We start from the raw sequence: 72,089 nt of genomic DNA on the forward strand, positions 1-72,089 counted from the left end.
ATTATTGTAAAACAAAAAAATAACATTCATAAATTGTAAATTTGTTTATGATATGTTAAGTGAATTAAATGTTTGAATGTATATGATAGTTTGTCATAATTGTATTTAATTTTCACTAACCATTAACATTGTTATTAATATGTATATTACTCGGGCCTGCTTCATTGTCATTTGTTCCTTGAAATCTTGTTGGATGATCTGCATGATTATAAAATATGAAAGAAAAAAAAAGTAAATGTGTCAATACAAAATTTTTAATGAATTTATTAAAATAAATAAATAAATATAAAATTTAAATAGATAATTTAACCTAATTTTTTGTCTTTCTAAAAGAAATAAACAATTATGAATATATTTGAAATTCATGATGACTAACCATGAATTATGTGATCAGTATTTCTGATACTCGGTCGTGCTTCATTGTCATTTGTTCCTTGAAACCCTATTGAAGAAAATTTAAATTGTAAATGTTTAGTAAAAAATAATAATAACTTTACCAAAAAGAAAAAATATTTTTGAAAAAATATATTAAAAACACTATACATAACTAACCATGACCAACGTGACCAATATTTGAAAAATTTGCATTTGTTTGAATGTTACCTATTCTTTGAAACGTAGTAGACCGAGCTATTTGTCGTACATATGTCAGTCTTCTTCTGCTGTTTGAATTTGCATTTGTTGAATGTTGAAAGGTTATGTTTGGCAAATTATTTAACATCTCTGTGGTTGTACACATGTGTGAATTAGTTGGATGAGTTGTTGAAGATGATGTGTGTACTTCATTTTGTTGTTGTCTCCTTTGTTGGTAATTTATACGTCGCCTAGACAATTGTTGTTGTCTTTGATCCATGTTCATTCGATTTCTTCTATTTCTATAGTTTTGTCTCCATCTTTCTTGTTGTTGTTCTTGTTGTTGACCATTTGAATTTGGCATATTGTTATATAGATATCTGTCAAATAGCATTTGTGGACAATTATATATTGAATTGTTATTAAGAAATATATAAATAAATGTAATAATCACTATTATTAAATTTTAAATAAATGGTGAAACTATTAATTTGTTAAAGAGACAAAGTATGGGTTCCCATATAGTACAAAATAAGTACAATACTAATTTTAAATTTGAAGATAAACTTCATATAGGGTCATGAATTGGTTAGGCACTACAAATATATATATATATATATATATATAGTTATAGATATATATATATATATATATATTATTAGAAATAAAATATATTAAACTGAAATAAAAGTATGACTATAAAGAGTTGAAAAGTAATAAATTAATTCAATTACGTTAACAAAAATAGTAAAAAACTACCAAATAAATAAGCAACGGTTGTTATGATATTAACAGCAAAAGTTGAGAAATTAACATGGTTTCATAGTAAAAATGGATTAAATTTGAGAAAAACATTTTATTTATTATTTTTAATTTTAAATTAATATATATATATATATATATATTTATTTATTTAGTTAAATAAAAATAATTAGTGAACATTATTTATTTAAAAAATTGACCAAATTTAATATTTATTGTAAAAATTATTATGATAATTACATGGTATAAAAATGACTAAACTTAATCAGTTATTGTAGAATTATTTTGTATTTTAATTTTTAAAAATTTTAAAATAAATCAAATTTTAAAATTAATAATTGTACTTTATTATTTTAAATTTTTGAATAAATTTATTTGATTCAAAGTTTTTTAATTAAGATTTGAAATTTTCAGACTATTAAAATTGAAATTAAATTTCGTGTTGGGCATAATTTAAATTTGACTTTTGAATTGTTAATTTAAAAATAAAATTGTTGAAAAAATAATGAAGAAAAATAGAAATCATTGTTAAAAAGGACTAAACTTACATACATAGTTAAGAAAATTTATAAAACAATTAATTGATATAAGTTATAGTTAATTATTGTTTTGTCTTTAGTATGCAAAATACCAACTATTGATAAATACCCATAAAAATACCAACAATAATGAAGATTCAGAAGAGAGGAATAATACAAACCTTACGGCCGTGGATTCGAAATTGATAAAGCCTAATTCCGTTTGCCTTCAAGAAATCGGATGTGGACTCGGGTCAAGACACAAACAAACATTAGGCTTTTAAGTTAAGTATAAATTACATTTATATCCATTAAAGTTTTAGGCAATTGTATATATACTTTGTTGAATTGTTTAAAAAATAGTATATTAATTAAGTCACACATTACTGAAACCTATGTTATTTGTTTAATTATTTTAAAAATATGACATTATATCATTAATAAAAAAAAATATATGTACAATTTTTTGAATAAATTACTTTGTCTCTTTCCAATTGATGGTTTGCAGACACTTTTACATGCACTAAAGAAGGCAATAAAACACAAAAAGAATGTAGTAGAAAAAAAATGAAGATGAGATTGAAAGAATGTACCAGAGTAACTCTTTAGGAGCATTAATTACTGAAAAATTAAGTTTTCCATAAAAATGAAGATGAACTGGTAGATGATGAAACTGCATAATCCCAACAAATCTCAAAATGTTTACGCAGTATGTTAACAATCCCTAATCTACACTAACACTCTATAAATCACAGATTTTCACGAAAAATCACAAACAAATCATACAGACAATAACCTGGAAAAAAAACTGCAAAACTAACAAAATATCATTTTGAGTCCTTACATGCGATGAATTTGTAAGTAAAAAAAAATAAAAAGAAAATCGTAACATGCGAATATATAATAGTTATGAAAATCATATAATCCATTAACTATTTTTTTACAACTGCACATCATGAAAGGGATCGTATCATCCTCTACGAAAATATAGGACCGAAAAATAGATATGCCTAAAATAATTTTTTTTAATAAAATAAAGTGATGTAGCAAATTTAAAGTCAAAATTGAAGTAAATGAATGAGTGAATTTACACACAAATGAAACAAAACCAAAGACTAAATGTAACTTTCTGTGTCATGTGTATGAATGCACGTGTGAACCACAAATTTACATCCACTTTAAAAATAACTATTTCTTATAACATGGAAGCACCAAAAATAAATTTAAACAAAATAAAAACATTGTATGTGCTTTTATTATCACAAACATAGAGACAGAGGGATAAAAACCTTATGGTGGAAACGGTGCGTTTCACGTTTGAATCATCCTGGAATTGAAATAGTCAACCTTATAAACCACAAAGACGTACTTAAAAATAGAGATAGATTTTTATGTAGTAAGGCGAAGAAGAGCACAAATTTCAGTGAAGTAACGCGTTCATAATTAACAAATTAGGGTCCCATTCACGCTACTAAATTGGCCTTATATCATTGTTTTTCTACTTTTTATGCCGTTAATATTTTGTATTATTTATTTGGCATATAAGAAGGATTTTAAATAAAAGTCACCATTGAAAATATTTTCATGCTTGACGTTAAATTTCAAAACTTTGCTTTAATTTTATTTAACAACTATAATATGCACCATTAAATAATAACAATAATTTTTTTATAATGAAATTAATTACATACGTTTATGAAATTAATAAACTGAATGTATTTGTCAAGTTTATTTTTTTTTTAAATTCGTTTTTTTGGTGTATTATTTTTACAAAGAATTTAATTTTACTCAAGTTATTAAAAATGTAAATTTTAAATATATGTATTTTCTAAATTGATTTTTCCCCTTTAAAATTATAAAAAAATCATATTTAAACTTACTATCTTAATACATTTAAAAATTTAAATATATAACTATATTTTAATACAAATTCAAATATAATATATGTCTAAGTTTAAAGTTTAAATCTTAAATTTTAAATCTTAAATTTTAAATTTTAATTGCTAAATTACGAATATTAAATTTTAACTTTTAAAATTTAATATTTAAATTTTAAATTTTAAATTTTAAATTTTAAATTTTAAATTTTAAATTTTAAATTTTAAATTTTAAATTTTAAATTTTAAATTTTAAATTTTAAATTTTAAATTTTAAATTTTAAATTTTAAATTTTAAATTTTAAATTTTAAATTTTAAATTTTAAAATTTAAGCAACGTTTGTTATGATATTAAAAACATAAGTTGAGAAATTAACATAACTTCCATGGTAAACTTAATAATTTATTGTAGAAATATTTTAAACCTTAATTTTGAAATTTTTGTATTAAATCAAATTTGAAAATTATTAACTTTAATTTATTATTTTAAATTTTTGACTAAATTTATTTGATTCTAAGTTTTAAAATGAATATTTGAAATTTTGACACTATTAAAAATTAAATACAAATAAGAGTTAGTCATAATTTAAAATTATATTTTTAATAACTTTTGTAAATTTAAAATCGTTAAAAAAATAATGAAGAAAAATATAAATCATTGTTAAAAAGTACTAAACTTACATATTTAGTATGCAAAATACCAATTAACAGTGTTGAGGTTTGATTTTTGGATAAAGATACCCCTTTCCGGGCTTTTCATTTATCTGTTTATTATACTTTTGAGAGGTATGAAGACATGATAAAGGAATAAAGTAAACTAAACGGTATTGAGGTTCGATTATAGTATCAAGAATCCTCAAAAAGGAACTTATGATACTGCAGTTTGATCATGTACCAATTCATGTTATGTTCCATGCTGCCATGCAATCAAATGATGTAAATGAAGATGAGAGTAGATGTATAGAAACCAATCAAAGAATAATAAAGCTAGCAAAATGCGCCGACTATTCGGAGGGCAGATCAGGAACTCGACCACCACCTGATCAGATTTTAATTAATTCACGAACGCGAAAGTCATCTACCTAATTTGAATTAATTAAAGCACATTGTGCAGAGTTTTGAAAAATGATTAATTTCTCGTGTGTGCTCACTCTATGTACATTAGGGAAAAGAACAACACCGCCATTTGCTTCAGTGCATCAAAAGAATTCCATAATTGGAACTGAAAAATCTGCTATGTTAGTTATTTCATCAAAATTATCAAGAAGAAAAAGTCATTCAAGTAAACCAAACTAATGCATGCATGTATTCAACGACATACAACATCAAATGACATTGTCTCACGATTCACGAACATTATAACAAAATAAAACTACGTACGTACTGTGTGTGTTTTTCTTCAAAAGGAAGCGTACCTTTTTGACTTTATTCTGTGACCTTCCTTATCCGTTTTGTGCACTGTCACTTTCTCTGATTTATATGAGTCGTCTCTTACGATTGTCTGTTGCTATAATATTAATTTGATATATCATTCCCGGGATTCTTTGCTTTTATCCAAAATAAATTGGTAAACGGATTCCTTGGAAGTTTTTATGGGTTGTGGCAGTTTTTTTTCAGTTACTGCGTGTTGCTTAACTGCTTATATGTACGTAATTATGTAAACAATTAAAGGATAAAAATGTCTTTAAAAAAGTGGAAACCAAACTACTGTATGCCCTTTATCTATTGTTATAGATTATTATTATTGTTATTATTGTTGTTGTTATTATTGTTATTATTATTGTTGTTATTATTATTGTTATTTTTATTATTATTGTTATTGTTATTGTTATTATTATTGTTATTGTTGTTATTATTATTATTATTATTATTATTATTATTGTTGTTGTTGTTGTTGTTATTGTTATTATTTTTATTCTTATTATTATTGTTATTATTATTTTTATTCTTATTATTATTGTTATTATTATTATTATTAATATTATTATTATTGTTATTGTTATTGTTATTGTTGTTGTTGTTATTATAGTTGTTATTATTATTATTTTTTATTATTATTATTGATATTATTATTATTATTATTGTTATTATTGTTATTGTTATTATTGTTATTATTGTTATTATTGTTATTGTTATTATTGTTATCATTATTGTTATTATTATTATTGTTATATTATCGTTATTATTGTTATTTTTATTATTAATATTGTTATTGTTATTTTTATTATTTAATGGAAGAGATTTGAAGTAGGATTGTTGTTCTTCAATCTCCACCGTCCAAGACCTTTGTTCTTGAGGTTGAAACTCTTGAATATAGCGAAAGTACCTTGAAGAATTCTTCAATGGTGAAGAAGCACTAAGGAGTGTTTGATTACTGCTTAAAAGAGTGAAGAAGCTTGATGAAACCAAGCACAAAGGTTGAAAACCTTTGTAGTGAACCTAAGGAGAAAGTTCTCCATGGATTCTAGGTGACTTTGAGAAGAGAGAATTTTAGAGTAAATTTTGAATTCACTCATCAAAAGTGAGGGAAAAGGTTAGAGTTATAAATATATAGAAAGAGGTAGCTTAGGAAGCAAGCTAACTTTAACCATGGTTCAAATGAACTATGGTTGAGTCGCTTGACTGTCCAAGCTAGTTAAGAAACTTGTGGAGCAAGCTTCTCACTTAGCTTGCTTGGGAAGCAAGCTAAAGAGAAGCTTGTAGCACAAGCTTCTCAAAGCTTTAAGACATGAGAAGCAGTTCGGCCAAGGAGAAAAGAATAGGCAAGCTAGGCGGCCTTAGGTCCATTTTGCTCACTTTGATTATTTCAAAAATGTTTGATTTGGTTTAATTAGGTTCATCCAAAAATGATGAGACCTAGCTAAATCAAATCTATGAAAAATTAGGAGCAAAATGAGTCCAATATGTAAAATTTTGCCTAGGCCCAATTCTAGTCCAATTACTAGTCACACCCTATAGCATTGCTAATTGCCACTCCACTTCTACTGTTGATAAAATAGAAAAAGAGTGTACATAAAATTAGGTTAAATGGAATCAAAGTCTCCAAGTAACCTACCCTAGAAACAATATACAATGATCTATAAAATGAAATAAAGTATCTTACAAATACAAAAGCAAAAATAAGTCTATACAAGGAAACTATGTACAAGTTATATACAATTAGAACTGTGTCTTCTCTTCATGATAGAGTAGTCCAAATGAAGAGTACCTTGGGCTTGGAAAGCCCATTGGTCTTCAAGTTGTCCAACTCTTCCTGTATGCTCCTGGCCATAGCTCTAGTGATCGGGCCCTTGGCCCATGGTCCATCATCCCCTCCCTCTTGAGAAAGATTTATCCTCAAATTTGTATGGTCGACCTCCTCATCATCATAACCTGCAAAGCGAATAAGATCACTAACATTAAAAGTGTTGTTTACTCCATAATCACTAGGGAGATTTAACCTATAAGCATTGTCGTTGATCCTTTGTAGGACTTGAAAAAGACCATCTCTTCTTGGATTCAGTTTAGACTTCCTTTGAGAAGGAAACCTCTCATTTCTCAAATGAAGCCAAACCCAATCTCCTTCCTAAAAAATGAGGTTGTTTTGCCCTTGCTTCTTTCTAAAGTAGTTCTCTTATTTTGTTGTTGAATACGAGTTTTAACCTTCTCATGTAATTTCTTCACAAAATCAGCCCTAGATACCCTTTCTTTATGGAAATAATGAGAAGAATCAGGTAGGGGTATTAGGTCCAAAGGAGTGAGAGGGTTAAAATCATAAACAACCTCAAAAGGTGAGATTTTGGTAGTCTTATGGACTACCTTGTTATAGGCAAATTCTATATGAGGCAAGATCCCAAGATTTGTGGTTACCGTTAAGGATTGCCCTTAACATGGTAGATAGGGATCTATTAATTACTTTTGTTTACCCATCAGTTTGGAGATGACAAGTAGTTGAGAAAAGTAGTTTAGTTCCTAGCCTACTCCAAAGAGTTTTCAAAAAATGGCTAAGGAACTTAGTGTCCCTATCTGACACAATTGTTTTGGGTAGACCATGAAGTCTAACCACTTCCTTGAATAAGAGTCTTGCTATGTTGCTTGCATCATCTATCTTGTGGCATGGTTTAAAATGGGCCATTTTACTAAATCTGTCCACTACCACAAAGATAGAATTTATGCCTCTCTAGGTCCTGGGCAAGCCCAATATAAAGTCCATACTTATATCAACCCATGGAGAGTTAGCAACAGGCAAGGGTGTGTAGGAGCCATGAGACATTACTTTAGACTTTGCTTGCAAGCAAGCTATACATCTAGAGCAAAACCTCTCAACATCCCTTCTCATGTGGGGCCAAAAGAATTTTTCTTTAAGAAAACTTAAAGTCTTTTCAACTCCAAAAAGCCCCATGAGTCCACCCTCATGGCTTTCCTTTACAAGGAGTTTTCTAGTGGATCCTTGGGGTATACAAATTCGTCTTTCCTTGTACAAGTACCCCTCAGAAACATAGAAACCTCCTTGAGGCTTTATTAGGCATTGGGTATATGATTCATTAAATTCAGAGTCATTGGAGTACAACTCCTTAATGTGATCAAATCCCAAGTGCCTAAGTGTATACAATCAAAACATAAAGACTTGAAAACATAAATTGCATGGAAAACATAAATTTCTTAAAACATAAATTGCATGAAAATATAAATTGCTTAAAACATAAATTGCATGAAAACTTAAATGACTTGAAAACCTAAAGGCATGAAAACATAAACTAGGCGTGTAAAGCTTATAAGCCTAGGTGAGAGCTTGGAAAACACCAAAGGTTTCCAAGGACCACTCCCCCAATGTACTACACGAATTACCCTAGTTGAAAACACTAAGGATGGAGATACACCAAAGGTACTCCAAGACACTCCTAAAGGCCTTGTACAACAAATGAAAGGAAAATTTACAAGAAATGAAATGCAATTTAACACAAATGAAATGAAGTGGCTGGACCAAAATGGAAACAAAATTCAGCCACAAAGACAAATTTAGAGACGGATTTTATCAAGGAAAAATTTTGAGACAAATTTTTCATCTCTAAACTAGTCTCCAATTTTCACAAAAATTTAATTGCTCCTTCAAGTTCCTTGTAGCTGTAGAAACTCTCCAAGTGTTTCACTCCTATCTTAGGAATAACCTTGATGTTTGTTATTCCTAGGTGTTTAAGCTTCCAAAGCCTTCCTCTAATGGAGAAGCAAGCTTCCTAGGCCACCACAAAACCTTCCAATTTTGGCTTCCTTTGTAGCTTGGCCTTCCACACCTTCAAGAAGCACTCAACACACCTTAAGTTGCTGGAATATTTATGCTAAAACTGAGAAGGAACAATTAGGAGAAGTTACATCAAATGGTGGAAAGAGATGAGAAAAGACTAGAAAGAATTCCAATAAAATGACAAGCAAAAATTAAGTCACCAAAGAAAGGCTAGCACACAAAGGAAAACCTATCAATGGAACTAGAGTAGATTACAAAAATAAAATCTAAGATTACAAAGTAAAATAAGACTCAAAAGCAAGCAATGTGTGGATGGGACAGAAAATTAAGGCAAGACACACACAAATATGAGAACAAGTTTTACTAATTTTTCACTCCTTTTTGGCTTTTCTTTTATTCTTTCTATGTTCTTCTTTTTGAAAATTCTTTTTCACTTCTTTTTATTTTACAACACAGGAGTATTAATGTCTTTTACACATTTATAAGTCTCGGATTTAATGTAATAAAACTACTGGCAAAAAAAGATTCCACAAAACAAGAGGTATACTAGTGAAAATGCTTTTCTAGTACTTCATAATTTTAGTACAAATTTTAGGTCAATTTTCAAGAACTCTTTTCTTTTGTTTTTCCAATGCTTTTAGAACACTAATACCTTTGTTTTGTCTCTATTTTGATGCTATAAAAAGTGTCACAAGTTTCAGCCACAACACAAAATTCAAGGAAACCTAATAGGAAAAGTGTTTAACAATTTTCATGACAAACTTTTTAATGTAACATAATAGAAACCTAACTCTAAGAAATTTGGTAGAACTAATAGAAAATTAGGAACTCAAATGTGTAAAGAAAAAGTACATATAGGTCAGCACAAGAATAGAAAGCAAAGATTGAACCAAAATAGAAACAAGAACAACACAAAAGATTAAGGTTCAACAAGCTAGTCTAGGATTCAATGACATGTAAAGGACTACACATTACCCTAGACAAAACATAAGATTCAAAAACAAAAGAACACATACTAAACATTATCAATGTCCAATCACAGACTCATGTTATAGGAATGGAGAAGGCTCAAGCAAAAAATAAAACGCACAAGCTGTTAGTCCCTTAGCATCGTATAACTTAAGAGGGGGGGTGAATTAAGTTTTCTAAATTTTCCTCTTATAAAAACTTTTCCAATTACTTTCTTATCACTTTATTTCCTTAGACAAGTTTGCATGTAAAGAATGATGATGAAGAAAAACACAAGCACAATTAAATAACAAATAAATAAAAGTGTAGGGAAGAAGAATTGCAAACTTGATTTTATACTGGTTCGGCCAATCCTGCCTACATCCAGTCCTCAAGTCTCCCACTTGAGAATTCCACTACTCTTGTAAACCTTACAAGAAAATGAATCCTCCAACACCTTGGAACTCCCTTTCCTTGTGTTGAGATTTACACACCAACAAGGAGAAAAACCCTTTCTCCTTTACAGATCCAATGATCTATTAAGTAATACAAAATGACTCTCTTGAAGAGTGGATATTACACTTTCATGATCTTTGATGAACTCTTTAGAGATTTTGCAAATGATTTTGACCAAGTGATTTGTAAAGATTATTTTCACAATAGAGTTCGTCCCTTTTCTCTGAAAAATTATAGGTATTTATAGACAATTGTATCTTGAGTTATGTCTTTTCATGAAGAGTTGTAACTCTCTATAATTTTTCAGAAAATAGGCTCTGGTAATCGATTACAAGACTTGGTAATCGATTACAACGGTTCAAGTTCAAAATGTTTGAAACGTTGTATAGTTCAAATTCGAATTTTGAAAATTTCTCTTCTGGTAATCGATTACAGTCAGTGGTAATCGATTACCAGAAAGCATTTTAACATTTTGAAAGGTTTTCTTTCTCTGGTAATCGATTACAGCAAGTGGTAATCGATTACCAGAAACATGTCACTTGTTTTGGCTTATGAAAACTTAAGATATAAAGAGCTTCTGTTTTCCAGTTAAAAATATTTTTGTTTAATCTTTTGAATACTCTTTTTGATTTCTTTTCAAACAACTTATTCTTATATTCAAAAATATTAAGTTTAGGTTTTCTTGAAATTCTTATTTTAATGGCCAAGTGAAATTTGCAAATTCTAAAAGTTCATTTTACATACTAAGCTAAGCAGTTAAGACTTATCTAGTTATTACTTGAGATCTTGCTTCTTGATCAGCTTGCTTTAACTTGACCTTTATTTTCTTCAATGCTTTGGCATCATCAAAACTTTGTGCATATTTTCTTCCACACAAGCTCAAGAACCTGAAGCACAAACTGAATTGATTCAAGGAATTAGGAACAAGCAAAAACATGAATCAATTAATTCTCATGTGACATATAGGATCCATCAACATATGTATTAAATCTAGATCCATACAACAAATAAACATTTGACATAAGCAAAGAGGAAGAAGATACAACACGGATTCAAACACACAAAGAGTAGGAACACATAACCTCAAGAGCACCAAGGCTCTAGATACCAAAAATGATGGAAGAGATTTGAAGAAGGATTGTTGTTCTTCAATCTCCACCGTCCAAGACCTTTGTTCTTGAGGTTAAAACTCTTGAATATGGCGGAAGCACCTTGAAGAATCCTTCAATTGTGAAGAAGCACTGAGGAGTGTTCGGTTACTCCTTGAGAGAGTGAAGAAGCTTGATGAAACCAAGCACAAAGGTTAAAAACCTTTGTAGTGAACCGAAGGAGAAAGTTCTCCCGGGATTCTAGGTGACTTTGAGAAGAGAGAATTTTAGAGTAAATTCTGAATTCATTCATCAAAAGTGAGGGAAAAGGTTAGAGTTACAAATATATAGAAGGAGGTAGCTTAGGGAGCAAGCTAACTTTAACCATGGTTCAAATGAACAATGGTTGAGTTGCTTGACCGTCCAAGCTAGTTAAGAAGCTTTGGATCAAGCTTCTCACTTAGCTTGCTTGGGAAGCCAGCTAAGAAGAAGCTTGTAGCACAAGCTTCTCAAAGCTTTAAGACATGAGAAGCAATTCGGCCAAAAAGAAAAGAATAGGCAAGCTAGGCAGCCTTGGGTCCATTTTGCTCACTATGATTATTTCAAAAATGTATGATTTGGTTTAGTTAGGTTCATCCAAAAATGACGAGACCTAGTTAAATCAAATCTATAAAAAATTAGGAGCAAAATGAGTCCAATATGTAAAATTTTGCCTAGGCCCAATTCTAGCCAATTACTAGTCACAGCCTCAAGCATTGCTAATTGCCACCCGACTTCTACTACTGAAAAAATAGAAAAAGAATGTACTTCAAAATTAGGTTAAATGGAATCAAAGTCTCCAAGTAACCTACCCTAGAAACAATATACAATGATCTATAAAATGAAATAAAGTGCCTTACAAATACAAAGACAAAAATAAGTATATACAATGAAACTATGTACAAGTTATATACAATTAGAACTATGCCTTCTCTTCATGATAGAGTAGTCCAAATGAAGAGTACCTTGGGCTTAGCAAGCCCATTGGTCTTCAAGTTGTCCAACTCTTCCTGTATGCTCCTGGCTATAGCTCTAGTGATTGGACCCTTGGCCCATGGTCCATCATTATTATTGTTATTGTTATTCTTGTTATTATTATTATTAATGTTATTGTTATTGTTATTGTTATTATTATTGTTATTATTGTTATTATTACTATTATTATTATTTGTTATTGTTATTGTTATTGTTATTGTTATTGTTATTGTTATTGTTATTGTTATTGTTATTGTTATTGTTATTGTTATTGTTATTGTTATTGTTATTGTTATTGTTATTGTTATTGTTATTGTTATTGTTATTGTTATTGTTATTGTTATTGTTATTGTTATTGTTATTGTTATTGTTATTGTTATTGTTATTGTTATTGTTATTGTTATTGTTATTATTATTGTTATTATTATTATTCTTGTTATTATTATTATTATTATTGTTATTATTTTTATTATTATTATTCTTGTTATTATTATTGTTATTATTATTATTGTTATTGTTATTATTTTTATTTTTATTATTCTTGTTATTATTATTGTTATTATTATTATTATTATTGTTATTGTAACGACTTGTCATGATCCCTATACTTAGTGGAATCATACTATTAATAGTTAACTAGGAGAAATATTAAAACAGGGTAACTCATATATATATATATATATATAGTCATCCTAATAATAATAATCTCCCAATGTCGGTCAAGCACAAACAACAGTTATTATTATTGTTGTTATTATTATTATTATTATTGTTGTTGTTGTTGTTGTTATTATTGTTATTGTTATTGTTATTATTTTTATTATTTTTATTATTATTGTTATTATAACGACCCGTCATGGTCCCTATACTTAGTGGAATCACACTACTAATAGTTAACTAGGAGAAATTTTAAAACTGGATAACTCATACATACATGTATATATATAAACATACAATAGAACTGCTAGTGCTGGTCAAACACTAACAACAATTACCCGAGGGAGTAACTTTAACACTAGGACCGAAACTCATCATCTCGTGGCGGTCACCTCAACTCCAAGCTAGCTTTGACCTGCTCCCATGCAAGTATGATCATCACATTCCATCCACATGGAAACAGAAGGATAAATTAGAGTTCAAAAAACAATCATACAAGTACAAAATAAAATCTATACTACACATGCATCAAATTCAAGTCCCAAAGGAACTTCTATATCAATCAATCATCCATTCATCAAACATGAAGTCACACTACACACACTTCATCATAACTACCATCATGCAATAACCTGCAACTCATGACAGATATCAATGCATATTAATCATCTAATGCGTCATCACACATACACCTAGGAGATCTCCTTAATAGCAGAGTAGTGTAAATGACATGCCAATCCTACCAAAACCACCCCAACCGTTTTCACGCCCAATGCACCTGCTAGGTCACAGCTAAACAGGATATAAATCCTCCCTCGGGTTTACTTAGATGACATCACTTAGACAATTGGAAGTCCGGATCCACCGTCAGGTATAACACAGCTGGGTACAAGCTTACCACGATCTTGGCATGCAGTACCAAGTCACTTGTGGAGTTCTACCACTGACTATCTGTAAGAATCTATGCACCTTCCCCAGTACCTGGTTAAGAGAATAATCCTCGACCTCATACTCCACTCCAACACTAGCTAAGGACTTAGAGGAGACTCATGCAAACCAGTGGCCTAACTGAGCACCACTCTCATAATCAGTGGCCTATCTAAGCACCACTCTCAAGAGACTCTATGTGAGCTTTTCCAGCTTGAAAGCATTTTTCCCTCTCCTCAAGTCTTAGATGAGACACATGCCATAAGGCATCACATGCAATAATGCATCATACATTATACATGGTCTATCCACCATCATGATCAATATCATCCTCATATGAACATATGCACATGTCATATCATATTTAAATATTCACTAGTACAAAAGAGGTATTCTACGTAGGCTATTTTGAGCTTTTTACGTCAGAAAAAATACCGACGTAGAAGCGGGAGACGTAAATTTACGTCGGACCTGTAAAACCGACGTAAATTTACGTCGGACATTCCTAAACCCGACGTAAAAAAGTACTAAAAAAACTTCCTGCGTGCAATTCCCTTCACTTCACCCTCTCTACTCTCTGCGATCTATTTCGTGTAGCTCCTCGAAAATGTTGGCATGCCTCGCCGCGAAACGCTTCAACGAGATCCGTCAAATTTTTCGTCAGGTTGTCCGTCCATTTCCCAATCCTTTATTTATTCATCCCTCTGCAAAAGAAAAAAAATGATTCAGTAACAAAGGAGAGGGAGAGAGTTTACTGAGAAAAAAATGAAAAGTGATGAAGAGTGAATGCGCGCGGTGTGCCTCGCGCTCTCTTATTCAAATTTTTGTCATTTTTTACGTCGGACCTAGTGTGGTCCGACGTAAAATGTCAAATCTACGTCGGACACAACATACCTCCGACGTAGATTAGACTTTTTACGTCAGGCCCTACCAGGTGCGACGTAAAAAAGTTTGCAAAAATTACAAAAATGCCACCGCATTTTTTTTACATCGGATTTTCGTATTTTCAACGTAAAAGGGGTGACGTAATACGTTACTTTTCCACTAGTGATTCATACATATCATCATTAAGCATACATATAAATCATACACCACCATACATCATATATCATTCATACATGATCAAATCTTCACCTTAAGCATGCATACACATCATATTCAAAATCAATCATTCATAAACACATTCACACTCGGCGTAGCCTGAGTGCGTTCGGCCTAATCCCAACCTGAGAGTCCTAAAACTCATTCACGCCCAGCGTGCTCAGCTCGTGTCCGGCGTCCTTGAAATAGAGACTATCCAGAGTCTTCACACCTGAAAACTAGCAAATCCAACCACATGAAAACACAAAAACACAATGCATAGGCTTCATACAGTTCAAAATCAACATGCATTCATCCGATGCATCAAAATCACCAAAATTCCTATTTTCCGCAAAACCCCAAAATAAACAATTTCTCCAATCCAACCATGGATTCTCAACATTCATGCATCAATTGAGTTTCTAAACTCACATGCAACTTAAACAACAAACATTCTAGCTTCCCTCACCTGAAAATTGGCTCAAAATAGCCAAGATTTGAGAAGAAGAATAAGAAGAACTATCCTCTAAAGCTCGACTCCTGGACTTCAATCCTCCAAAAAAAAGCTTTCTAGTATGAAATTCAATAGAAGGAAGAAGACATTAGTGATCTAGAGAAGAAGAAAAATCATAAAGAGAAATTTGGGAGAGAAAAGAACTCATAGACTCAGAGTCTTTCTCTCTAAAACTTCTCCCTAAAACCTCTCCTTTTTTTTCCTCCTCAACTACACGCACGTAGCCTAAATTTTTAGAAGTCTGGAGTGACCAGAATGGCCCGTTTCGAATCCAGAACGGCCCATTCTACACTCACTCATCATGGGTAAAATTCACATCTAAAACGGCCTGTTCTAAAACCAGAACGACCCATTCTGGAGTTGAGTTTTACTCACAATGACTATATTTGGAACGACTCATTCTAGTTTGGGAACGCCCCTTTCTCAACTAGGATTTATAGGCCTATTTAGTAGTTTGGAACGATCCGTTCCAGTATACTAATTACGTTACAATTATTATTATTATTGTTATTATTATTATAAATTGGGTTGTGATATTATTTGGTAAAATTGATTATTTAGATGATGATTGGATTTATTGGGATGTCAGGATGTGCTTTGTAAGTTAGGGTTGTTGTATATTGATGAACACCCTTAATTATATGAATTGATTAGTAATTGAGAGATTTTAGTTGTGGATGTACCTTAGTATTTTTGCAATATCTTTCTATGTGATTAACCAAATTAATTTTCATTTCTTGATTTAGAAAGTAGACACTTGGGGCTATAATTTAGACTCTGGAATCGTGTAAAAATATTAAGAACTGATTGAGTTATGCAAGTTATAAGTTTAGTTTCTATTCCAATGCGCAAAAAATTAAGTTTCGTGTTGTCAGCCATGCTAAGTGACCTTAACTACATTTATAGGCTTTGTGTTCTTCACAAAAGTTGTAGATTTTGGCGTTATAGCTTTAATGGCTTTAGAATCACTCAAAAAGGATGTATATAACTCTAGATATGGCTGTTTTAGTGAACAGGGGTCAAGCTGTCGTGTGGATTATATCTATTTCGGTTTTTGACATTTTAAGCTAACTAGATGATTTAATTTAGAATTTCATGTCTTCATAAGAGTTGTATATTATCCTCTTATGTTTCTTTTGATATAGGTTTTAGCTTAATTGGATGAGTATAACTCTCTCTGTTTTATTTTCTTTGACAATTGTCAAAGGGAACTACAAAAATGTTGTAATTTAGAATCGACTAAAAGCCGACTCTAAATCATAAAAATTGACAAAATATTGTTGGTTGTTCGTCAATTTTTGGATGACGCTAAATAATTTGACACAATTTTTTTTGTGTCGGCTAAACCGTCGATAACAAAATTATTTATTTTAATTTTTTATTGTCAGTAAAGCCGACATTATGTCGACACAAAATTTATTTTATTTTTTTCTTTATCTTCTTTTTCTAGCTTATCATTTATTCGTTCGTATTTTTAACATTCTTGGGACTCGATTTGTGAACCTTGAGGTCTTAAGTAAACTTGATAACCAAGTGTACCACAATACATTATGCGTATATAACATTGAAAAATTATCTTTATCTCTCCTAAAATGCGTATACTATCGAAAAAGTCAATGTTATTTTAAGATGTAGCGTCGACTTTTTCGACATTAAATTTAAATTAACTTTAGTGTCGGAAAATTCAACGCTATTATTTAAATATAGCCTCACCTTTTCTAACACTAATTTACTTTAAATTAATTTAAATTATTGTCAAAAAAGCTGACACTATATCTAAAGAAATAACATCGGCTTTTTCAACGCTAAACTTAAAATACTTTTATCTTAAGTTTACTGTCGAAAAAGCCGACATTATTTTTTTAGTTATAGTGTCGGCTTTTCCAACACTAATTTAAATTAATTTAAAGTTTAGCGTCGACTTTTCCAACGCTATTTCTTTAGATATAGTATCGACTTTTCCGACACTAATTTAAATTAAATTAGTGTTAGAAAAGCTGACGCTATGTTTAAAGAATAGCGTTGAATTTTTCAAAACTAAACTTAATTTAAAATTAATGTCAAAAAAGTCGATGCTACATCTTAAAATAACGTTGGCTTTACCAACAATATTTGCGTTAGCTGTTAGCCGACACTTATTTTTTTGCAGCTATTTCAACATTTTCTTGTAGTGGGGAGACATATGCTATTTTGATGTTCTAAGGCGTTATGGTGTAATTGATGAATTAATTATGATGTGAGTATGTTGGCATGTGATGAGATGTTGTGTTAAATGTGAATGTGATATGATTATGGTTCCTCACACTTATGTTGGCGTGGCACGACATTGGACAAGATCTGCTACAGGGGTGGCATGAGTATGACATAGTGTGGGATGTGTAAGGCAATTAACATGTATGTCAGCGTGGCACGACCTTGGGCAAGAGATGCTACAGGGGTGGCGTGAGTATGACATAATGTTAATTGCAAGATTTGTGATGATTGTGAATGACATGTGATTGTGATTCCTCACACTTATGTCGGCATGGCACGACCTTGGGGAAAAGATGCTATAGAGGTGGCGTGAGCATGACATAGTGTGGGACGTGTGAGGCAATTAACACGTATGTCGATGTGGCACAACCTTGGGCAAGGGATGCTTAGGGGTGGTGTAAGCGTGACATAGTGTTAATTGCAAAATTTGTGTGTGGTAATTAGTACTTATGTTGGCATGGCACAACCTTCAGCACGAGATGCTATAGGGGTGGCGTGAGCTTAATATAGTACAAATTCTATAATGTGATGGATTGGTGTGATTGAGAATTGTTATGTAAAAGATTATGCATGATTGATAGAATTATTATATGTAGAAATGGTTGTAAATATTTCATTATGTAACGAATTATGATGAGATTATATTATGGTTTTTTTGTATATGCTTTACATATATATGTTTTGTTTTCTCACCGTATAATTTGTGGATGTTTTAGGTGAGGAAGATCCGATTTTGAGTCGCATCTAGAATGCCAACAGTTGAGTTGTGGGTGTGCTTTGATATTGTGACATCGGGGCAGAGGATTTCTAGGACCTAAATTTTTATATGTATTTAGAGTTGTACTTATTATTTTGAAAACAATTGTAAACTCTTACATTTTATTTTCCAAGTTTTATTTTCAATTATTTGGATATTGAAGAACAATTATAAAGGTTTTATGTGAACCTTTTTACCAATATTGAAAATTTTATTTGTTTAACTATTTACCTTATCATAGTATATGTATTGGGGGTAGTAAGGGTGTCACAAGAGCCAGTTGTGTATTGAAGTTAATAGTATAAAATTGCAAGGTCCCTATAACTCTTCATAGTATCTGGATGATCCAGACCCAATTCTCTCTCATTAATATCTAGAGCTTTTTGTTGGTAAATTGTAGCCAGTGTTTGAAGTAAACAGCTCAATGAATTGGAATTGAATTCGAAGACCAAAATAACAGTATTTATATATAATCAAAGCAGTGCATTTAACTATAGACAAAACACGCGAAAAACTGGAAATAGTACAGTCAATTGAATGTTATTTGTTTGACTGTATATTTTTGTTATATATGCTTCTTTGGTTTCTAATGCAAAATATTGTCTCAAATCCAGAATAGAATGACAGCAAACAATACTTGGTTGAAGGCCCTAGTATGATACAGTGTCATCCGAGGATAGGGGCCACAACCTGCTACAAGCCTGGCAAGAGCTTGTCACCAACAAATTAATGTAGTCATCATACGACAATACAAAAGGCATTTTCTATTGAAGGAAATTGTTAGATCATCATAGAATTTCCCAACAAAGGGCTATAAAGATAAATACCTTTGTCCCATAGGTAACTGCATCTTCAAGCTTTCCCTTGCCTAAAGCTATTTTTGATGACTCTAAGAGTTGTCTTCCATCTGCAGATGAGCATGCTGATTGCTGCAAAAGATGCATTGTATACAAATCTTGGATCTATTAATAAATTTCCAAGACATTAGATGAGAGACCATACAATTTTAATATCTTGTCATGTTTAATTTATTACCTTGTGAACTGGGACCAAGCTGACATTATCGGGACTTGGGCATTATGAAGTGCCTAAATCCCATATTGTGTACTATTTGGTAGAGTACTTAAGTTACTTGGTTCTCCTCCCTTGACAGCTAGCTATTAAGGGATGGTTTCCAAGTGATTGAGTTCTTATCATAATCAACACGTAATTATCATAGTGAATCATAAAATTTATCCCATAGTACTCCTAGGAATGGAAATAATAAGATACAAATGTATGACTCCATTGCTATGCGAACTACAATGCAACATACATTGTAGGTTCTATTGTCTACTTCTAGTACCCACGTAAAATCACCAACTTCCTCACATTGTTGTAATTTAAGCTGCTAAGATTCTAATCAAATCAGTTCTTCAGAAACACTTGTAGACACACTACTAGAAAATTATTGTTCTACGACAATAATTTTACATTGGTTTTACCAAAAACAATGTAAAATATAAATACGGTGGCATTTTTCTAATTAAATATAAAAGGTTAGAACATTTATATCAGTTTTTAAAAAAATCAATGTAAATTTGTACTATCCTACATCGGTTTTTGGATTAACTGATGTAATATTGAAAATGTTCTACATTTATTAAGGGCATGACCAATGTAGCGTTCTCCTATCCCAAACCCTCTTTGACTATGATGATGAAAAAACCTAACGATTGCAAGACTGTGATATATGACAAGGAGACGATCAACTGGAGGAGCTAGGAGGCGCTGAAGTTTCTGATGGTCGTGAAGCTGCTTGTGGCCGACGACAACATGAAGTCGAACAAAATGGCCTTGGTTTTCATCCACACGATGGGTTGAATTTCCTGAAGTCGCCAGTGGTGGTGCAATAGTTCGTGAACCACGATGGCGTGATCTTCAAGGTGTACGTGGTTAGGGAGTGTGTGCATTGCGTGAAGCGAAAGTCCTTGCCGAATGTGGAAGAGAAGAAGTTGGTAAGGGTTTCGGAGGACTTGTTGTCGTTCTCGCAGGTGTCAAATTTGGCCACTGATTAGAGAATCAACGATAGGTATTATAAGATGATGCAGTTGGATGATACCGAAATGCCTCCCGCTTCGTTACTCAGATAGCTCGGGGGTTGAGGCACGTGATGAGGCTCAACCTGCTTAATTTCAATGTTATTAGGGATTTATGATTATCAGCATCTTTATTGTTTAGAGATAACCATTCTAATGTATTGGAAGAAAGTTTGCAAAAGCTTGGAGTTGAGAAACTCAGCAAAGATGATGTTCAAAAGCTACAATGGGAGGTCTTAGAAGCCAAAATGGAAACTAGATTGATTTCATGCGTATTGCTGTAAGACCATTGTAAAATTTATTTATATATATTATCTTTATATAGTTGTTCAATTATGACCATTGTAAAATTTGTTTGTATATATTATCTTTATATATAAGTTGTTCAATTATGCAAAATTATACTTGAACGGGTCAAATTGTTGTTTGCTGGTGAACGAAAAGTCTGTGATCAGATATTTGAAGGATTTGACACACTTAGTGATTAGTGTTTTGCTGAAGTAACTAAAAACAACATTTCCATGCTGCTTAGTTTTGGAGAAGCAATTGCCAAAAGCAAGAGGTCACCTGAAAAGTTATTTTGTGTACTTTTGGACATGTATGGGTTCTTGCTAGTTTTTACTCCGAACAATTTTTACATTTGACCTGTGATAGAATTTCACATTAGCCTAGATGTCTGATATATTATGTGTTCATGGTCATGCATCATAGGGTTTTGTGGCTGTTTTGCATGTGTTTAACAAGAAATAGGAGGCATATTTTGATGGTTGTAACTTATTATCATCTTTTGCTCTGGACAATTTGTAGATTCATATGCTCTTTAAAGGCAGAGCTTGCACCAAAATAAGAGAAGCTATATCGGGTTTGACAAAACAACTTGCACAAATAGCCTAGGAAAGATGCTACCAAGACTGCAGTAACTGATGGAACTGTCCATCCTTTGACAAGCTATGTGAAGTTTTTATTTGAGTAAGTTCATCTTTGTTGTATTCTGCTTCAAATTCTCTAGTCCACTCATTAAATTATGTCTAGCATTGTATATTCTTTTCACTGGTGCCAAAGCTATATCTTTATTTATCTATGATGCGTGGGTATTTTTTTCTTTGGTTTTCTTAATTTTTTTTATGGATACATGTTCTTTCTTTAATTTCTTATGCCACATGTTGTTTTAGGCCAAACATCTAATCTTTTCCACAATTCACAAATCCAATCAAAATAAAATGTTGGAATGTATCTACTTTTAACTACTACATAATTAAAAGAAAAATATTACTTGATTGCACTAAATTCAAAACAAGAAATCTACATTAAAATGTTAAAAGCACGTAAGCAACATCTTTAACCACTATTTATTTTACAAGTAGCATTAACTTAACATAAAATAACAAAGATATTTGCTTTAGAGATAAAGACCACTAGTAACTTATAAGTTATCCAATAAATCCATTTAAGTTTGGATATTTCCTTACCTCCTATCCTAGTAATGTAATTCAGAGCTTAAATTATTAATACCCAAATTTAATCAACTAGAAACACCCTTGAGAAACATAACTTAAAAAAATGGGAAAATAATATATACCTTAAAATTTGTCCTTCCACATCCACGTATTAACAGGGTATCTCCAGTGAATGCCATTCTCGATTGACATTAAATTTAAATTTTTTTGGTAATTGATTTATTGTAATTTCTAAGAATATTTTTAATCATATAGTGAACACATAAGCTTTAATGATTCTAATTTTGTTAATTTATTTTGCTTCACCATCAAAAAGCTTTAATGATCTAGTGAACACATAAGAGTGGAATGTTATCCGCATCAACTGGCTCAGGAGTAATGATCCCCGAGTCTGCTCCTATCGGCCAATGAAGGCATGGAACGACTAAGTTATTTAAACAACCGACCGATGGGATGCGCAAACATAATCAAATGTAAAGGAGCATAACTGAAGATAGAAAGAAAAGTGGAATGAGTGTGTGTCAATAAAATACTTCATAAAATGGCACTAATGGCCAAGGGTACAATAGTACGACGGCTCCAATGGCCCAACAAATCAAAAGTGGCCGATACTCGAACCACAAACAAAAGAAAAAACAAAAGATCACCCTAGGTCTATACATCATCATCAAAACAGATGTACACCCAAAAAACAAAGACCCTGCCGAGTACCCTACTCCCTATTGATCGTATTGTCATCCCTGCCGTTGGTATCTTCATCTTCATTAACGGTCATGTCGGGATCCTCCACGGCAGCAAATCGAGGAGGGGCTATCTCGTCCAGCTCGGCATCCTCGGGCATATCAGCGAAGTCCATAAAAACACTGCGATAAAAATCCTTGCTCAATTCAAAAGAAAAGTTTAAAGGAATATCGCAAAAATGAGCCACTTGCCGAACAACATGCATAAAGCCGACCTCGTGCTCCTTAATTATCTTATTCTCACAATCAACTCGGAAACTAGCCAATGAGGCTTCGACATCAGCTTTGGCCTTCTCCTCCCGAGCCAAGACCTCTTGCACTTCTCGGACCCTCATGCGCTCAGCATCCTCGACCGCAACCGCTCGTCCTTCCATTTCTCCAAGAGCCTCCTTCAGTTTAGCCACCTCGACCTCCAACGCTAACTTCACATTTGAGGTCGCTTCGTGCGCCTCCATAGATTTTTGGAAAGCCACTTTCATCTCCTTTAAATTTTTTCAGAGATTATGGACATCGGCCATAGGCTCTAAGGCCAGCTTGCGGAGAATCGTCGTGGCCCTAACTTGCAACTCGCAAGCCATTGCCCATTAGGCCGACGGGGCTGCGAAGTCAAGCATTCGATGACCCTGTACGAAGAGCAAGTCTGAAGACATCATTTGGGTCGGTCGAACTTCCTCGGACAGAAAATCTTTGGATACAATGGCCGAAGGGATAGCCAAATCTGTAGATGGAATTTCAGCCCGACGATGCTTGGCCCGATGGGTATCTGTGGCCCCATCATCGGCTTTCCTCTTCCCCTTGTCCTTTTTTGTTTTGGCATTTGGATCCGGGAGCACAACATCACGGGGAACAGGACATGGGTCGACTGTACCAGGCACCAGATCAATGGCCACGTTGCGGTGGTCCTCGGCCGAAGTCCCCGTTAGGGCTCGATTTCGCAAGGCTTGACGATAGGATAAGTTGAGACCTTGTTGAGCCATCCAACCTGTAAAAATCAAACAGTCACACATCAACTCAACAAGAACGTCGGTCGGGGAAAACAATACATACCATCCAAATCAAAACGAGGCCGAGGAGATTTGGGCAAAAGCACAAGTAGTCGGGCTGGGATCCCCCGAGGTAGGTCGTTCAAGTAGTTCAAGGCCGAAACCTCATCCTCGGTCAACATCTCCACCGGAAACTCATCGTATTTCCGAGGCATCTGGGTCCAATAAAAAGGAAACAAAAGTTTGCCCTCGACATCGTAAAAATAGTTTTGGCCGGCCACGGGATCTATCATAACTTTCACGAAACCCGCCTTAAAACCCTTAAAGGATGAGGAAAAGGGTTTCAATAGTGGCCGATCAACATGCCTAACTAGGGATAGCCACTTGACCGTCTTGCTAGAAGGACGGGTACAAAAAAAAATGTAAAATCAAACCTTCACTTGGCTCTATGTAATAGTATTTACAAAGTACCCGGAATGCTTGCACGACCGCCCACTCATTCGGATGCAATTGGGTCGGCGCGACGTTCAATACACGAGGTACCCTCATTTTGAAATCGTCCAATGGAAGAGACATCCCGAGCTCTCGGAAGAAACACTCGTACATATAAAAGAAGTCCCCCTGACCTTCCTGCTTCACAAGAAAGACCAGGTCAGCCTCCCCGGGGCCCGCGGCTCGGCACCGACACAACATAACCGGGTATGGATCCGAATCCTCCCATCGGGCCAACGTACCACACTTAGAAGGCGTTCCACAGCGGCCCTCTCATAAAAACGCGAGAAGTACACCGCCACCTCACCATCAACGCATTCGTACCCCGGGATCTCACATAGAGGGAATTTCTGCCTATAATCTCGGGGACCCATCTCGGCATCCAGAAGGTCCGAGTCGGATGAAGAACTTGCAGATTCCCTGCGCTGGATGAAGACCCAAAGGATAACACTACCCCTTTGACAGCCATTACCTCAAGGAACCCGACCGAACTCTCAAACAAACCTACCTTGACAAGTAATCGGATTACAACAACAATGAGGGCTTTGGGGTGGAGTGTTACTATAACAAAGGCACGAGAGGGACTATGACCCTACCTCCATATATATATAGGCAAAAAAGGACACCCCAAGAGTCCCTCATAAATGGTTTTGGGATACGAAAAGACGTCACACCTAGGCACGAAACCCAAGGGCAGCGTAGCATGCAATGGTCATAATTGGTCAGACAAGAGACGCAACTCCCGAGGACAGTACCAAGACTGGACCCCCAACGCACCCCCTCATGCAAGTCATGTCTTATCGGATACTCTGAATCCCTTTGTCTTTCATCCTAGGGCTTGGGGGGCAGTGTACTGGGAGTAGGCCGAATACCCCCTTAGGCCGAGTACCCATCAGGCCAATGAATAGGCCGAGTACCCCCCTTAGGCCGAGTACCCATCAGGCCAATGAATAGGCCGAGTACCAATCAGGCCAATGAATAGGTCGAGTACCCCCCTCAGGCCGAGTACCCATCAGGCCAATGAATAGGCCGAGTACCCATCAGCCAATGAGTAGGCCGAGTACCCCCTCAGGCCGGGTACCCATCAATGAATAGGCCAAGTACCCCCCTTAGGCTGAGTACCCCCCTTAGGCCGAGCACCCCCTCAAGCCAAGTACCCATCAGGCCAATGAATAGGCCGAACACCCCTTCGGCCAATGAACAGGCCGAACACCCCTTCGGCCAATGAACATGCCGAATACCCCCTCGGCCAATAAACATACTGAATGGGTATTCAGCTGTAATGAATTTCCATGAGAAAAAGGAAAGCAGGTATTAATTACATCATACACATCCACGTCAGCTGTAATCAGTGTGCAAAACCTCGTGCACTAGCCCAATAATCTAGAAAGCCCATCAGGCCCAAGAACATCACTATAAATACAGTATGGATGGGATTGATGGGACAGTATGAATATTTAATACAACAGCCTTTATTGCTATGTACCGAATACTTACTTGAGCGTCGGAGTGCCTTTGCAGGTACCCTCCCCACCATTCGGAGACAGAACTTAGCTTGTATTTGAAACTCAGAAGACTAATCAAAAAGGAAGAGAGGAGGAGTGTTCTTAGCAAGAACACAGATAAATAGGAAAAATTAGTTTGGAGTTCAACACCAAGCCAAAAAGTTCACTCTGCATTAACCCAAATATAAAATAAAATAAAATAAATAATATATATACCGTGGCCGATGCACATGTAACAATGGCCTATGGGGGCAATTGTTCCCACGACTTTTTTCTTTTTACCTATATTATATTTAACAACAAAAAAAATTGTCCCGGTAAAAAAAATTGTGTTGCCCCACAACATAAAACCTTTTAAATAAAGATAAAAAATAATAATAAATTAAGTTATTTTATCCTACTAATTTCTTTCTATTCTTGTTACACACATTAAAATTTAATCGTTCACACAAACATACAAATACACTTCTTGTTTATCATGAAATTAAGTATTTTTATTAAAATTAATAATATTTTTCTTCTTTAAAAATATTAAATATTATATAGCAATGATAATATATATATATAGAGAGGGGGAATCCACTTATTTTATAAATTTTTAAAAATTTTGAAAATTATTTAATATTTTATTTCTTTAATTAAAATTGAGGGATAATATAAAAATATTTTATACATTTATTTAAACTAAGGGAACGGATTATCAAATGGTTTTCAATTTTTAAAAAAAAAATTATAAACCTGATTTATGCATAAATTTTTTTTAATTCAACGATTAGATTATTGAATTTTAATGTAAAACATGATTTATTAGATAAAGTAAGTCTAGATAAAGTTATTCTTAATTGAGAGATGAGGGTTTTACTTACTCTGAAAATAAGTCTTACTAGAATTATTTCAATAGTAGGTTTTGATAGACTTACTTTATTAATAATTTATGTTTTATATCAAATTTCAAGAATTCAACTCCATTTTAGCCAGATCGCCATCGACCACTAAAAACAGGGCAAGACATGTTGCATCAAATGATAAAAGCATGTTGAAAATCTTGTCCCACCTCACTTAGAAGTATGCTAGCGGGCCTTCTCGCTAAAAATATTATTTTTTATTTTACTATCAATTTAAATTGAAAACTTTAATTTTTTTTACATCAATTGACAAATTTAATCAAATGACTCGGTATAAATTTGTCATTCAACTTTAAGACTCCAACAGCAAAATAATAAATTACAAAATACTAAAAGTCTTTTTTTTTTCTCAATCAAGATTATTATTAATAGTCTCTAAATAATATAAAATAATAGTCTTTAAGAATTACAATACAAGTATTAATAGTCTTTCAATAATAACATTAAAAATCATAATACAAATTGACACACAAAATTAATTAAAAAAATTAATAAAATATTTAATTAAACAAGTTGGCAAATTAACTTGACTTGGCCTAACTGACTAGGCGAAACAAGCCTGTAGATTGGTAGACTTAAATGTCCAACTAACTATAAGTTGCGACTCATTTTGCCACTTTATAGTAGTTTATTGGCTAAAAACCTAATTTGGTCCCTTATAATCTTTTTTTGTTTCAATTTAGTCCCTCATTAATTTTTGGTCTCAATTTGGTCCCAAACTAATTAATTGGTTTCAATTTAGTCCCATATTAATTAATTGGTTTCAATGTGGGACTTTCCGTCCAAATTTCTTTAACGGTGTTAACTTTTGGCCACGTGGACGCCACGTAGATGCATACGTGGATGCCACGTGGATCAAAATTTTTTTTAAAACACATGGACTCAGAACGGCCCGTTCTGAAACCGGAACGGGCCGTTATGGGTGCACTTTTGGTGTGTTAATTTTGCATCCGGAACGGCCCGTTCCAGGTGCAAAATTAACACAACGAAAATGAAACCAGAACGGCCCGTTCCAGTTTCAGAACGGGCCGTTCCGGTTTTATTTTATTTTTTTTATATATAAAATATTAATAATTTTATAAAATATATATTATTAATTATATTTTAATTATGTTATTATATCTAATAAAATAAATATATTAATATTTTTTTATATTTTATTTTATTATGTTTATTTTATTAATTTTTATCATTTTATTCTTTTAATCTTAAATAAGTTGCAAAAAATTATAAAGTGATATTTAAATATTTCTTCAAACAAAAAGAGAAAGAAAAAATTATTACTCTATTTATAAGATAATTATATTTTATAAAAATAAGTAATTTTAAAATTTTTACCATAAAAAAATATTTTTCAAAATTATTATATTTTTTAATAAAATTAATCAAGAATATTGGTTTAATTGCATTTTATATCTCTCAAACAATTGTGCAGTTTTGTGATCTCCAAGATTTTAATTGCATAATTTTAGTGTTTAAAGAATTACAATTGCGCGATTTTGGTCCTTCAATTTTTAATTGAACAATTTTAGTCCCTCGAATATCATAATAGTATGATTTTTGTTTCTCCCATTAAAAATTAATAATTTTAATATATATAATGTTTTAAAATTAAATAATTATTTATCTATTCAAATTAACATATATTATAATTTTTTGTAATGTATCAAATGATATATATTTATTATTACTAAATAAATAAAATTTATATATTATTAATATTTTAATATTACTAATAAATTAATATCAATAATATTTTTCCTATATTTATAAATAAACTAATAATTTGATAAATATATATTAATATATTTTTACAAAAATATAAATATATAAGATCAGATATATTTTTCTAATTAATATATTTATATTTTTGTAAAAGTATATTAGTTTATCTATAAATATATTAATAATATTATTGATATAATATCAAAAATTATAACATATGTTAATTTGAATAGATAAATAATTGTTTAATTTTAAAACATTATATATATATGTTGGATATCAGCGCATATCAATCAGAATTTGTTGGAAATCAGCATATATCAATCAGAATATTCAATTCTGATTTGTAAAGATTTAATGTTAATAAGATCAATTTTATTTCCCCTCCTTTAATTATTTAGATACAGCATTTATAGGGAGAATTATTTCCCAGATTTTTAGGGATAGATTAGTGTGCAGATTTATTCCCTTGTATTCTATTTATACCACTTTTGTATTTTTCCCAAATCAGAGAAATATACATTGTATTTTTCCGCAATATATATATATATATATATATATATATATATATTAAAATTATTAATTTTTAATTGGAGAAACTAAAATTGTATTGTTATGATATTCTTTATTAATTTTATTAAAAAATATAATAATTTTGAAAAATATTTTTTTATGGTAAAAATTTTAAAATTACTTATTTTTATTAAAATATTTATTTTATTAGATATAACAACATAATTAAAATATAATTAATAATATATATTTTGTAAAATTATTAATATTTATATTTTTAAAAAAAAAGTTAAAACCGGAACAGCCCGTTCTGAAACCGGAACGGGTAGTTCTGGTTTCACTTTTTGTGTGTTAATTTTGCATTCGGAACGGGCCGTTCTGAATGCAAAATTAATACACCAAAAAAGAAACCAGAACGGCCCGTTCTGGTTTCAGAACGGGCCGTTCTGGGTCCAGGTATTTTAAAAAAAAATTTATCCACGTGGCATCCACATGGTATCCACGTGGTATCCACGTATGTATCTACGTGGCATCCACGTGGGCAAAAGTTAACTCCGTTTAAATAATTTGGACGGAAGTCCTAAATTGAAACCAATTAATTTTTAAGGGACCAAATTGAAACCAATTAATTAATTTGGGACCAAATTAAAACCAAAAATTAAAATGGGACTAAATTGAAACAAACAATTAATATAAGGGACCAAATTAATGTTTTAGCCTAGTTTATTCGAATAACATTATTTAAAGCACTACCACCCTTTTTTTCCATTGTGTTTTTGAAATTGGTAGGAGGAAGAAAATATCTTGTCAAAGTTAAAAGCATACTTCCATAAAATTTTCCTCGGATTAATAGTACTAATATTTTAGGATGTGACATGCACAAACAAATTTATTATATATAATTAGAATTTATAATAATTTATATATATAAATAGATATTATGTTTGAATATATATAAATTATATTTATAATTAGTATAATATTTTAATATTAATATTAATATTTTAAAATAAATTATCAATAACTAAAAATAAATATTTTTATTAAAATATAAGTTATTTATCATAAATTTAAAATATAATTTATATATTTAAAAATATTCATGTACGCTAACTTTAAATATAATTTATTTATTTAAACATAATATTCATTTTTATATATAATTTATTATAATTTTTATTATATTATATATAATAAACTATTAAACATATTAAAATACTAGTTAATATTTAATTAATAAATAATTATTATAAATAAAATTTGAATTAGACAAGAAGTTAACCATCCTTACAAATTTTCTTATTGAAAAAAAAGTCTCTAAAAATACTCTAAGCAGAGGTTTCATGTTTAATACTTGACTAGTATTTTACTATGTATAGATATGTTTATTATATATTATTAAAATTTATTATAAGTTATATATATATATATATATATATATATTATGTTTGACTATATAAATTTTATTTAAAATTAGTATATATAAATATTTTTAAATATATAAATTATATTTGAGATTTATGATAAATAATTTATATTATAACAAAAAAATTATTTTTATTTATTGATAACTTGTTTTAAAATATTTATGTTTAATTCATAAATAATATGATAAATAAAAATTGAATTAGATAAGAAAAATAAATTTCTACAAATTCTTTTGATGAAAAAAAGTTCTTAAAAACACTCTCGCTTAAGTTGAGGTTCATATTTAATACATAGGAGTTGATTTTAAATAATAAAGATTATTTGATTAATAAATAAAAACTAAAAAAATTTAAATAATACTTTCAATAAAGTTGTTTCACTATTTTTATATATTTGAGAAAATTTCGTTGAAACAAAACGTATAGAAATTTTTTAATTCTCGGGAAATATATATAAACATTTTCAAGAATATTTATAACAAGGGATAAAAAAAATTTAGTTTTCATGAATCCTGATACTTAACTAAGATTCTTGATTTTCATGTGTGAAAAACTTTTCCCCTACCCAACATTCTTTAAACAAATAAAATTAGATGAAAGAAGTAATTTGGAAAACCATCATGCATCATCCCTAGTTTACATTTTCAATACATAATAATTAATATCAAAAGGCACTATATATTCTAGATTTTCAGTTCCATATATGTATGACAAAACATTTTATAAATTGCAGCATATATTTGTGGGTCTGCCACAGGTTACTAAGCTTGTTTTACCCTTTTTTCTCTGGTATTGGGGATATGGAGTTTCCCCCCCAGTCTCCATTTGTCTTCTTTTTCATATAATTGATTTTAATTTCTAGATGCTTAAGAAGTAACCGAGGGAATATTCGTGGAACAGCTGCATTGACACCAAAAAAAAAGTGTATACATAGGACCGAACTCAAGAAATAAATAAATGGCATATACAATCCAAAGAATATGGTCATGTTTCAAACTGCATGACCTTTTTGCCGAAAATACAAGACTGCACACATCCTATTCTTCTAACAAATTTAGCTCCTTGAATGGTGATCTTTTATCAGAATTGGCTTCAAGTTTCCTTATCCTCGTGGGAGACTGAATTAACATATTCTCTTTTACAATGAAACTAGCATCCTTTTTCAAAGTCATTACTGGATAACCATTCTCAAAAGACAGTACCATGCTTTTCAGCTTGTCCATTAGTAGAGTGTCTGCAGTGGAGAACTCACAGATTTTATCACTGAATCCCTGAACAAAAGCCAACATGTTTTCCCTTTCCGATGACAGTCTGGTGGCATTTTCAAGTAAATTTCTATTCTCCATCTTGAGTTTCTGAACCAAAGCATCTGATTTTCTTAGATTAGTCTCCATTTGATCATTCAACTCCATTACCTTTGACTGTTTTGCACCCAATTCTACTTCAGTATCCAATGCAAGTTGCTCTGATTGGCTCCATTTTTCCTCCTGCAGTTTCACTTTCTGCTGTATAGCTTGAATATCATCCTCAAGTTCCACTACCATCAACTTCTTCTCCTCAATTTCAAGTGCAGCTAGAATCTGAGATGCTGTGATCTTGTCACAAGCTTCACGGATGAGGTTAATTTCAGCCTGTTTCTCAACAAGCTGTGAAGAAAGGCTAGTCAACGAGTTAGTGAATTGCTGCTCCAGCGAAGTCACCTGCAGCATGAGTTCATCCATTCTCTTGCCTTTTCCTTTTACAAGCTGGATAAGATTATCTTTCTCATGCTCAAAGGTTCTCTCCACTGTGCCTTTCTCAATCACAGCACTTTCAAATTCTCTTCTAAATATTTCTTGTTCCAGCCACACAACCTCTTTCTGGAGCTCTTCAAGAGTCTTGTCCTTCTCTGCTATGATCCGGAGATATCTGACATTATCAGACTCAGAGGACACTGCTGATTCTCCCCTTGTTCTTGGCTCATGTTCCAATAGCACAACATCTTGCTGCAGATAATCTAGGGTTCTCTCTTTCTCTTCCAACTTAAATACCAAGATATTTTTTTCTTGCTTGAGTCTTTCACAAACATCTACTTGTGCCAGAAGTGAAGTTTCCAGTTCTCTACGCACCACAAGATTTTCTTCAATATTATTCTTCAAGCGCTCAACAGTTGACTTCCAGATTTGCAACTCAAATTCCATTTCATTTCTTTCACATATTGTCTCATCCAATTCAATGATTGCACAGTCTAAAGCATCGTGAATTTCTTTAAGCTGTTCTTTATAGTCACATTCCATCTGCAAAACCTTCTCTTTGAGGATCATCTGACTCATAGTTGATTCCTCCAGTATTTCCTTGTTTCTGTCAAGTTCTTTTTGCAGTGAATGCTGCAGTTCATTGTTGGATCCATAAGACTCAACCTGCCTCATCAAACATGCTGCTATCTCAAGTTGTTCATTTATGCTTTTCTGGGCACTGATCAAAGCAGTATCTTTCATCTTCAACTGCTTCATCAGTTGGAAGATCTTATCTTCTCTTGCTTTGCTGATAAGGTCCATCTCATCTTTGCAGCAGGCAAGTTTCAATTGAGCATCAGAAATTCCCTGTTTCAACACTAGCAGCATCACAGACATCTCCTCATTCAATAACTTCATCTCAATGGCTAAAGTATGAGACCTTTCTAACTCCATCTGGAGATCTTCCACTGCTTCAATTTTAGTTTCCAACTCAGACTGACATATATTCAGGTCTTCTGTTAACTGTTTTAGCTTAAAGCTCCATTCAGCTTCTTTAGCCTTTAAAGTAGAGGCACACTCTTTATGAGTTTGTTCCAAATTTCTGAGCTTGGACCGCAACTTTGATTGTGAATATGAAGCTCCAGCTTCTTGAATTTGAGCTTCCTGGAGTTCTTTGAGGGACGTCCGCAGCTCTTGATTTTCTTGCTCTAGCTTCTCAATCCTGTACTTTGATTCTTTATGATATGCCTCTTTCGTTTTTAGCAAATATCTCAGATCTGCAATATCTTTGTCACGGTCAGTGTTTAAGCAATCTAGCTGTAACCTAGCATCCTGGTACTCATTACTAGCATTATCAAGCTCCACCTTAAGATTTGAAACTTCAACTTCCAGGCGCTTTTTCTGGCTTTCTACATGAGCAAGAGCTTGGTGGCAAGACTGTAGCTGATGTTGTAAATCCTCTGATATTCTGATCTGAGAGTCTAACTTAGTCTGAAGTGAAGAAATCTCGTCAAGCAATGTAGATTTTTCCATCTCCCACTCCTTCTTGCTAGACTTAAACTGGTCTCTAAGTTTTTCATATGCTTCTTCTAAATGGTTAAACTGTTCCTTCTTCCATTTTAATTGTTCTTCAACCCTTCTGCTTTCCTCCTCTAACTTCTGGAACAAGTCATCTCTTTCTCTCAGTTCTTTGGATACTTTAATTTTTTTCTCTGTTTCGAAACACTTCTCCTTTGAAACTGAAAGACAACCTTTCAGTCTTTCAATCTCTTGTTTGTACAGATAATTCTGTTGTTCCTGGTTCTGTGACTTCTCATTTGCCTCCTCTAAGGCCAACACCAACCCTCTTTTTTCTTCTTCCCACCTTTTGAACTTGTCATTGCAATCCACTCGAAGTTTATCATTTGCAGCACTGAGATGCTTGATGATGGACTCCTTTTTATTCAAATCCTCTTTGAGATCTTCACAAACTGACTTTGTCTCAGAGATTTCATATGCCTGTTGAAAAAGTTTTTGATCCTGCCTCTCAGCTTTGGACTTTGCTTCCTGTATCTGATTGACCTGTGCATTATAAGATTTCTTCAAGTTCTCAAATGAATCTGTCTTGGCTCTTAGTTCTGCCTTTAGTTCCTCAATTTCTGCTTTTGCTTCGTCAAGCTCTTCATAAACCTTGGCCATTTCTTTTTACATTTATGACACCCAAAAAAGACCTGTTTCGAAAGCAGTGTGCAAAAATTAAAACAAGGAGTGCTACAAATCAAGAAAATAAAAGACGAACAAGGGACCAAAAATTAAAAAGCAAAGCATATCAATTCGAGAGGCATAGATTAGAGTTAAAAAAAAGACTTAGCATTTCAGTTAACTGCGTGTTTGAATTAACTTATTTCAAGGGTTTAGAGTTTGGATTAACTTATTTCAAGGATAAAAAAGCTTTGAAGTTTTAACCAAAAAAATCCTGAAATAGTTTTTAAAAAATCAAAACAATGGCACTGTTTCCAAAAATGAAGCAGTTCCGAATATGCATCAAATTGATTCTGTGATCTGCCTATACACTGCTACCACCAAATGATAGAGGCTAAATAACAGTTATACTGAACAGGGAACAAGTAACTCAAATTTCATTCTGGGAATATTTCCTAGGAAAACTAATTATCAAAATCATGGTAGAAACAACATCTCATTTTAGGTCTCTAATAGATTAGACACTCTCCTCTTATGAGAAAGCATACCTCCAAACACCCAGACCCAGGAATTCCAAGTTAAAAATGAACATTATAGAACCATTAATTTATAGATATTAAAGGCTACTAGGTTCGCTTTAACATGTAAAAGGAAATGAACCCCAATAATATCAGCAAGACTAAAATACCTTAAAATTATAAATAGATAATTAGACTACAAGGAATCACATAAAATTAAACCTCGCTCCCCGCTAACCTTAATAAATCATCTGATTTCATATTCAGGAACTGGTTTTGAGGAAAATAGAAAAATGAAAATCCTAAAGAAACTTGTCAAGATATTAAGGGAAACAAGTATGAAGAGGAAAGAGATGGAACCCAGAAACTGACCTGACTTGAAGAGCAGAAGAAAGTGTTGCGTTAGAGTGAGTGAAGGTGGAGTGGAGGAAATGCAAATGGGAGAGAAAGAGAGAGAGAGAAATGCACCGCAAGTTACCGTTATGGTGCACCAACCGCTTTTCATGTGAGATGAAGAAACAAAAATGAAGTTAATGGCTTGTTTTCGAAATGAAAAACTAGCCGTTGAAAGTTGAAACTGAAAATTCGTCTCCCGTTAGGCTCTATCATTTTATTTGGGCTCAAGCGTGCTCTCTAGAGTTGGGCCTTTGGCCCATCCCTTCTTTTTCGCCCATCAGTTACGACATGTGAAGGGATCTTCTGAGCAAAACTGCAATGCATAGCGTTGGCGTAAATATACTGAGCGCAGTGGTACGCTATATTATTTACGTACCTCTATCAAAAATAAAATAAAAATTAAGATTAAGTATTAAAAGTATTATAATCTAACTAGTGTTGTGATTGATCATTAAATTTTAAAATCTTAAATTTAAGTTTTAAATTTGATAAAATTATTAATTTTTAATAATAAAATAATATAATAATCTAACAAATATGGTATCTCTTTTATATATTATATTATTAGTATAAATTTTTCTTTCTTTTGGTTTCTTAGCTACCTATTGTTGTTTTTAAATCATAACAGTGTGATTTTATTTTAAAATTATGGATTTAGTGTGGTTTTTATTTACTGATTTAATAAGTCATCTATGGAGAGTCCGACTTATATAAAGGTAATTCATATTTTCAAACTACAAGTTATTAAAGTAATTCTTTTAAATAGAAGTTGCACATTTAGTATACGATTTGCAATTTTTTTTAATAAAAAGATAAGTATGCATTATCGTATATATGACTTACATATTTTTTTTAAAGAAAATCTAAGTTGTATATTAAAAAAATTTATAAGTTATATATTAGAAATATAAAGTGATTATCCATACATACATACATATATGGTGATGTGGTGGTGGTGATATAGGTATGTGTGAGAGAGGATGAATCATTTACTCTAAGAGTAAATTTACCTAAACTTATTTTATTCAATAATTCATGTTCTTCATCAAAATTCAACAATTTAACTATTGAATTAAAAGTTCTTAATGTTTAGATCAATTTTGTAAATTTTTTAAAAATTTGAAAATCATATGATACTTCATTATATAAATTTAAATTAATATATAAAATATTTTTATAATTATCTGTCAGTTTGAATTAATGAAATGAAATATTAAATAGTTTTCTAATTTATAAACTTGATTTATTTATTAAGAACATTTAATTCAATAGTTAAATCATTAAAATTTGATGTAAAACATGTTATTGAGTGGAATAAGTCTAGATAGACTTAGTCTTGAAATAAATGAATCCCTCTTATATATATATATATATATATATATATATATATATATATATATATATATATATATATTTGTGTGTGTGTATGACGTGTTATGTGAGAATGACTTTCATGGTTAAAAATGAAAATGTTCAATCTCAACTCTTATAATTGACAACTTAGATTAAAAGAGTACAAACAAAACTATCACATTTTGTTATTATAGTAATTGTCTCTATCATTATCATTATCATAATTGTAACTGCCACCATCATGTCATCACCACCACTATTATTGTCTCCGCCATTATTATTAGTACCACCATTAGCATCACAATGTCTAAGTCCTCACTAATCATTCCATTAGTATCCATAAAATTAGGGGTGGATATAAGGATCGGTTCGGCCCGTTTAAGGCCCGGTCCGTAAAACCCGCGTTTTATACGGGCCGGATAAGTCCGGTCCGTAAAATAAATGACTTATTTTTTAAATACATATCCGACCCGCCAAAATCTGCAGATAACGAACCGGTTCGCGGGCCTAAATAATGGTTAAAAAATAAAATTTTAAAAATAAAAATACATAAAATTAGAAAAAAAAAATATTTTTTATTTATAAGCTAAATTTTATCATACTAAAATTTATCAATAGTTAAAATGGTTTAAAATACTAAATATTAAAATATTAAAATAAAAATAATTACAAATACTTAAATAATAGTACCAAACTTTCAATAATAAAAGCATCAAAATGTATAAAAGTAATTCAAATGACAAATACTACCAACTAAACATAATTTTCATGTCATAATAATTTAAAAAATTAAATACACAACTTAATATTAAAATCATAATATTTAAAAATATTAATTAGTGAAGTCCGCGGACTAGCCCGCGAGCCCGCTGATTAAATCCGCCAAGTCCACGAACTTCACGAAATGGACTAAAAAATTAGACATAATCATACAGATTTAAAAAAAATAGGTCCGTTATCCGCGAAATCCACGGACTTACGGACCGGTCCGCGGACCCGGGTCCGTCTACCCACCCGTACATACAATCCAACTAATACAAAAACAATGCAATAGACATCTCAACTTTTGTTAGACTAAGATTCTTCTTCCAGAGCCAAATAAAATGTTTTCAAAATTACTTCCTTCATAGTTAATAGAGTAACCAATGAAATTTTGTACATAAAACCCCTGCTTTAAAACCTTAGGTCAGTTTGGTTTATACTTATGAGTCACTCACATTCTCTTCGAGGTAAAAAGAAATAGTAGAAAAGTGTAACCTCAATCTCAATGTCAATTGACTATCTTTAACATTGTTGTAAATTATTACATAAAACGTTCCTTTTATATTACATAAACAAACATATAACTTTAATGCATATATATATATATATAAGAAGCATATCAAGCGAGACAGAATTTATTATGAGATATGAGAGAGTTAAAATATAACCCTTAAATTAATTTCCTCTCACTTGATTAAACCCTAAATTTTCTCTCACTTAATTAATCTAAGAGTTATATTTTAACCCTCTCATCTCTCATAATAAATTTTTTCTCACTTGATATGCTCCCTATATATATATATATATATATATATATATATATATATATATATATATATATATATATATATATATATATATATATGAGATGGTGGTGTGTAGTGGTGGTTGGGTGGTCATTGGGTGACAACATTAATGATAATTACAACAGTGGTATAATAATGGTGCTAGAGGTGACAATGGTGGGAAAAATGGTAATAATGATAGTTGCGATAATGATTATAATAAAAACAATTATAACGGTAACAGTATGTAATAATTTTGTCTGTAATTTTAATCTGAATTGTCTATTTTAATCCAATACTTATTATCAATAATTTTCATTTCTTATAATTAATTTGTGTGTGTGTGTTTTGGATTCACAGGCCGGTCCCATTTTCTGCTATAGTTATACGATAAAAATAAACAGGCCCGATAAGTATACGCACATAGAATCGTATACTCACCCCTACCTATAACTAGTATACAGATTCAGGTCCATTGCATAAGTCTATAAATAAAAGAGAACAAACTACCAGAAAATAGCATGTACTTACAATCATTAATCAAATCAATAAATTCAATGCAACCATGCAAATCACTGTGTCAACATGGCAAGTTTAGTTAGGAAGGAAACAATGATGTATGGATAAAAGGAAATAGCATGCCCCCACTTTCCACACTGTTGCCTTCCCTCATCCTTTTCCCAGAGTGTGGTTACTGGTTAGATTATCAATGGTGATAGAAAATTTAGTTATGTGTGAATAAAAAAGGTTTTGGTGTTGCAAATCTGAAAAAAATGTATGCTTAGCTAAGGATGTATTTGTGAATGAGAATCGAGATCGACGTGTGGGTGTTCTTGTCATTGACTTAAGTGAAAAATTGCATGCATGTAATATTGAATGGAGGTCTGTTATCGATGATGGTGAATCATAAAAAGTTGAAGTGGAAAAGTGTGCTTCTGGGAGAACAGGCAAGGAGACTGATTTTACTGGAAAATTGGATTACTCTACTGCAAGATAACACAACTTTCAATAGCATAAACTACAACATAAAATGTCTCTTTGACAAACAAAAATAATAATGTGGGATTTCCCAGAATATATGCTCAAACATTTTTTTTCTTCTAAAGATCTCATAAAGAGGATACCTATAAATAAGTAAAACAAAATTTCGGATACATAGTAATACACCTCAAGGTTTGCAAGAACTCAAAAAGCACAAGAAAGCCAGGGAGACTACACATCCTTAAAACAAAATTTTAAATACTTTTATCTAATTTTTTCTGCCCTTATTTCTTTTGTTTGAAACTACAACCCACCCATCATCTGCTTCACCTGAAACCTTTGGCACAGACCCATTAACTGGCCTGTTCACTGAATTCATGTTTGAATCAGACGTTGGAATCTCCTGATTCATGTTTGAAGAATTATCATCCACGAGCATGTTTTCATCATTATCACCATCTTCATCTGTATCGTCTTCATCATCATTTACAATCTAGCACATCATAAATGTCCAACATTATTAATACATTCAAATCAAGGGAAGTGAAAGATCATCCAATTGATACTTGGGCCATACGTAAACAAGTAGATGTGTATACATCAACTAAACATGATCAATAAGCATATTTAACAAGAAGACAATTACTTTCATCTAATCCCAGCCCTGTTTAGGAGATCAACAGAAATGCTATTCACATTTTGTGCAGGAGGGGGGTTAATAAAGGAGATTTAAAAACTAGTGTAGGGTATGAAGGAAAGGAAAAAAGGAAAGTGCGATTAAGTCCAGGATGAAGCAGTTCCTGTTTATATTATTTCATGACTTTAGCATGTGAACAGTTAGTTTGAGAAGGAAGAAGAGAGGCACTAGATGACATTCTGCATTGAGGCACACAACACTTACAAAAGAATAAAGTATCACAAAGGTGTAAAGGCCATATTCCCTTTCCATCCAACCTCCAAAAAAAAATATACTATAAACATTGCATTACTCCATACGGTCTTGTTGCACATAGTTATAAAATAGAAGATACCAAAAATCACACGTCACATGAAATAACAACTTAATGTTTATCCCTCCAAAAATACCCCATCATTTAGAAATTGAAAAACCCAAAGTAATCCTATATACAACCCTGTAAGTTAAACATGATCTAATCTAATTATAAAAACAGTAAAGTGCCATTGTGAGCATATTGTGGCTGTAATTTACCTGTGTTACATGAGGACGGGCAGCTTGATCAAGGTTTTCTTTCCTGAGATTTTCGAAAGAACTAAAATTACCTTCTAAAAATTCTTCATGCATAACCATTAATTTTTCAGCTACCTACATAATCACGAGCATGGATATGAAAAATAAGAATAAGTAAACATTGCAAAGCATACATATAAAAAACAAGTCACTAGCAATGGAATATACAAAGCTCCAAATATATTTGATTGAATCCCATGAATATTAATATGATTCTTCACCTGGGACATAATTCAAGTTTAGTCTGCTTAGCATCACATAGACACCATAAAAGCATTTAAAGCTGTTTCTTTTTCAGTAAATGCATCCAAAGCAGTAGACTTTAGGGATATACAAATCCTTCAAAAGAATGATATAAAATACAGGTATTGAAGGCAGGCTTTTAAAGATAAAATAGTAATAAATGATAATGACATAAAAAAATTAGTATACAATGACATCTTCTTTTCCAAAAACTAAAAACAGATAGTGGCATCATGACATGAACTATGCTTAAGATGGGGAAGGGGTGAGTTAATGTCAGCATAATTGATATTATCTCCTTCAATTTGATCACTATATAGCAAAGAAAGATTCCTCAAACCTTTTACCAATGTATATACTTGTTAGAAAAGATATTAGCAAAGTTCAACAACAAATAATCACTAGCTCGACAATTTGAGGCCAACAATTTAAAAAATAAAATGTATACCTCTTCAATGCTGCCATCCTCGACCTCTACATTGAGAGAAAGCATACCTTGATCCAGTAGATCTTCTAAGTCATCAATATAAAGAGGCTCTGGGCAGCGACAATCAAAAGAATAGATAAATAAAACAGAGTTTCCACTCCACACAATTGCCTTTTGTAGCAAATGGTGCTCTAAGCAAAATTGGAGAAGCTTAAACGAACGTCAATTGTTGTGTTAACTAATATATACCTTTGGATTGCGTGAACCAGGAAAGAATGTCACTGGCAAGTTGCTCCGCTTTGATGCGTGACTCACGGCCACCCCATTCGTTCTCCACAGCCGATCGAAGAGCCGACCAGCGAAATAAAATTAAACCAATCCCTTCACTGAAAACTCCTATAGACTGTCCTTGTAGCCGCCGAGAACCCTCCATTCCTCTTTCTATCTATGTTTCAATGTGTCACCAGAACACAATAAACCCTTTTTCTTCAAAGGGACCTGCATTAAGCATGCCCTATTGATGAAGCCACGCTTACAATGAATATCAAAACCCACATACATGTGAAACTAGTGTGTGTATCTGTACTAATTTTTTACAGATAAATTTAAAAGTTCACGATACAGTAAAAATTCTTTAGAGGAAACGAAGTTTAAAGAATATATATGTATCTTCTTCATCATGTTGTTTAGTCTAAAAATTAATCAACCAATTAGAAAACTACTGTAACTGCAAATATGAGCAATAGTTGTTGACATGATACACCAGCAGAGAACAAAATGAGTGGTAATTAAATCAAAGTCATATTAGATATAAAATAAAACAAGAAAGCAAACTATGCGAAAGGAAACAGAGGGCAGAAAAAAAGGTTGCGACATGATATGAAAACAGAAGATGAAGAAGAAGAAACCTTACCGATCAATAGCGAGGGGTGAGGAGAACCTCTGAGCCAAAAGCACAAGAAAATGGAGGCTAGGGTTCGTATATCAATTACCCCTTTCTTTTTTCTTCAGTTTGTAATATTTAATGGCTTATTTTCATTTTAATGTCCGAGTCGAGTTGTGTGACAATTACACTAAAATTAATACTTTTTAATCATTAATTGGATTAGATTAAAAAATTTAATGGCTAAATTTTACTTTTGTTTAAAATAAAAATATTTAATCTTTTTTATTTTAAAAATATATAATTTTAATTCTTAAATTAAATTCACATTTATTAAAGAAGCATTAGTTATGCAAAATATTTTTATTTTCTTGAATGTTAATTTGAAAATTTTACCTCATATTTAATAATTATTTAAAAAAATTCAAGAGATATAGTTTATTAAAAATTATTTTTATCTCAGTTTTTCACAAAGTCATTTTCATGAAATTAGAATGTGCAAAAAGTTTTATGTTTATAAAAAAAATCATGGTATCTCTTTTTAAAATATAAAATATATAATTAAGTTTTATATTTTTCTAAAACATTTATTTTTTTATATATTTTATTGTTCACAAACTTTTTATTTTATATCTATGTGTGTGATGAGAATATTTGTATCGATTAAAATTCATTATTTTTATCATTTCTTATCTTATAGATTTTGTGTTAATATCTATTTGATTGAACAATTAAATTGTGTTTTCATTATTTCATCAAATATAATTTTAATGTGTAAAACTTAATTAATATTTTTTTTATCCATTACCACTTGAATAAGAAATATGAAAATACATTAATTTTATTAACTAATTAAAATATAAATTAAATTAAAAAATTCATTACAGATATTATTTTTTTATCACTTTTAATTATATTATTTTTTAAGAAAAAGGAAATCGATGCAACATTTTATGTATAAAATTTTAATAAATTATTTTATTGTGTTTTTTATTACAAAATATTTGATTATTATTAGGTATGAATTACTATTTTTTATCACGCTTTCCCGTTAGTATAATAATAAAAATCAAATAATTATATAATTTATATAAATAATGGTGTATTTATAATTATTTAAGATTTATAAATTATAAAACTACATTATTAATTTCTTATTATAACTTTTAGCTTCTAAATTTAACAAATTATTTAAATAAAACAATGTTATATATGTTTTTTTTTATTATTTTATAATTTACTTATATTTTAATTTTAATTATTATTTTGATTGTTAATTTAACTTTTTTTTTATTATGATAAATCATGAAAATCATATTTTACACTTTGATTTACCATGTATTTTATATATAGTTTTATCAAATGAAAATTATCGATTTGCTATTTTAAACTAAATATGATATATTTCTTATGTTAGATTATGAGAGAGTCACACCCTACAAAGAAGAAGAAACTCAATTCTTTTGTAAAGAATATTTTCGTAAAAAAATATTTATACTCAGAAAAGTAATATTATAAACAAACCTAAAAATCTCTATTTCTTAAAAAAATCTATATAAATATTTTCAATAATTTTTATGAATAATTAAATAGATTTTAGTCATCCTATAATGATAATTCTCATTATAATATTTATTCATACTTAAGTAATGTGACATGTAAATAACATAATTCTCAAGTATAATGTTTATTCATAGTAATATGACATTTGAGGATAAAAAAGACTTAAAAAATATGTAAATAAAATTTATTAATAAAATAATCAACCACTCCTTAAAATATATACCAACAAAAAAATTTGTATGTTATTTTTAAAATTTTCATTTTTACATATCACATCATTGTACATCATGTCACTTAAGTAGTATATGTCACTTAAATAATAATATATCACTGAACAACGTCAAAATTTAAATATCAATAAATATTAAATTGACAATAAAACAAGAGTTTAATATTTTTAAAAATATGGGACTAAATGTTTATATTTTAAAATAGAGGATCAAAATTACGAATCAATAAAAATAAAAAGTACAAAAGTTAGCAAAATTTAATTCTAAGACTTCCTTTCATTCATTGTAATTTTCTCTATTTTCGCTCTTTGTTTACAACGGATACAAAGATAAATTAATCCACCTGTATATATTAAATATAAATTGTTATCTTGAGCGAGAGTATTTTTTAGAAATTATTCTTCCATAAGAGAATTTTTAAAATTTTTAACTTCTTATATAATTTAATTTTTATTTATCATATTTATTTATAAATTAAATTTTAATATCTTTAAAATAAGTTATCAATTCTCTTTAAAATGAAACTTTTTAGGTATTTTTTGTAAGAGTATTTTTAAGGATGTTTTTAACTTCTTATCTAATTTAACTTTTATTTATGATATTTATTTATGAACTAAATTTTAATATTTTTAAAATAAATTATTAATAATAAAACATAATATCATGTTATAATATAAATTATTTTTCTAAAATTTCAAATATAATTTATATGTTTAAGAACATTGTTGTGAAAACCAATTCGAACCAATCAATCAGGAATCAATCACCAACCAGTTCGGTTCAACTAGAAAATTGTTCTATATTGAACCAATATAACCAGTCAAAATAGATAATAAAAAAAATCAATCAAACTAGTTTTAATCGGTCCAATTAAAACGTAATGTTCTATATTTTAAATTTTTACCAATCAAAATAAAAATAAAATCTGATAAAATAATTTATTATATATATATATAATCCTCACAACACATCAACATAAAGATTTTTCTATTGGTTTATTAATCTCTTGATACTGCACATACACACAAATAAAATAAAATAAATAAACCTTCAAACCTACTTTTTCTAAATTAAAATAACAGCCTATTTAGATTACATATAAAAATAATGGATCATTTTACCTCATTCAAGTAGTTATATAATACTTTCTCATTTGTTTTTATAGGCTTTCCCCAAGATTGCCAACACCAATTATGCTTAGTCCATTGGAGATTCACAGAAGAATTAGCTTCCAATCTCTTATATCTCTTCCAATCATGGAGTGTTGTCTTGATATCTGCTACCTTTGCAGCAATGCTTTTGCAACAATTGGCATGAATTGTAGTGACTGACCTAAAATCCCTGTTATCTTGACAAAATCCACTAAAATAAAGAGTGTCTAAAAACCTAACTCTAAGTCTCAAATGCTCAATTATACCACTTTTAATGAGATCAAAAAGCACATCTTGCTCTTTTTTGCCCACAACATTATCCTTTTGTCTATACCATGTTTCAAATAGAGAAATGGTCTTGTTGTTGGACCTCACAAAGTAAAATCCAGTGTTAATTGGATTCTTTTTTGACCAAGGATCACCAAGGTATATATCTGTGCTGATTTGAAGGTCTTCTGTCTTATTCTTGCTCAATCTTATAAATGGATTTCTTAACCATATTATGTCTGTGTCCTAAAAAAAACGTATGAAAATTAAAGGGAATGAAAGTTGAGAAGTGAAACTAATGTACTTTTACATGAACTATTTGATTTTTTTATGAGATGTTGAGTTGAAACTTGCATAAAATTAATGAGAACTTAAAAAGTGAAAAACAAATCTCTTTATGAGCAGTTACTTATAGAAAGTTCTAGAAAAAAAATAAGGGGTAAAAATATCCATATTAAAATAGAAATCAAAAGTAATTATTAAAATAAATAAAAAAATATAATAATATTATTTTTATGAGTATCTACTTGTCATGTGAACAGTTTTAGAATAAAATGAAAAAATAATATAAAACGAAAATAAATAAGAGACAAAGGCTTTATGTAAAATGGAATCAAAAATTATAATGAGTAAAATAATTAAAAATTATTAGGATTTATTAGTTGAAATAATATATTTAGGATTTTAAGTTTGAATTTTATTGTGATTATTGTAATTTTTATAAATAAAAAATAAAAAGAAAAAACAGTTACTAAAATTAGTATATTTTAACATTATAGAAAACTAAAATGTCACTCTACTATCTTAATTATTATGCGAAGGAATTGAAAGTTTAAACGCTTTTAAGTAAAAATGAGTTTAGTTTGTTTATAAAATTATTATTGTAGTATATATGTTTAATATTTATTATGTATAACTATAATTTATAATAAATTGTATAAAAAAAAATATTATGTTTAAATATATAAATTATATTTTAAAATTACATAAATAGATATTTTAAATAAATAATTTTTATTTTAAATTTATGATAAATAATTTTTATTACAAATTATTTTTATTTATTGATACTTTATTTAAAAATTATTAAAATTTAATTCATAAATAATTACATTAAATAAAAATTGAATTAAATTTGAAGTTAAAAAAACTTCTAAAAGTTTTCATGTCAATTTTTTTAAAAAAGAAACACTATCATATAAAATAATCATTCATATTTAATATATAAGAGTTGATTAATTGATTCTAATATTATATTTTCTCATATACATTAAAAAGATTGTAAAAGTTCTAAAAATAGTACTCTTTGAATCTTTCATAAATAAATAATTCTTATATCTTAATTTTTATCTAAGAGGTAACATTGTATTGATATTTTATAAGATTATTTTAATTTTAACATAAAAATACATTTTTTTTTTAAAAGTTTGTAAAATATAATGACTTTATTTTTTTTAAAATTATAATTAGTATTTTATAATATAAAGTTTAATAGACTTGATGATAAGAATTTATAAGATTCTTATAATATTTGAAAGGATGATAAATTTCGTACGTAACAAAGTTTGTTTTTTCAATATGAGTACAATAAATTCCTTCTTAGCTAGGCACATTTATGGAAATGTTACTTGCACCAAAAACTTTCTTCCAAAATGTGACGGGTCTATGCTTTACAAACTTGAGTAACAGATCAAACCTTGCTTTACTGATCGATGAATCAGGTAACATTTAAAAAAATAAAATAAAGGAATAATGGCATGGGATTTAGTAAAAAAAAAATGAAACATATGTCATTCAATTTAGTAAAGATGGTTTTTTTTTTTGGTAAACTTTACTAAAGATGGTTAAAAATACGTATAAAGGAGTATATGGGAAAAAAAAAAAAACTCTCTATTTTGTGATAAGACATCAATCCATCGAGGTAAGGACTCAAATTGGAGGTTCACTATATTTTATTCTGTGCAACTGAAAACAAAAAAGATTAATCAATCAAATCAAAAGAAATAACAAAAGATGGAGGAAAAGAGAATTTCATACCGTGAAAATGAAGTTGTAGCCACGTTTTAGAACTTCCAAGAGGAAATGAGTTCTTGTCCACATCATCTTGATGAAGTCTTGAGACATGTAAATTTTTTCACCTTCAAAATCAACTCCATCTGTTTTTAATCTGAAGCAATTCAACTTTAAAAATTGGCATCGATCATAGGCCGTTCGATCAACCGCTACTATAAGAAGATGATCAATGAGAGACCTTGTTCCCTCTCCAAGCCAAAAACTATCAAGAAATATATCAAACATTGTAGTATCACTCTCTACATCTTGCTCTACATATGCCTTATTTACTATAGCAATTATCACCGTTTTGTTTCCCATTGAGGCTTTGGCCAAAGCATGATCAAGGGCATCTCCATGTGCTTCAATATTGGTGGTGGTGGTCTATTATGAACAAATTAAAAGAAAATTAAAACCATGAAAATTTATAAAAGAAATATCCATGTATACACTTTGATACAAACACTACAAAAATGTTATATCTAGTGACATATAAAAAATGTTATTATAAGTATAATATGTAGATATATTTATTTGACATATAGTTGCATATAATTTTAGTATTGATTTTAAATATAATTTAACAACATATTTTATATATTAGTATAGTCTATACCCACACTTTTTAACAAAATATATATATATATATATATATATATATATATATATTATTTAGTGTATAAGTAAAAGTAATTTTTAGTGACATATAATGTATTATTATAGAACATGTGCTATTATATGATAATTTTCTTTTAGTGAAATAAAATAAAAGTATTCATGGCAACGCAACATTACCCTTTTAATTATATAGAATATCCATAACTTTTTATGATGAAAAACAATTGAATATGGGTGATTTGAACTTACAAAATTTAATTGTTTGCATAGTGATTCTTTCTTGGATATTAGGGCTAATTCGTTGGAGAAAGAATACAACCAGTGATACATCAAAATAACTGCTACGATGATTAACGTCACCCTTGCCAAACTCCCAAATACGGGTTTAGGATTATTCATGATCATCTATCTCTATGATTTTTTTGTGAGGGCACAAAACCAAAGTTGAGAACCGTTTTATATATATATTTTGGTGCATTTTGGCTAAAGGTTGATGTCTATATATGGTATAATGAACAATATCAGCCAAGTGGAGAGAAGTATTTAGTTTCTTTTTCAATGTGTTGATTGTTTAATGGTGATAGAATCCGGTGGAGATAAAAGAGAGAGAGAGAAAAATTGGTTACATTTCTTTATGTTGATTAGGATTGTTTTTATTATTATTATTATTATTATTATTATTATTTATATATATATATATATATATATATATATTAATATTAGAATTAGAGTTACTCTCGATAATTTATGAAAAACATATTAATGAAGTATGTGTTGAATGAATGAATAATATTGAGGTTAAATTTTAGTTTTGATCGAATGATTATACCAATCACACCTAAAATTATACCTAAGTTTTGTTCATAAAAGAAATCTATCATGTGCATTGATTTCGATTATAGTTTGAAACATGAAGTTAGTATTGATAGGGATGATAAATAAATTTTTATCCGTGAATAATATCCGAACCTGTCCCGACTTTAACGGAGAATAACTAGTTTGACCGAGTACGCAAAATGTTAAATTGGGGACAGGTATATACTTATTTGTCCTGTCTCCATCCCCATCCCCGATTTAATACCCGTCCCCGTTCCCATCCCCGGTATAATACTCATCCCCGATTTGATTATTTTAAAGAATTTTAATATTTAATTATGTGTGATTGTTTATTATGATGTGCAACATTTATGATTTTTTAATTATTAAAAAGTCTCTTGATTAAAATATGAGATAGACAAACAACTCAATTATAATTATAATATAATGGAAAGATAAACTAAAAAATATTGTGTGTGTTTGTTTTGCAAAAGAAAAATAATTAACTTTTGACGGGTATGAGTATACTTGATACCGATGGAGACGAGGATAGGACAAAAATCACATATCCGACGGGTACAAAAACGGGAATGAGAATGGGTTTGAACCGTGGGGACAAGAATAAGTATCATGAAACTCGTACACGAACTGCCTCATTGTGATGCCTAGGTGTTGAAAATGATATTCTTGGCGATTGATCAAAAATTGATATTTTCTTTATCCCACAATAAGTAACGTCTTAAGTTATTTTATATAAATCAAGAAAAGTTAATAAATAAATGAAAGAGAATAATAATTTTACCGATTAACCTTATGATTAATCTTCATTGTTCATAATGATGTAACATAATAATCACTCTTTAAATGTATAAATAAAAATTGTAATTCTCTAAAAATAATAGTAGGAATTTATATTTTTAAAAATATTTTTTTGAAATAAATTATTCCCATTTGTTTTAATTAATTAATTTCAAATAGATTATAAGGAATTTATGTTTATCGATTGGCTATAAAATGTAAAAATAGGGTAACAATAACAAAGGTTTCTTCACATCTTTTGCGCCTATTGTCACTTTGGCATGTGTTTTTCTTCTTTTTTCTTTTAATGATTTTGTATTCATTTTAAGTAAGGGTGAGATTGCAATTTGAATGTCAAAAGTCGTTACTTTGTAATTTTGTTTTAGTGTATGGTTACATTATAACCAATAAGAACACACTTTTTTACATACTTTTTTATACTCTCTTTTAAATTATTGGTTAAAATTTATTGAGAAACATAAAAAATTCGTAGGTCTTATGTGACATCCTCTATCTACCTCATATACTATATAATACACAAATAAATAAAATTGAATAGAAAATTTTATCATAAATAAATTTCCAATGTTCAACATAAAAGGTATCACATTTTAACTTAAATAAAAGTCAATTGAAATCCAACTGAAATAATAATGAAATTGAACAAATGTATTAAAACATAACAATAGAAAGAAAATTCTTACTTAAGCTCTAATGTCACATCCTATCAAAACATAACTCATTTATAAAGACCAAGTCTTTTCACTAACATCCTCAACATCATGTTGAAGATCACCTGCAACAACATACAAGAAGAACAACACTAAACAAGGGAAGTGAGAAACATCTCACTCTAACTCATGTCATAAAATGCAAATGGATAATCGAACACAAACAAGATACAACATATAACCATAACAATTATAAACATGTTAACATTGTTCAAAGTATAATAAGTTAATACAATAGTTCATTTGTATGAATTATGCAATGAACACAAACTACATTTAATCATGCATATGGCACTAGTAAAAAACATCACGTGGTATATTGCCTCAAGCAACACATAAAGTAACCTAGAAGTACATGTCTAATCACACCCTTAATGTACACTCACTAGGAAGACATACTACTAGAGTCTAGCTAGGACAACAATGTAGCGCAAGTTCTACCTCATGCACACAATAACAAGATTGGGGTTTTCCAATTGTCCCTATGGGCTGATCTCCAAGCTTTTACACAAGGGGACCTCCCTTGGCAACGTATTTCATATCTTACCTTTCAAAAATCATTTATGAATATGATGCATGTCAAATGGAACTCAATGCACTACTATATTACAACAATTCACAACTACAATTGTGCATCAATCATGTTTTCAATTCATGATCACAACATGGCTAAGTCTCACTTAGAATTCTCATCATATCATCTTTACAGGATCCATACACATCAATTGTATCAATTATAGAGCATATCAATCAATTCATACATAGCTCATAATCATGTTAATAACATACTCACATACGACAACTAGTTACCAACATTAATTAGCACAATTATTACACATGTTTACAGTTTAAACATAATAATTACACAACATCATCCAATACACCTCAAGATATAATCACTATAAGACTATCTAGTCATATGCTAACACCTTGACCATAGGCACTATGAGATCAACGTCACTAAATATTTAAATCAATAACTTAACTAGTCTAGAAGCCTTACTGATATCATACATTAAGTCCTTAGACATAGTTATCACAAAAAAAACCTTTAGTTCTTAACAATTAAATCACATCATAAATTATTCGTAATTGTCCTTTCTCATGATTTCTCTTTCGTAAACACTAACATAGGTACCACAAATCATTCACAAGATCAAACACGTAAATGGTAAAACCACTCAATACTAACACTATGAATCATAATCCTAAGCCATGCTACTAAAACACTCTTATTATAATTATTATAGGAATATTCGTCACCACTAATCTTTTGAACATTAACTCAATTACTTCCTTATCATTACTAGACCGTATCCTCAAGCTAATCATCCTCAAGTTATCTCAAACTCATAAGTATAACTCATCTTAAGCAATGTAGGACATAAAAGGGAGAAAAGACAAGAAAAGAGTGAGAAAAAGGAGCAACATGAGTCACAGTCATGACTAACAGATCACAACCATGACTTTGGTCACGCCCGTGACTCGCCCACTACAAAAAAAATGATAAATAATGGAGGTTTTAAAACCCTCCTTAAATTATTAAAATCTGCCATTTTTTTGTTTAATTTGTAGAGGTTTATAACCTCCTCTAATTAAAATATTATTTTAATTTATAGAGGTTTATAACCTCCTCTAATTAAAAAATATTTTCCCACTTAAATATTTTTTCTCTAAAAGTTAAAACAAAAGGAAATTAGTATGTGACTCTACAAGTACTTCCCTCTCAAAAGATAAAAAAAATCTTTTCATTTCCCTTTTAAAAGAATTAGAAAAAGAAACCCCTAAACCCTCTTTATCAGTACATGGCTCCTTAATGTATCCTAAATCCTGTGATGATTCCGGTGCCTCCAAAGTGAACCCTAAATCCCGTTTGCATCATTTTGATTCCATTTGCCTTGGACGCTCTTCCTCTGCTTTGTATTTACTGCGCGTGCAATTCAACAAGGTTAGCTTCACCTTTCCAAACTTCATTTGCAGTGATATTTTATTTATTTGGAGCGTTAAATCAGTATTCATATATTGGTGTTGTTTAACGTTTGAATACATGGTCAATGCTTTTGACTCATTCCTCCCTTTTCAAATTCCTTAAAGTTGCCCGTGGATAATCTAATCCATCAATATCATAATTCCACCCACGAAACAAGTACGAGAATTAGCTTCTTTCTTCTTTTGCTTTTTTTCACTTTTTTAATATAAAAAAATACCGTAATAAGTGTTTTTCTTTTTCCTTATTTTTTTTTCCTACTTTCATTACTTTCAAACATAGTAGCTCACAACACAATCACATTAACACCACCCAAAATAAAACCAACAAACCCACAAGCCCGTATATATTATTATTATTTTTATATAATTTATTTATATTTGCTTTCCTCTAGTTTTTCTTTTTAATGATTAAATACATAATTTTATTACTTTAATATTTTTCTATTTCAATTTTTCTTCACCTAACAATTTTTAATTATACACAACTTGTAATTATATTCAGAATTATTTTTTCTTTTCATAATTGTTTTTTTTGCTTAACTAGATAAATAGTAAAAATATATATAATACTATATATTTTTCTTTATTTCAGTATTTTTTACTCAATTTTTTCTTAGAAATTTTTTCGCTCGATGGAAAAATTAGAATAAATGACATTGACAATCCTTAAAATTTCCTAAGATTTAACATAAGTTCTAGTTTTTATATCTCACACTAACTTTTTTAATTATTAAAAAATATTATATTAACATCTCTTATATAATACTAACTTTCCTTATTTGTTTTTAAAGCTTGTAGCTGAAGTTCTCTAGAGGAACAATTTAGCTGGTGCAATATTCATCTCTTTCTGTGGAGGTGCTGAAATTGGTCAGGCAATAGCAAAAGACACTTGCATTCCCCTAGTTTCATTTACTGGAAGTTCAAAGGTACTTTGTTTTCTTGGGATTTGGACATAGAATCTATTTGTATACAAATTTAGAAGTTCTTAAAAGAGTTTTCTTATAGAAAAATATTATTTATTTTCTATAGAAAAACTCTAAAACAATGCTTCTAATTTTTATTTGAACATGTTCATAATGTTTTAAGTAAGTGACATAATTAAACTAATTCAATTGTTGAACTGGTATGATCTCATTGTCAAAATAGACTTATGACATGTCTAATCAATTTTTAAATTAGTGTCACCTCATCCAAAGTTACAAGGTTTTAATTAAAAGAAATCATATATAATCCTCGATATCTAGTATCTAGTATTTATATAGTTTATCTTGATGTCTCTCTTGTTTTGATTAAATATTGTAATCTTTATTTTTATGTTTTTACAACCTGCATTACATTTTTATAGTTGACTGAAGTTTGACTCCTAAAATAGTAAGAAGTTCACACTTGTCTAAATATTATTATTTACTGTTACACTTCTTTAAAGGTAATAATTTGACTTATAAATGTTGTTATTATTTCATTTATTAATTATTTTAATCTTGTTTTAATTTACATAGTATGTCATGTTTAATTTTATTGTTTTTTATTTATTCTTCTCATAATATTGTTGTGATGAATATGTAGTCATGCCAAAAGTGAAGCATTTTAGAAATCCACAAAAATCAGCACCTCAACCACAATGTGATACACCTCTAACACAAGCTCCAACACATTCTGTTCCAGCAATGAATTCTGAAATTTCTTCCCTACCTAGTGATTCCTCACAAGCTCCTGAAGTCCCAACTGTTAATGTCCCTCTTTCTCATGTATCAACTTCTGAAGTTCCACAAGAAGATGAAACAACAAGACTTCATGTTGGACGTGAGTCTACACAATGTTAGACTATTGAGGCAATAGGTATATAAGTATTGTATTTTTTTTTGTAATTATCATCATATGAAGTATATTACAATTTCTTATTAAGAAATTCTTTTATTGTCAAAGACTCTGAAGAAACGATCAAGAAGATTAAGGTGAAAGTTAGAGGAGTCAATAGCTTACCTAGGGAGTTACGCATCATTGTGAATTTTGATGACCAAGGCAAAGCAATTGGTGAAGCACAAGCCTTGCTTGCAGGATTTCTTGGAGCACTGGCATCTGATTGCAAGTTATTTCCTATGGATTATGATAGATGGTCTGGACCTTCAGGAGTACCTAAAGCTTATTTTGATGATTGCTTTGAAATTTTTTTAAAGGTATGTTAACTAGTTATATATAACTTTGTATAACTACATTGCTTATATTTTCCTATCTTTACTATTTTTCATATATATCTCTATTATTTTGCATATGATATTGACAAATTTGTTTTTTTTAAGCCTCGATTTTATTTTAAGATTAATGAAGCTAGTGCAAAATAGTATTGCAAATTGAGTATGGGGAGAAAATGGGCTGCAAAAAGGCAAAGTTTATGGAATGAATTCAATGATCCATCCAAAACAAGAGATTAAATCATAAGAAATGTGCCGATAGGCATAGATAAAGATCAATGGGCTCGTTTTGTTCATTATCGTCAAAAACCATCAACATTGGTACAATTAGATTGTTTTAATTATTAAATTGTTTTTTTTATAGCTAATTATATGATTATTATTACAATTTGTAACCTTCAAATTGCTTTGCTTATAGGAACTTTGTAGGAGAAATAAAGAAATTCGAAGCAAGCAAGTTATTCCACACACCGGTGGATCCAAAGCTAATCCTAGAAGAAGAAATGAGTTGGTAATGACACTAAATGTTAACTTTTACTATTTAAAGAAGTTCAATGTTTACTTACTCTTTATTTATCTTAGTTGTTAGAAACTGGGAAGGTACCAAGTCGTGGACAATTATATATTGAAACTCATAAAAGGAAAGATGGATCATTTGTAAATGAAGAAGCAAAGACTATAGCAGTATGTTTTTTTTAGAAACATTATTTTCAAGTATTGTGCCTAATCTTAAAACTTTTATATTTGATTTTGTTACATGTCTGCAGGAACAAATTGAAGTAGGATTGACTCAAAGCATAGTTGATGAATCTGAAGTTTCTCCTCTTGATGTTGTTGGTAGAGTGTTAGGGTCATAACACTCTGGGAGAGTGCGATGCATGGGATTGAGAGCTGTTCCTTCTAATACATTCAGGAATACAAGACTTCGAGTTTTTAGCCTGAGCTCTTCTTCATCTGGTGTTGCCTTTCCATCTTCAAACCAATGGCAAGAGAAGTACAACAATTTAGAATCAGCTTTTAAGGCCTACATGATAATGAAGGAAGGAAGGATCCCTGAAGAAGTAGCTAGTTATTTCACACATGTAAGTAATTAATGTGCATTATGTATATGTGAGGTATCCCTAAAACTTGTTAATGTAATACACAATGTTCTCTTAAAACTGTTTGACATATGTTTATAGTTAATTAATTTATTCATATTATTAAGGAAATATATTTTGTAACTGGTAGGGGTGATTATTAAGCTAATATTTAGTTTTGTAGGTAGATTTTATAGTTAACCAACAATATTGAGCCACATCTCTTCATTAACATCATTGTCTAATTTTCTTCATTTTGGCTAGTTCTTAATACTCTTTATCTTAAGTTAGGTCTATAAGTAAACATACATGATCAAAGTAATAACTATGCATAAGTTTGGAATATTAAAATAATTGTTTGGAATTGATTTTTTTTTATTGATTGTCATTATGATATAGTATGTGTGATACACCCTTGTATATAGTATATATAACTAACTATTTTTTCTTTTCTTATTTCAGCCAAATGATGCTTCAAGTGTTCCTAATACACCTTTAGATGCAAAAGGATCTTCTAGTGCTAGCAACCCTTAGTTTGCTTATAATGTATTTTGGGTTTAAAGTTTAATTAGTACAAGACTAATATTACTTTGTTATGGATTTTATGTCATACTTTGATTTACAATAGAAATTTGAATTGTAAATTTTTGAACTATACACTGTTATTTTTGTTATTGGAAATACAATTTCTACGTCCACATTATGAGTATTCTTTTATTACATTTTTTATAGATATCATAAGAAAATGGGAAATTGTAATACATGTAAATTATGAAATTAAAATAAGTATAAAAAATTGTCATATACAAGAAAATAGGGAGAATTAGAAACTCGACTGTAAAATCTCTATTGTTAGAATGCTTTAAAAAAAACCTCCATAGTTAGTATAGTTTTAAAACATCTTTCAATAAACCTTCATAGTTAGCGTAGGTTTAAAGCCTCCTTTAAAAAACCTCCATAGTTAGTGTAGGTTTAAAACCTCCACAGTTAGCGTAGGTTTAAAACCTCCTTTAGAAAACCTCCATAGTTAGTGTAGGTTTAAAACCTCCACAAAAAAACCTCCGCAAAATACTATCGATACTAGAGGTTTTTAAAAACCCCTGCTAATTGCTTGTGGCAAATGTAACTGCGGAGATTTTTGAAAACCTCTGCAATTTATTTTGCGGAGGGTAAAAACCTCCACTAAATGCAAAAATAACCTCCATTATTTAGCACATTTGTTGTAGTGGCCCATCACACCCATGACTGGCCTAATGAAAACCAAAGAGGGATCAAGATCAAAACACATCACGATTATGACTCATCAATCATACTCGTGACTTGTAAGTCACGTTTGTGATTGATTAGTCACCGCCATGATTCCTTGATCACACCCATGATGAAATCTGACAGATGCAAACTTCAATTCTTGGGACCTCATAACTCATCTCTTCATCAAAATTGATCACTAATCGATAAAAGCATAGATTAAAAGTCTAAATCCACTTTATTAAGCCATCAATTACATAAATTCACATGCTCATACCATCTCCTCATACAAACACAAAATGCATTCCCTTATAGTGTGTTTAGATGAATAATTTTACAAATTCAAGGAATTTGAAATTCTTGGTATTTAAATTACTTTGATTTCAATTTCTATCATTCTTAAAATATTTTGTTTGGATAAGTCAATTTGAAATTTTTTAAATTTTAAGTTATTAGGTTGGATATAATAATTTGATTCAACCATGATAAAATTGATTTTAAAAATATATTTATATGTTGAGATTTTTAAATTAAATTTTATAAAAATAAATATTAGTTAATTTTCAAATATTTAATAAATTTAAAAATTAATATTAGATAATATCTAATAATTTTTAAAATATTTTTGAATATTCAATAATTAAAAATATGAAGAGATAAGACATAAGATAGAATATATAAGTGAAATAAGAAGAAAAAAAAATGAGGAATTTCGAATTCTTACTTTTTTGGAAGAATTTGAAATTTTACTATTTCAAGGAATTTCACAATTGTTTGAATTTTAAATTCTTTATAAATTCTCCATCCAAACAAGATATTTCACCTCAAAGAATTTGAAATTCTTCAAATAAATGAATTATTCCATTTAAATTCCTCATCCAAACACACTATTAGGGTTGTCATAGGAACCCATGGGCAATCTAAGATTCACAATTATCAAATCAAATACCAAATTGAATACATATTCATATTAATAACATCAACTAGAACACTGAAAAATCACAAAGAAGACAAAGACACATTTTTGGGAATACCCTTTACATACTAAACAAAACATATAAGAGACGAGATTGGGGGTCAATCTCATAACTAAACATACATCCGAAGGCCAAAGTGAGACTACTTACTCCCCGTTTACCTCGATGAACAGGGTGCAATCTCTATGTTTCAAAATAAAGCTAGGTACCCTACAATTCTTCAAACTAACTTTATCAACCTTTACCCTTATTGGACTTATTTCTTCCAAAGGGATCCTTGGGAAGTAGGTTTCCATCAATAACTCATGAGGGCACTAAAGACGTTAGGCTTAGACGAGCTACTACTCATTAGAGACACTATGGGTTGTCCTTTATGAAGGAGAATGAAACTACTAATGAGATGTTTGAAAGATTTTAAAATATTCTCAATGGGCTAAAATCTCTGGGAACAAAGTTCTCTAAAGCTTAGAACAATCTCAAGGTCTTCGACAGTCATCCAATGAAATTAAAAATTTTCCAAAGATCAATGGAGTGAAGATGATAGAAGAAATGTTCAATATAACTTAAAAGCCAAAAATATAATCACTTCTGCTTTAGGAATTAATGAATATTTTAGAATTTCAAATTGTAAAAGTGCTAAAGAAATGTGGGATACACTTGAAGTAACACATGAAGGTACTAATGATGTGAAAAGATCTAGGATAAACACTCTCACTCATGAATATGAATTATTTAGAATGAATCAAAATGAAATCATACAAGACATGCAAAAGAGATTTACACATATAGTTAATCATCTTGCATCTCTAGGAAAAGTGTTTCCTAATGAAGATCTTATTAACAAAGTTTTGAGATGTTTGAGTAGGGAATGGCAACCGAAAGTGACTGCAATTGCTGAATCAAAAGATCTAACAACCATGTCTCTTGCATCTCTATTTGGAAAACTTCAAGAGCATGAAATGGAATTGATGAGACTAAGTCAAAATGAAAATAGTGACAAAAAGAAGAAAAGTATAGCACTTAAAGCATCTTCATCCTCTCATGAAGAAAATGAAAAAGATGACAACATTGAGGAAGATGATGATGATGATGATGAAGATTTCAATCTCTTTGTAAAAAGATTCCACAAATTTCTAAGGAATAGAGGAAATAGAAGAAAATTCAATTTCAACATAAAGAAGAAAGGAGAAGAATCTTCTTCAACTCCAAGATGTTATGAATGCAATCAACTGGGTCACTTAAAATTGGAATGTCCAATTTACAAAAAGAAGATGGAGAAGTCAAACAACAAAAACTTCAAGGATAAGAAAAGCAAGAAAGTATATATCACTTGGGAAGAAAATGATATGAACTCTACAAGTGATTCAGAAAATGAAGTTATAAATTTGGGACTCATGGCCAAAGATTACGAAAGCGAAGAAGAGGTAACATCGTCTAACAATGATATCTCTATTACCTTTGATGAATTGCAAGATGCATTTAATGATTTACACAAGGAATCTTTTAAACTTGCAAAATTAGTATCATCATATAAGAAAACAATTTCTAACTTGGAGAAAGAGATTTCGAAATTAAATAATGAATTAGATGATCTTAAAACTGAAATTAGTATAATAAATTCTAAAGAAGAAAATCAAGAGATTAAAAATAATTTAGAAACAAATAAAATAAATCATCCATGTTCAACATGCAATAGATTTAAAGAAGAAATTAGTAACCTAAGAAACACTCTTGCAAAATTTACTAGTGGAAGAAATAATTTGGATATAATATTAGGAAAACAAAAATGTGTATTTGATAAGGAAGGTTTAGGATATAATCCTCAAAAACAACAAAAGAAATACAAAAATTTCTTTGTTCCCACACAAGTTACTAGTTCTCCATTCACAACATGTTTTTATTGTAGAAAGAAAGGTCATAATTCTTCAACTTGCTATATTAGAAAGAATTTTAACAATCTGAAGAATATGGTATGGATTCCTAAAGGTTCTTCTGTTATTACTAACATTAAGGACCCAAAGAAAGCTTGGGTACCAAAATCAATTCATTCTTTTTCTTGAAGGACTCCAAAGACCAAACTTGGTACATTGATAGTAAATGTTCCAAGCACGTGATAAGAGACAACAACAAAGGAAAAATACTTGGCATTGGAAGAATTGGTACAAACTTCTCAACCTCCATAGAAATTGTCTTACTTATGAATGGTCTTAAACATAGTTTATCAAGTGTGAGTCAATCATGTGATAAAGGTTTCTCTATATCTTTTGATTCACAAAAATGTCTTGTTGAACATAAAAATAATGAACATGTTATAATTATAAGAAACAAAGCTAGACTAGTTGCTAAAGGATATAATCAAGAAGAAGACATAGATTATGAAGAAACATATGCACTTGTAGCAAGACTAGAAACCATTAGAATGTTAATAGCCTATGCATCTATAATGAATTTCAAACTATATCAAATGGATGTCAAAAGTGCATTTCTAAATGATTTTATTCAAGAAGAAGTATATGTTGAACAACCATCTAGATTTGAAATCTTATAATTTCCAAACCATGTCTTTAAGTTGAAAAAGGTTATATATGGATTAAAACAAGCTCCTAGGGCATGGTATGAAAGACTTAGTAAATTTCTTTTGGAAAAAGAATTTACAAAAGGAAAGGTTGATACAACATTAATTTATCAAAAGAAAAATGAATGATATTCTTAAAGTGCAAATTTATGTTGATGATTTATTTTTGAAAGTACAAATGATCACTTGTGCAAAGAGTTTTCTAATGATATGCAAGTGACTTTGAAATGTCCATGATGGGCGAGTTAAATTTTTCCTTGGACTTCAATTTGGCTTGATCTTTACCTTTGGATTATTTTGTTATTATATTCTTTTTGATGTTGCCAAAGGGGGAGAGTAAGGATAAGGATCACAAAAGGAAAAATACAACACTTATCTTAATCCTCTACTTGACTTTTTGATTTTGTCAAAGGGGGAGAGATAAGACTGCAAAGGAAATGAAAATGTTTATTTTCTTTCTAACATTACTGTGGGCTAAGTTTGTCTAAAATATTTTGACAAAAATATTCTTGATGCCCAACTTGACACTTATGTTTTAAAAATATAAACATTGATCTCTACAATCTTTTTCAAAACATAAGTACAACTCCTTTTATAAAATAAAAGGAACTTCAATCAATGCTTTACTAAGGGGGAGTGATCGAAATATATTGTTTTATTTTCTTTCCCTTTACAGTGAATTGTCATCATCAAAAAGGGGGAGAATGTGGAAGAAAATATGCACAAAGTTTTGATGATGCCAAAGCATTGAAGAAAATAAAGGTCAAGTTAAAGCAAGCTGATCAAGAAGCAAGATCTCAAGTAATAACTAGATAAGTCTTGAATGCTTAGCTTAGTATGTAAAATGAACTTTTAGAATTTGTAAATTTGACTTGGCCATTAAAATAAGAATTTCAAGAAAACCTAAAATTAATACTTTTGAATATAAGAATAAGTTGTTTGAAAAGAAAGCAAAAAGAGTATTCAAAAGATTAAATAAAAATATTTTTAACTGGAAAATAAAAGCTCTTTATATCTTAGGTTTTCATAAGCCAAAACAAGTGACATGTTTCTGGTAATCGATTACCACTTGCTGTAGTCGATTACCAGAGAAAGAAAACCTTTCAAAATGTTAAAATGCTCTCTGGTAATCGATTACCACTGACTGTAATCGATTACCAGAAGAGAAATTTCAAAATTTGAATTTGAACTATACAACGTTTCAAACATTTTGAACTTAAACCGTTGTAATCGATTACCAAGACTTGTAATCGATTACCAGCGCCTATTTTCTGAAAAATTATAGAGAGTTACAACTCTTCATGAAAAGACATAACTCAAGATACAATTGTCTATAAATACCTATAATCTTTCAGAGAAAGGGACGAACTCAATTGTGAAAAATTATCTTTACAAATCACTTGGCCAAAATCATTTGCAAAATCTCTAAAGAGTTCATCAAAGATCATGAAAGTGTAATATCCACTCTTCAAGAGAGTCATTCTGTATTACTTAATAGATCATTGGATCTGTAAAGGAGAAAGGGTTTTTCTCCTTGTTGGTGTTTGAATCTCAACACAAGGAAAGGGAGTTCCGAGGTGTTGGAGGATTCATTTTCTTGTAAGGTTTACAAGAGTAGTGGAATTCTCAAGTGGGAGACTTGATGACTGGATGTAGGCAGGATTGGCCGAACCAGTATAAAATCAAGTTTGCAATTCTTCTTCCCTACACTTTTATTTATTTGTTATTTAATTGTGTTTGAGTTGTTCTTCATCATCATTCTTTACATGCAAATTTGTCTAAGGAAATAAAGTGATAAGAAAGTAATTGGAAAAGTTTTTATAAGAGGAAAATTTAGAAAACTTAATTCACCCCCCTCTCTTAAGTTATACGAGGCTAAGGGACTAATAGGCACTAAAGACGTTAGGCTTAGACGAGCTACTACTCATTAGAGACACTATGGGTTGTCCTCTATGAAGGAGAATGAAACTACTAATGAGATGTTTGAAAGATTTTAAAATATTCTCAATGGGCTAAAATCTCTGGGAACAAAGTTCTCTAAAGCTTAGAACAATCTCAAAGTCTTCGATAGTCATCCAAAGATTAAGGAACCTAAGGCTATTGCTATATCAGAAGCTCGTTACCTTAAAACCTTTACAATGGATGAAATCGTAGGAGCCTTAAGAGTTCATGAAGTTCACTTGAACAATAGGGATCATTTGAAAGAAAATGATTTTGTTGCTCTAAGGACTAGTGAAACTACGAAGAAAATGGATAAGGGAAAAGTTTTGAAGGTTGAGTCTGAGGACATCAACTCAGATGAAAGTTTTGAAAACTCCACAGATGATGAGATTTCTCTCATGTCCTAGAAATTTAAGAATATGTTCAAAAAGAAAGGAAGATTGGGGAGCTTCCATGAAAAGAATGACAGGTTTAAAAGACTCATCCAAGAAGAGCAAAAAAGGTCATCTACTATAAGTGTAAATGATGACAATAGTCCAAATGACGAGAAGGCCAACATGGTAGATGTAGATGAAACAAAATTAGAGGTAAACTCTAACTCTTATTCTTATGATAGTTTTGATGAATACGAGATGTTCTATGAAACTCTTTTGGAAAACTCTCACATAGTCACTCTTGAGTACAAAAATATTAAAGAAAAATGTAAATTACTACAAATGAAAAATGAAAAACTCAAGAATGATCTATTATAAACTATTAAAGAGATTTAGACTCTAAAAAATAAGATCACAAGCAATGAACCACTTAAGGTTACAACATTGCAAGCTGAAAACATACAACTCAGGATGGCTCTTGCTAAGTTTGTAGAAGGATTTTCTAAAATGAATATGCTTCTTAAGAATAGAAGATTACCATTCAACACAAATGGTTTTAGGTTTGATAAGATAGAGTTTAAGACATCATTCTCTAAACCTAAGACTATTCTCTATAACATTTGCGGAAATAGAAATCATCCCCTATCATATGTAAAAACTAACAAAAATAGAGAAGTGAATTTAAGGTCAAGGGTACTAACCAAAAAGGACAAAAAAAAAATTGGGTACCAAGGTCCTAGATAATTTTTGTTATAGATATCCTTGGTGGAAAAAAATGAAGGATTCACACTAGTACTTGGACAATGATTGTTCACAACACATGACAGGCAAAAGGTCTATATTCCTGGACCTCCAACCTCATGAAGAAACAATCTCTTTTTGGGGAATTTGTAAAAGAAATATTAGAGGTATAGGTAAGATTGGTAAGAATTTTATACCTACTATCAATAATGTGTTATATGTTGAAGGATGAAAGTATAATATGTTTAGCATAAGTCAATTTTGTGACTACATATATATTGTATCATTTAATAAGGATTCATGTGTAGTCAAACAGAATGATGAGTCTATACTTTTTATTGCCAACAAAGAAAATAATCTCTATGATATTAATCTAGAAAGTTTGGGCAAACAAAATTTAACCTATTTGGTTTCTAGAGAAGATAAAAAATGAATTTGGAAAAAAAAGCTTGGGCAAATATATTTGAAACATATCTCTAAACTAAAGAAGAAAATTTTAGTAAGAGGATTGCATGATATTTCTTGAAAAACTCAACTTTTGTATGAAACTTGTCAGAAGGAGAAAAAAATTAAAACTTCTTTCAAACCCAAAAAGATTGTTTCTACTTCTCGACCTTTGGAGTTATTACATATAGCTTTGTTTAGTCCAACCAAAACTCTAAGTCTGGGAGGTAATAGGTATGAATTTGTCATTATAGATGATTATTCTAGATACATATGGGTATACTTCCTAGCTCACAAACATGAGTTTTACAAGGTCTTTGAAATATTTTGTAAGATAATTCAAAATGAAAGAGGTTTTTGCATTATTTCCATCAAAAGTGATCATGGAACTAGATTAAAAAACTTAGATTTCAAATTGTTTTGCGAAAAGAATGTTATCTTTCATAATTTCTCTCCACCGATAACACCTCAACAAAATATGGTAGTTGAAAGAAAGAATCGAATTTTATAAGAAATGGCTAGAACATTTCTTTGTGAAAACTCTTTACAAAAACACTTCTAAACAAAGGTAGTGAACACTGCTTGCTATATCCAAAACAAAATATTGATAAGGTCAATATTGAACAAGATGCCTAATGAATTGTGGAGGGGGAGAAAACCTAACATATCATATTTCCATCCATTTGGATGTGAATGTTTTGTCCCCAAACTGAACGATCGACTCGGGAAGTTTGATTCCAAAGTGCACAAAGGCATCTTTGTTGGATATTTAGAGACTTCAAGGGCATACAAAGTTTTTAACTCTAGAACTTCTGTAGTTGAAGAATCAATCCATGTTAAATTTAACAATCCTCTAACAGCTATTAAGAGACTATCAAATCTAAAAGAAGAATTTGCAGACTTGTAAACTTGTAGATTGAACCAAAAAAGATGAATGGGATAGATGTAAAGGAGTAGATGAATCAGTTAGATGGTTTTGGATCTCTTAGGATATAAAAACAAACTCAAATATTATTTAGGAGAAAAAGTTTCCTAATCTTACTATGAAAAATAGTGATAAAATGATTGGTTATTTTGATATTAAGTCTTTTAGACAAATTACTTTGTTTGTATGACAAAAACATTTAATATATATTGTTTATGCTATTTGGTAGCCAAATCATCTTTGTCTATATTATTCTTAAACAAATCAAAAGGAATAAAAAACCCTTTTTGTACTCAAACTACAAAAAAGGAACACAAACCTGCTTTGCAATAGAGAAAGAACAAGCAAATCTTTCAAAGCACGCAAAATCTAAGAAAAAGTTATTTGTAACTGACACACGCAATATTTCCCTTTTTTGGTATCGAAAATGTAATAAATAGCTTCCTTGATCAGAAAAAAATAATAATTTGGTGAAATACATTTATTGTCAACATTTAATGCACCAACAAACACTTTCTTTCACAAGAAATGAATAAATGAAGATAAAGATAGATGAAACAAGCCTATGAGATACACTTAAGAATTTGCAACAATCATCTTCATAAAACATCTATATAAAGGAGCTTAAAGATTCAAAAAGAACATACAAATCGAGAGATACATATATAAATAAATAGAACAACAATATAAAAATCTATATACATTCTGTTTGAAAAAACATTGTACTTAATTGGTTGTATCACATCGTGATAGTAAGATGAAATAACAAAGTGATTTCCCAACTTTATCTTTGTATTATTGCTTTGAGATTATGACACCATCTATCCCACATGTACATTAACTATAAAACAAAAATAATTTAAGCCAAATAACCAAGTTCATGCATAAACATCCAACTGAATAAAATCTAATGTGATAGAGGATACAATGTAACAAACTCCTCATAACAAATTCTCCAATAAAACCTTCAAAAATAAAACATAATTAAATAAATCAATATCCTGCACTAGAAGCAAATCATAATAAAATAAATAATCCTAAAACTATACCCCAATGTCACAATTCCTATAAAAGCACTTCCACGCAAGGACTAAGCCTTGTCACTAGGATCATCAACATCCTGATGAGCCTCACTTATGTCAACATACATAAAAGACAACATGGAAACAAGGGGAATGAGAAACATTTCACTCTGACTCATGGTGTGAAATAAGACTAGATAGCCAAACACACAAAATATAACAGGTATATCATTATAATGCATACACATACAATTAAATGTTCATAATGAGGTGTCAACAAGTCATTCACAACTAGATTTTGTTCATTCCAAACTTTTAATAAACAATGTATCCACACATGAGATGCAATGGACACGGACTACGATTTGCATGCATATGGCATCAATCACAAAATATATACAATGTATATATGTATCGATTCGCTAATTTGTCAATTTGCATGAATACAATGGATGCCACATAAGGCTCAATGCTATATCATGCTTTCAATATACATACTCACAACAATTTTCCATTTACAATGATTTGCCAATCACATTCCACTTGCAACATTCATTCATCGTATCATAACTATATCCATCCATTAGGACAATACATTGTATCTCAAAGTCATAAATATAACTCATCTTAAGTAATAAAGGTGATTAAGGGGAGAAAAGAGAAGGAAAAAAAATGATAAAAATGAGTAATAAGGTGAGTCACAGTTGTAACTCACCGAGCACAACAATGACACCGATCACCCTCATGACTCATTGGTTATGCTTGTGACTAGCTCGATGAATTTCAAAAGGAAAGTCAAGATCAAGGCACATCATGAGCATGACTCACTAGTCATGTGTGTGATGCTAGTCACAACTTTGATGGTATAACGACCCGCCGTGGCCGTCACACTACGAAACAACACTACACACTACTAGAACATATATACTAGAATAGTATAATAAAATATTTACAACACAAGTTGCTAATCAAGCAACCAACACCAACTAGTTATATATAACCAAAATATGCTACTATAAGGTAGCCTACAAAAAAATATTCATCTCCAGGCACCTCTTGTGGCCTCTAGCAGCTATCTCCCAGCCTATCCCTGCCCTGCTCCCATACAACGTATGATCATCGCAGTCCAAACCACATGGAATCATGCAAGGGTAAGCTAGAGACAATAAACAACTCATAATAATTTAATATGTAATACAACAACTATATAATCATCTTCGCATCCGACACATAAGACAAACAACATATATATTATATATCTTAACATCATTTCAACTTGATTTCACATATCAACGCTGTATCAACACTTCAACGCAACTATTGTACAAACCACTGGAATAATTATCATATTCATCATAACAACAACCAACACATGTATTACACATCTCTCAAAAACACATGTTTAAAAGCAACTTACAACATAACAACACTATCATCATCCTCAACAGGATCAACATACAACACAATCACAACTTAACAACACAACAACATATATACAACTCATATCAACAACAAATCAACTCATCAATAACTTATGCGTCATCACGCATTTCAACTCGGAGATCTCTAACAACTGAGGTTGAGCATTCTAGGTGGCATAAACCCTACCGAATCCAGCGTTTGACCTATCTCAACCAGGTCAGGTATAGGACATCGTTAGGAACTCCGAAGAGAACCAGGTATAGACAATAATAGGCAATTGCTCAGGTGTGTCACTTAGACTCGGAGATTCAGTACTACTATCAGGACAAAAGGGTTTGGGTATGAGCCTACCACGACCTTGGCTAGCACCACCAATCCACATATGGAGTTAGTCCACCCACTGTCCTCCAAGTACCACACACCCCCCAGTACCTAGTCAAAGACTACATCTCTAACTAGATACCTTACTCAAATTGGTCATTCAACCATGACATGGATCGACTACTTCCATGCCGCCTACACAGTACTAAGAGATCCAACTTTAAAATAACTTTCAACTTATTACTTTAGTACTATGTATCTTAACGTAGGACATATATCTTTACCATATGTCCCCAACTGTTCAACTTTACAACAATAGGCACCATAACAACTTTACAACATTAAACATCTGGCCGCTTGTAATCGGTATAGCTCGGCCTGACCCCTATACCGTGGTCGCTTTGTACACGTGTGCCTCGACCTTGCCCACACATGGGATCAACTAAGTCCTAGAGGAGAACAACACAACGTCCACTCCAAGGGACAACTTCCCAAGGAGGGTTTTTCAACAAATTGGGCTCTTAGAGCACCACAACTATCTCAATCCACACAATGAGATGAGCAACTTCGAAAACATCTCCCCTAGTCCTAGTGATCAACAACTCATCATCACAGCTTAATCAACTTACAACTCAACAGCACAACTCAACTCAACAACTTAAACAACGTACAACTTTTCAACTCATCATCTCAATCAACTTTCAACTTAAACAACATGGTATATCAACACAACAACTCATCAACATTGTTTAACAACACATTTTAACAACACAACATCTCATTTCAACTTTAAACAGCACAATCAACTCAACAACTTATTAGTTCAACTCATAATTTACAACTCGATCATCATAAAATAATATCTTTTTAACACATGGCACAACATACAACTTTATAGAAACATACAACTCTTCTCTAACAGCTTAACAACATAGTTTACTAATAACATCTATATAAATCACACACATCTACACACTTCACATCATGCTTCTCACAACTCACAATATTATCATCATGCACTTCACAACTTTCAACTATATCATCTCATCATATTTCACAACATAAACATGTCCACACATAACATATAACAACTTTATCAACTTAATTTCAACATGCTTCAACAATATCATAGATCAACACACAACTTGTAAACAACTTCACTATGCTCAACATACATCTCTTCATTTCATTTTTTACTCATCATACATCTCAATGTAATTATATAACTCCATATGAGTTCCTAAACTCGCATACAACCAAACAACATATAATCTAGCTTCCCTTACCTGAAGATTGGCTCAGAATAGCCAAGAACTGAGAAGAAGTGGAATTTCCTTTCCGAAGCTCAACCCGGGACTTCAATCCACTCAAAGCAAGCTTCCTAGTCCAAAGTCCTTCTCTCTAAAATCCTCTCCTTCTCCTCAACTACACAACCTCTATTTATAGAAGTCTGAAGTGGCCAGAACGGCCCGTTCTGGGCTCTTTCATCATTTGTAAAATTCACATGCAGAACGGCCCATTCTGGCATGTCTAGAACGACCCGTTCTAAAACCAGAACAGCCCGTTCTGGAGTTGAATTTAATTCACAATGACCATTTTGGAACAGCCCGTTCCAGTCCAAGATTCATAGGCCTATTTAATAGTTTGGAACGACCCGTTCCAGTTTGGGAACGACCCGTTCTAGGCTACTAAATCACCCTTGTTTTAGTAGTTTGGAACGGCCCGTTCCAATCTGGGAACGTCCCGTTCCAGTCTACTAACTACGTTACAAATGGAATCTAACAAATGCAAAATTTGATTATATTTCAAACTCGCATCTCATCTCAGTATTCACCAAAAATAATCATCAAATCGATAGAATCATAGATTAAAAGATTAAAATCATTTGTTAAGCCATTATTATATATATTCACAATCTCATACCAACTCTTCATGTGAACACCAAAATGCATTCTCTTGAGGTTCCTACAGGAACCCACAAGCAATTCAAAATTCACAAGATTAGTTTGATTCACAAGATTAGTTTGATTCACAAAATTAACCATACATAGGCATTCAAGACATTCAATAGAGCATTGAAGAATCATATGAAAGACAAAAACACATCACAAGTCACAATTCGGACAACTAGTAATTATTTTTTTTTTAATATTATTATGATATATAATGACTTTTTTTAAAATAGTTACTTTAAATTTATATTTATTTCTAGTTTGTAATTTTTAAAATGAGACATCTTATAAATGTTTCAATAATAATACATTCAAACACTTTAAAATTATATATATATATATATATATATATATATATATATAACAACTTATTGAATTTAAAATTTATAACATAATTTCATTTTATATAAAAATGTAATAAATAATATCTTAATTAAGTTATTTATCTAAAGTCCTAAGCATGTATTTAATTTCATAAATTTGGAGTAAGCTTTGTGAATGCTCAGTTTTGTCCCGAAAAATATTTTTTTTTTTAAAAAGTATAAAAATATTAAAAATAAAATAAAAAAATAAGTAGTTGCTTAAAAAAAACACAAAAAAGAAGAAAAGATTAAAAATAAATAAAATATAAAATAACGCTTAAAAAAATTCAATACGGTCTTAATTCAAATTCTTTTTAGAGATTCGATAATTCCCAAAACGAAAATTTGTTCGGTAAAGAAAAAGGAAAATCTGGTTCATTTAATGTTCAGTAAAAGAAAAAAAAAATCTGGTTCATTTAAATTTAATGCGAAAGACGCACAGGCAGATATTTGATTCATTTAATCTTTTTTAGGGGGGGATTTTGTTTTGCTTTTCCTATTCACAGAGATTATAAAACTCATATTCAACATAACAATCGAGACTTGATCACACAAACTAATATTCACTTTCATCTTCTTCCTCTGGTCGAAGCATAGAATTTTTTTTCCATTGCACAGACACATATTCTCTCTTCACCAATTTTGCTCACACTTTCAGCTTGTTATGAACATGTTCATAAGCTGTATGTTCTAAACGAATCCTTGATCCTTAAACGTTTGTTATATATGTGTTAGTCTTATGTGTCTCGTACATGCTTTTTGTTTCAACTAAATTAATGTCTTTCCTTTTTATCTATTCCTTCATCTTTTATTTTGTCTTATTATGATGTTTTGAAGTGAAAAATTCACCCCCTTGCAACCAACCCGTTCAAGTCTTGGGGGCTTTTAGCTTTCCATTCTTGAATTTTATCCTTTTTGTTATTTCATTTTCATAGGTTTAGTATATTCAATTAAGTGTTTGTAAAGAATATAAAGGACATTTATTTTGTATGCCCTTTTTTTATCATTTATTCGTTATTTAAAATATCATTGTTTAACATTTAATTATTTTTATTACAGTAATGTATCTGCTAGTTAATTAAAAATATGTTTTTCTCATATATTTTAAGTTAATTAATCATTCGTATAACAAAATTAATTAGGTGAGACTTCTTTTTTATTCTAACAATTTTTGAGGCACAATATGTAACAATTTGATAATATTAAGACTCTTGAAATAAAATATTTTATATATTAGTAAAAAATTATGAACAATAGTAATTCATAATTATAAACACTATTTTAGTAAAAAAAATTATGAACAATAGTAATTCATAATTATAAACACTAAAACATAAATTTTATAACTTAACTAGAATTATGATGAAATTATAAATGTAAAATGGTTGATTAAATGACATTTTTTCAACCTTATAAATTTTTTAAGGATAGATTGTAACAATTAGATAGTTCTAAGACCTTTTAAAAGATAAATTATTCTATTAAATTATGTGATCTACTTAACCAATCCATAAAGAAAGTGAATTATTTAAAATTGAGTAATATTTGACAATGAAATAATTGTTTGAATGTGATATTATCCTAGGACTTAAATATACAAGTTGTTAAAACTTGTTGTTTTAAAAGTTATTATATAAACTAAAATACTAATTAATAATATAACATTTAATATCATTAAGATAAAATTTTATATTGAAAAAATGATTAATTAGATGCAATATTTACTTAATTTTTTAGTTTTGAGATAAAAAATTATGACAAATTCATATCTTTTAACTTTTTTCTAAAATAAAAATACTAAACTAAAATTATATATTTAAACTATAATGATTATAACAACAATAATTATAATTATAATTAAATATTTTAATTAATTGATTTTAGTGTGCATTTTTGTTAATTTTATATGAGACATGAATTGAGATAGACTCAAAATCTTGAATTTATTATCTATTATTTATTATTTGTATTATAACTCATACATCGTACGGATAAAATTTAATATGTGATTTTAATAATCATAAATTAATAATCGTTAAAACTGTGATATTTATGTAATATAAATTACATGATAAATATTAAATTTCATTTAATTTAATGAATTACTTAATATAAAAAAATTATGTGCAAATATATATATCAATATACATAAAGACGTATACTTATATAATAAAGAGATATAAAAAAAACTATACATAAAATAATATTAATATATAAATTAATGATAAATATTTATATTAAAAGATAGAAACATCAAACATAAGAATATATCAATGTAATTTATAAGATTAAATATTTACACAAAACATGAATCAAAATTTTAAAAAGAGACACTT

The 72,089-nt window shown here is 30.3% G+C and overlaps 4 protein-coding genes and 1 long non-coding RNA gene across 6 annotated transcripts in view; all 5 read right to left on the minus strand.

The window, feature by feature from the left end:
- Positions 1–721, minus strand: part of LOC109787689 (uncharacterized) — a 13,168-nt gene extending 12,447 nt beyond the window's left edge. Inside the window, exons 1-3 of the mRNA XM_083074277.1 lie at positions 553–721; positions 377–442; positions 121–198 (exon numbers count right to left, since the gene is read on the minus strand). Coding sequence (XP_082930403.1) covers positions 121–198; positions 377–442; positions 553–721 — 313 coding nt within the window. The remainder of the gene's footprint in view (positions 1–120; positions 199–376; positions 443–552) is intronic.
- A 21,976-nt stretch (positions 722–22,697) lies between these two features.
- On the minus strand, positions 22,698–24,541 carry LOC145957727 (uncharacterized). Its single transcript, XR_014433732.1, has 2 exons — positions 23,136–24,541; positions 22,698–23,043 (listed from the first exon to the last, which is right to left on the minus strand). It is a non-coding gene; the product is annotated as an uncharacterized LOC145957727 (long non-coding RNA).
- A 6,803-nt stretch (positions 24,542–31,344) lies between these two features.
- LOC109787686 (basic helix loop helix (bHLH) DNA-binding superfamily protein) lies at positions 31,345–35,447 on the minus strand. The gene is made up of 2 exons (XM_020346235.3): positions 35,257–35,447; positions 31,345–34,395 (listed from the first exon to the last, which is right to left on the minus strand). The coding sequence occupies exon 2, from the start codon at positions 34,361–34,363 to the stop codon at positions 31,508–31,510; it is 2,856 nt and encodes a 951-aa protein (XP_020201824.1). The 5' UTR covers positions 34,364–34,395; positions 35,257–35,447; the 3' UTR covers positions 31,345–31,507.
- Positions 35,448–39,199: 3,752 nt separating this feature from the next.
- Positions 39,200–42,135, minus strand: LOC109787692 (uncharacterized). Of its 2 annotated transcripts, XM_020346241.3 has the most exons (5): positions 41,994–42,135; positions 41,330–41,578; positions 41,102–41,190; positions 40,372–40,485; positions 39,200–39,654 (listed from the first exon to the last, which is right to left on the minus strand). In XM_020346241.3, exons 2-5 carry the CDS (start codon positions 41,511–41,513, stop codon positions 39,430–39,432), a joined length of 612 nt encoding a protein of 203 aa, XP_020201830.1. In that variant the 5' UTR covers positions 41,514–41,578; positions 41,994–42,135; the 3' UTR covers positions 39,200–39,429. The 2 variants fall into 2 exon arrangements, with proteins under 2 accessions (XP_020201830.1, XP_029124912.1); XM_029269079.2 differs by lacking the exon at positions 41,994–42,135 and having other exon boundaries at positions 41,330–41,594.
- A 138-nt stretch (positions 42,136–42,273) lies between these two features.
- On the minus strand, positions 42,274–48,260 carry LOC109787687 (uncharacterized protein At1g28695). The gene is made up of 3 exons (XM_020346236.3): positions 48,094–48,260; positions 47,212–47,610; positions 42,274–45,420 (listed from the first exon to the last, which is right to left on the minus strand). The coding sequence occupies exons 1-3, from the start codon at positions 48,247–48,249 to the stop codon at positions 44,869–44,871; spliced, it is 1,107 nt and encodes a 368-aa protein (XP_020201825.3). The 5' UTR covers positions 48,250–48,260; the 3' UTR covers positions 42,274–44,868.
- Positions 48,261–72,089: the final 23,829 nt, after the last annotated feature.

Source organism: Cajanus cajan, chromosome 5, assembly GCF_000230855.2.
Source record: "Cajanus cajan strain Asha chromosome 5, NIPB_CcT2T_4, whole genome shotgun sequence".
NCBI lineage: Eukaryota > Viridiplantae > Streptophyta > Magnoliopsida > Fabales > Fabaceae > Cajanus > Cajanus cajan.

Excerpts from the sequence above, each read along its gene's own strand:
- LOC109787692 (XM_020346241.3), bottom strand. The coding sequence starts at position 41,513 with ATGGAGGGTTCTCGGCGGCTACAAGGACAGTCTATAGGAGTTTTCAGT. Across the intron at positions 41,191-41,329 it reads CTGGTTCACGCAATCCAAAG|AGCCTCTTTATATTGATGAC; the intron begins GTATATATTAGT and ends GTCGCTGCCCAG. Across the intron at positions 40,486-41,101 it reads AGGATGGCAGCATTGAAGAG|GTAGCTGAAAAATTAATGGT; the intron begins GTATACATTTTA and ends GTGATTATGTAG.
- LOC109787686 (XM_020346235.3), bottom strand. The coding sequence starts at position 34,363 with ATGGCCAAGGTTTATGAAGAGCTTGACGAAGCAAAAGCAGAAATTGAG.
- LOC109787687 (XM_020346236.3), bottom strand. The coding sequence starts at position 48,249 with ATGATCATGAATAATCCTAAACCCGTATTTGGGAGTTTGGCAAGGGTG. Across the intron at positions 47,611-48,093 it reads TATGCAAACAATTAAATTTT|ACCACCACCACCAATATTGA; the intron begins GTAAGTTCAAAT and ends TGTTCATAATAG. Across the intron at positions 45,421-47,211 it reads GCTACAACTTCATTTTCACG|GACACAGACATAATATGGTT; the intron begins GTATGAAATTCT and ends CGTTTTTTTTAG.